Source organism: Rutilus rutilus, assembly GCF_951802725.1.
Source record: "Rutilus rutilus genome assembly, chromosome: 5".
NCBI lineage: Eukaryota > Metazoa > Chordata > Actinopteri > Cypriniformes > Leuciscidae > Rutilus > Rutilus rutilus.
In genome coordinates this window covers 19,402,192-19,474,280 of record NC_140213.1, presented here as the reverse complement: position 1 = coordinate 19,474,280, position 72,089 = coordinate 19,402,192, and the positions used below count along the sequence as shown (strand labels likewise).

Genomic DNA, 72,089 nt, shown 5'->3' with positions numbered 1-72,089 from the left:
TTAGGCTGTGAGCTCTGAGCAGACGGTTTCGCACGGCCTGCTGCAGAACTGGAGCGCTTCGGGAGGAAGTGCTTCATGGCCTGGGTCGCTTTCTGCACCTCAGCGAACCTATCGGCGAAATCTTTGACCGAGGTTCCGAAGAGGCCGGCAGGGGAAAGCGGCGCGTCGAGGAACGCGGTGCGCTCTGATTCAGACATGTCCGAGAGCGTCAGCCACAGATGTCTTTCAGACACGGTGAGCGAGACCATGCTCCGTCCAATGGCCTGTGCCGCTGACTTGGTAGCGCGGAGAGCGAAGTCTGTAGCGCTTCTCAGGTCCGGCACGCAGATTGCGTCAGGTCCTTTCTCATCCAGCTTGCGGAGGAGATCGGCCTGGTATATCTGGAGCGTGGCCATGGTGTGCAGCGCTGACGCGGCCTGCCCAGCGGCGGAGAAAGCGCGGCGGAGCAGGGCTGACGTCGTGCGGCAGGCTTTTGAGGGCAGCGCCATCTTAGCACGCCGTCCAGCGGAGGGCGGGCATAAGTGCGCTGCAATAGCCTCTTCGACCGGCGGCAGGGAGTGGTAGCCTCTGTTCTTTGCGTCATCGACAGCGGAGAACGCCAAAGAAACAGAGGATCGTGTCCTGGCAGAAAAAGGGGAGCCCCAAGACTTAGCGACTTCTTCATGAAGCTCAGGAAGAAAAGGCGCTGGCTTGGATGCAGGTGAAGTGCGCTCCCCAGGCAGGAAGTAGCCGTCCAGCCGGTTGTGAGCAGGCTGCTCGGGCATAATCCACTCGAGGCCGAGGCTCGCCGTGGCCTGAGTGAGAACGCGCATGAGCTCCACCTCAATGCTCGCTCTCTTTCCCGTTGAAGCACGGGCAGGAGGGGCGAGATCCTCAGAGCTCGCCCAATTCTCACTGCCTGATGCTAAGAGAGAGCAGGAATCCCCCTCTCGCAGCAGCGCGTCGATCTCATCAGCTTCGTCGACGGAAGCGGCGGCAGACCGCGGCCGTTGTCCGTCAGGAAGTGATGCTGATGAAACCGGAGAAGCAGGCGGGCGCACCGGCGAGCTTTGACGGCTGGGAGAGGGCTCCGGGATTCGCTGAGCGCGGCGCTTTTTACGGCGCGGCACAACAGCAGGTGTGGGCGCAGTCTCGTTGAATAGTGCCAAGCGAGTCCTCAGAGTTATACAAAGAGTAATACAAAATTAAGGATAATTTTTTGGCTTCAGTATTCTCGTGGAAAAGGATTTTCCCCTAGCGTATTCTACGCAGTACGAGAGTATCTCTCGTAAGAGAACTTGCCAATCTTTAGAAGCAGATTTCTACCATTTCAGTTTTTTTGAGTGCCTACCTTCAAATGGCCACAACTTCTCCAAATATTATCAGATTTCCATGTGTTACACATCGTTGGACAGCTTGAATACTACACTTTCAGAATATGTGAATAACTCAAAATGCCCCAGAACCGACTTGTGTCCCTACTTTCCGTGACTGGTCACATATGTATTCATTAGTTTGAATATAGCCAACATTGGAACATCTAACATCTTAGTCTATGACTTTATTTTTGACAAAAATAGTATTTTATATATATATATATATATATATATATATATATATATATATATATATACATAACGTTAGATATGAGCAGAAATTGCTAAACAAAAGCTTATTTGATGTGGCAGTATATTCTACAGTAGCCTAAAAACTGTACCCAAATAGTCAACAAAATGTTGTCTTTCATACTTCGCCTGACTGTAACGTTGTTTTTATGAAATATTAGGGCATATAAATGCTAATTTGCAGTTTAATACGTTGCTTATACAAATACATTTCATTTCAACATATTCCAGTCGATTTTTACTCATCTCAGTAGGCTATAGCAAAGCAGTTTATTCTTTCACACACAGACGCGCGATTCATATTTAGGCTAAACAGTCTTTACAAATATGTACCCTTCATTCATCTCACAGAAAGGCGAGTCATATTATAGAAATGCGATTCATCTTTTTGCGGTTTACATAGGCCTACACTAACGTTATTCCATAACGTTATTCCACATCAACATTTGAGAAAAGAAAACAGCCTACCTCACTCCTCAGCGGGATCTGCTCCTCATATCAGGAGATATTGCTCCTCATATCAGCACTGTTCTGAGGAATCTTTTCTCCATAAGGTAGGCTATATTATGCCTCACTCGCGGCGCTTTGTTTACAGCTGATGTGGGCGTTTCACAGGTGTGAAATGGTTCTCAGAATTTGCGTTTGAATAGCACGCGCTCTCCGGGGAGTGGTCACATTACTTTTGAATGATCTCGTAATGAGCTCGACTGGAGTCGCTCTCTTTTTATACAGATTACAGAAGCTGAGAATATTTGTTTTTTATATAAATTACTTCATTTAAAAGATGCGATCTCAAGCTTTATGCCTGTGGATCTGTTTGCCTGTTTGACTGAATTTTCGCGGAGTTATAGATCATTTTCGAACTCGTTTCAAATGGGAGTTTACTGACAGAGAGAAGGCAGAAATCGCATCATGTTAATTTTTCTTTATTTGTCAAAAAGCAAAACACTTTATTTTTATTGTGAGTATACAGAAAAAAAATTTAAACTGAACAGGATCGATTGATGTATTACACGAAAATGAAAGATCAAAATTAACAGAGCATTTAGTGTTTATTTTTCATTGCTAAAAAAAAAAACGAGCAAAACGCGCAGGCGCGTTTTTGGTCCCCAGAGGGTTAACCCCCTGGGGTCGGCACGATAGTCTAGCTTTTTTTCTTATCAGTGCAAAAGAGACTCAAATAACTCCACCGATTTTTGTCATACAGGCAAGTGTTATACATCATTCAAAACTGTTAAATGTCTTCTTTTATTTGTGTACACTAATAATAAAAACAAAATGTTGTGTTTTTCGTAAAATAAAGAAAATAAACATGATGCGCGTTCTCCCGTCTCTCTCAATTTGAAGTTCATTCTGAAACGCGACAAATATTCTCTGTTTAAGTAATCCGTATGAAAGCAACGACATGTACAGTTTCTCCAGTCCGAGCTAATTAACTCTAATGTGACCACACCCACGCGCGCACGAGCAATTGACATGCAAATGATCCACGCGGAGGAACGCAGAGCCCTCATTACCTCAAAACAAAGAATCAGAAACTTCAGTAACTTACTCTTCTCTGCTTTTCATCGAGTTTGGAAGACTGTGTTTGTGCTGTGCTGTGCTGATTCACTTGGATTTACCTCAGAAGAATTAGAAGAATGCGAGGGCATGAGAATGATTTTTAAGGTAAGACACTCATAATAGTAGCATGTTATTGTTGCATAAACTTTACATTGTAGCTACTAGTTAAACTGGTGCCAGACTAAAATGTACGTTATGAAATGAGATTGGAGTAAAAACATGAAGCCTAATGCTAAATGTATGTACGACACAAGGATGTTTTTATGTTCGATAATAAAACACAGCATGACATAAAAGTAGGCTAGTATGAGTGTTTACTCTAATATGGTGAATATTATAACGTTTAGACCCGTGTTTACTGTTAAATACTGTGTTTGTGGATATCTGCTCAAAGATATTTATAATATGGTAACAATAATGTTTTATAGTTTGGAGCGGCTCGATTGCTTCAGTAAATGTTCTCTGCACGCACTGTGAGTTGGAGTCGCGCTGTGCGTTTGAAAAGCAAAATGCACCAAACATACTCCAATCTCATTTCATAACGTCATAACGAATGGAAACGTTTGAAGTAACATATGATAATCCATATATTTTTCTCTAGTGTAGTGTACTGAAGTGTTCCTTTTTAATGATTTATAGGCTGCCTGCTATCTAGGCTATTGTTATTATTTTACACATATATGCCTACAAGGCACAACAAACTTGGTGTTCATGGTAAAGTGAAAAATCAAACACCTTGGAAATGACAGGTATGTACTATGTTTCAGGAATGGCACAAAGGTGTGTGACTGGTTAAGTCTCTGTCTTTAGATCAGTGTGTTTACTAATGTGCTTTTTTGTCATTTGTTGTATACTTTTGGATTATGTTGTGTTGTAAATAAATCCAAACAATCTAAAAGCCATTATTTTTTAAATCTCCTCATTCTTTGTGCAAGGTTCCTCAGAATGATAGGGCAAAATACCAACTTTTAAGGTGAAATTAAGCATTATTTGTGTCATTTTTTAAGGCTGACATACATATTCAATCAATATCACTCTTAAATGTTCCCAGTGTATATATGATATGTGATGTATTCCATATTACATAATAACTAAGAAAAACACCATTGCAAGTTGTCTGAGATTTCATTTTTTAATGCAAATTAAGCATTTGTGATGCGATCTGGGAAAACCCACCACATGGTGAAATTTTACCTATTACAGGTTTTGATATCATATGGAAGCTGGTATCAAGCCCTTTCCAAATCTGTTTTTATTTTTATCATAGCTTGTTGGTAGCAAAAGTTATGTTTATCTGAAGTCGGCCGATCGCTATGATTTTCTGGAACAGAATTTTGAGAAAAACAGGTTTAATTAACTGTCACCGTCGGGACGCTTGGCACTCTTTTTTTTATTGCCTTTTTCTTCATATCACACATTTTAGTAATTATCATAAATTAGGTATCATTTGAAAGCTTACAAACTAAACATTCATACTGTGAAAACCGTTTTGGAATTGGACATTGTGTTACCATGGAAACGGTACTCTAAATTCTTTTAGTGGTTTCCTCTCCTATTGGTTCCTCTCCTGTCAGTTTTCATATTACAAAATGTATCTTTCTGTAACCTTTTCTAATCTTAACAAATCACATATCATCAGAAATGTCTCAATGTTCCATATCTTGTGATATAAGTGATATTTGGACAAAATGTATTAATTTGTTAAAGGAGAATGCATCAAACAAAATTCAATGGAATGTGTGTGACACCCGGTAGATATTTTTGGTACAGCGCCTAAACAAAATCTCATAGGAACTTAAATTTTTGTGACATCAACTTCAAATTTGGAACATACCTTGGTTAGATATAGCCTATGGCTTTTATTTTTATATGAATTAATATATGTATGTTATATTAATTAATTAATTTGGTTATATAAAATAAATATTTAGTACAGTACATTTGATTTGTCATAAATTTAAACTTCCAAAACATTTTCATACTTTCATTTTATAAAGTGCTTTCACTTCCTTAATAATCTAAAATAAAATTCAAAAATCATACTTGAATTACAACCTTTTAAGTTTGGATAATGCACTTTCACGTCTATTCTCAAAAAGGGGACTGGGAGTTTACAGGGTTAAAGAGACAATGAAAATAAATGCACAACAGTCAGGCATCACAAGTAAAAGTCATTTTACTGTGGTACAAGACTTAATTTAGTGACTGTACATGTTGTAAAAGATACAAATTGGTCACTTTGACCCCAAGGAACACACAACACTTACGAACAATCTGTTTATGAAGTTCAATATATTCACTTTTTAACTCATTTTCTGTTTGTAAAAGAGTGTTATTATAAGTTACATACTTTTTCTAAAAACGAATTACTCAAGTGCCTTGGATTTTTTCTTATAAATAAAATAAAAAAAACATTTAGTGTTGAAGTCTATACAAATAATTAATATCTATACATATTATTGTAGAATTTACACTTTAAATATGACACACACCATTATACATATATTACAACTGCAAAAGACTTGCAAGTTCAGACACCTACAGTTCACTATTATTTACAGCCTGAGGGAGGGGACAAACCAAGTTCTGTTTGTCCTCACTCACAAATTCCCTTATTTCATTGTAAAGATACTGTTGCCTTTTAGCATCAAGGCCCTTTGGATGGAGTTGACAAGGCAATGCATTTGGGTCAAGAGCAAGAGGATCCAAGTTTATGTCATTTTTGCCCAAGTCTTGGGAAACTTCATCACTGTTTAGGAATTTTTTCATTGTGACAAGTGTGGAGCCCTTACTGAATGAGAAATGATGATAGCTTTTAATGCTGTCTAATTTTCTGAAATATGTACCCAAGAATGTGCTCCATTCATACATTGGTACAAGAACAGTACCATCCTCTTTACCGCAAAGACAGGGTACATTGACCCCAGATGGACTTGATCTTTCAACTACTTGGGCAATATCATCTAAACAGTCAACCTTATTTCTTCTCAAGTTTCTTTTAAAGAGTCCAAAGCACCAGTCACAGGAAAACTTTGTGTGACCAGTAAGAAGGAAGCTCATTGTGACTGACACATGGCGACCTGTCAAGACACGCCACAAAATATACCACATCACAAAAGAATTCTTATTTTGCCCCGCACAGTTATCTGCATGGAGATGCATGTGCATTTCACCCAATCCGTAGTTCTCAAGGAAATGGTGCAAAAGGCTAATAACACAGTTGCTACCTTTCCCAGTCTGTATGGATTCGTCCAACAGGAAAGTGACTTGTTTTGGCAAGGCCTCACATGCTACACCAAAAACGGCACATTTACGCGGTGTTTTAAAATACATTGGACCTGGTTGTAGGGGATTGCTGGGGTAGTGAATCTGTTGTGCAAAGTCCATGCTATAATGTGTCATCCCCTCAAAGCTACAAGGAATGTGTGGACCTAACTCTAACTCAGCAGGCAAGTTTGCTTTTGAATCCTTACAAAGTTGCTGATAGTATGAACGTTCTATTCTAGCTTTCTCTAAGTGATCTGTGGCCAGACGATGCATCTCTGCCTTCTCTGCATCAGATCTATTGGCAGCCTCACTGATATTTTTTTGATACTTTTGGCATGTCCAACATAAGTCAGTTGCTGGCCGCATTGTGACAATAAATGGTGCAACCTCCCGCCAGATGCGACGAAATGTAACAACTGAGACCACACGCCGGTTTGTCGCAGCAACTGCCACACAGTAATCGGAGTACACCATTGCCTTTGTGCAGTTAGTTGGGAGCAGTTTCAAATCACTTCTCTAAAAGCCTGGTACCCTCCCAGGAAGATGAATGGCATGAGTTTCTGCATAGTTAAAAATGAAATGCGCAACGTACATATTGTCATCTTTCTTAAGTGCATTAGGAGGCTGGCGCTTTTTGTTGCCATGGATGCGCGGAGTAACAACGTGCTCCTTGTAATGCTTAATAAGAACATTTAGCTTGTCCTGTCCAATGGTGTGAAGATATTTGAATGTATCCCTGCATATTTTCTTGCCATGGTGAAAGAAATCAGTTCTTTGGGACTTTCGAGATATCTGCTCTTTTTTTCGCGAACAGGATGTCAGCTGGGAGAGATGCATTCCACACGAGAGTTTGGCTAAAATGGCAATATCTAGCTCTTCCTTTGTCATTTCCAGGTAACAGCAACGAATCATCTGCAGCTCCTCTTGTTTAAAACGTGTTGAACATGGATAACCGTCATTGTGTTTGCAAGTACATACAAACTCTTGAATTTCATCTTCATCATCATCTTGAACTGCAGCTGGTGGTAATACCTGTGCTACATCTTCAATAATAGGATGGTCATCATCTGAAATGCGAAAGGACACACAAATAACTGTTAGACTATATTAAATGTTTTAAAAATGGCTAAACCAGACATGCACTCCTAATACATCAACCCTGACAATGCATCACCTATTTCACCTGTCCTGGACAGTGCATCTAAGGCCTGTTAAAACTTGTAGGCCTATAACAAAAAACTTGTGATAATAATAAAAATAAAAATAACTAGACTAGGTTATGTATGTCGCAGAGTTAAGAAACTCTGTAGGCTATGTTTTGTATTTGTTCAGAATCAACTCTTATCAGGCACATTAATAATCACTTAGTGTATTACAGTATACAGCAACTTATAATAGCTTCAATATCTCCTCGAGAAAAGATGACTTTACCCGTAGCGCAAGCTAGCTTATGCAACACGAGAGTACTCTCGTAAGAGAACCAGACGCAGTTCGTAGCTGTAAGTTTGAAGTTTAAGTTCAGGCTGTCAGCGTTTGAATATGAAAATCACATTTATATGAAAATGGTGCGTGGCAAAATTCAAGAAGAAAAAGAAAGCTCTGTCAGGAGCACTAAGAGCACTGTATCACTACACAAGCAGACTACAGGGATTAAAGTGAAAAAAATTCTTCTGACTGAAATTTTTTTAATTTGCATATATATATATATATATATATATATATATATATATATATATATATATATATATATATATATATGCAAATTATTACACGTTTACACAAAATTTGTTAACACACAAGTAAGTTACTTTTCCCCTTTACTTAAAATAAATTGTAAGAATATGACTAATAGTAAAGACTAGTACTAATAAATACAGTGCTATGCATAAGTTTAGACACCCATGCTAAAGTTGACTAAAAAGAGGAATAAAAAATCATCTTTTGGAAATTGAACTTAAAGGTATAGCAGAGGATCTTTCCGAATTTTAGATAAGTCCCGCCCTCTCCACTTTTTGAAAAGTTTGATTGATTCACCAGAATGATTGACAATTAGGAGGACCAATAGTATAGGGTATCCACCCGGAAGTAAAAAGATCCTCCGCTATACCTTTAATGCCTTAATTTAAAAAATTAGGAAAAATCCAACCTTTAAGGACACCAATTTTCTTTGTGAATGAATAATGTATCGTAAATAAATAAATGTTCTTCCTTAAAATACAGGGTGCATAAGTTTGGACACCCCTATGTTAAATTCCCATAGAGGCAGGCAGATTTTTTTTTTTTTTTTTTTTTATTATTTTTTTTTTTTTAGGATATTATGAATCCTGATAAAGTTCCCTTGGCCTTTGGAATTAAAATAGCCCCACATCATCACATAGCATTCACCATACCTAGAGATACTTTCCATAAGATCATCTCTCAATGCAAATCAAACCAGCTATTAGGCTAACTGAAATACAACCATGCCAATCTCTGTATGGTGAAGGCTATGTGATGATGTGGGGCTATTTTAATTCCAAAGGCCAAGGGAACTTTATCAGGATGCATAGTATCCTGGATCCATGAAGTAACTGGCCTTTAAAAAAAAAATCTGCCTGCCTCTATGGGAATTTAACATAGGGGTGTCCAAACTTATGCACCCTGTATTTTAAGGAAGAACATTTATTTATTTACGATACATTATTTATTCACAAAGAAAATTGGTGTCCTTTAAGGTTGGATTTTTCCTAATTTTTCAAATTAAGGCATTAAGTTCAGTTTCCAAAAGATGATTTTTTATTCCTCTTTTTAGTCAACTTTAGTATGGGTGTCTAAACTTATGCATAGCACTGTAAACATTAGGCCTAGGCTAAAGCTATTAAATAGCAGTCCCAAACTAGTTTTTGTTAATACAATGTTGGTATGAGCCACTACAGTCATTTAAAAATATAAAAAATAACACAAAGAAAAATAGTGGCATTTTGGGGTTATATGGAAACGACAGTTACCATGGTGAATACACAATATTAACAATAACTGTTAATGAAACATGGAAACTGGTGAATAGAATGAGAATCATTCCTGCATTACTTTTATTTCGTGTAATTTACAACGTAACGGCGTTGCATGCTCGTAGTTTCTTTTGCACTTGATCAGTGAAGCAATACAGCGCGCGCCGCTGAATTTGCGCGTGCAATTGAGTGTGCGCTACGAGAACAGGATAACGGCTGACAGGACAAGAAAGTCCGTTTTTCTGAGGTGAAAAACTTTATTTCAGCGTACACTTATGTCACTGCCTGCCTGGTAGTTCCTATTGTGCTGGGTTTTCTGAAGTAGTCATGATTCGCCTCTCATAACATAACATGCTCTAAACACGCACGCAGTGTGGAAAAGGAGGAGCGGAGGCACGGGGAGCAAGGATCACAGCGCAAATTTGAACTATATCGATGTGATATGGTCTAATTCCATATCGCATTTAAAAAATATATCGATATATTTTTTATATCGATATCGCCCAGCCCTACCTGCATTATAAGTGTGTCACTGAAATATAGTTCTACCTCAGCGCTCAGCTGTAGCCTGACATGCACTTTCCGTGAGCGGTAATTGAAAACCCGGAGTGGACTATGAGCGAAGTGATTACAGAGTGCTTAGAGTGGAGAGAGGAACGTGCTTTTGCTCCACTCCAGGCTTTGATCACATCCCCCTCAGCAGGGTGAATACACCTCGTCTTTCCTTAATTTAAGACCTATTCAAACTAAAATTAAGATATTTATTACACTATTTGAGAAATGAAAGCCTATTTACGGCCTTAAAATTATGAAAAGTGAATTTAAGACTTTAAGGACAGACTGGAACCCGCAATGACGGAAATCCGTCATAGACTTGCTGCAATTAATGGAAATCCGTCGTAGCGACGGAGAACTTTAATCCCTGAGACTAGCTACCAGTAAGTTAGTCCTGAAAAGGACAGCAAACAGGAAGTAAATTAGTGAAGTAAGTTTTCTGTTGTTTATACTGGGCATAGTCTCTGAACTTTTGTCAGAGAACATCACTGCATGTTTAGATAGCACTAACGTGATTGGAAGCCTACATTTATAATAGCAAACACAGCGCACGAAAATAATAACGTTAGCATACCTTCATCGGACTCCTCCTCTTCGGTAACTTCATCATCAGATCCTTCATCAACATCTCTGGATGTGAAATAGTCCATTATGACATCATTTAGGGCACTGACATCCCCAGGAATTAGCAGATTGAGGCGAGCGAGATCATTTAAGTGAGCAGCTATTTCAGACTCCGTTGTTCTCTTGTTCTCCTCCATCTCGCGATTGTTATAAAACTGCGTGACGTTATAGTTTAAACAGGATTGGCGCGAAATGCGCACTAATACACATTCACTGTACATGTTATGTGGTTTATTTTATAGGTAAACTATATTTGTAGTGTTAAGAGACGGACAGATGTATGGGATATACGGCGATTGTTTTTTTTTTTTCCACCTCTGCTGGGCGTTAGAGAAAATGGTCGCATAGAATGCATTAGAGAAAGAGAGTATTTTCAGCTTGACACTATAAATCGCTGTTTTTCTGCACTAAACAAGGGAATTTTGCCAAGATATTTTCAGAGATAAGAGGAAAGATGTTATAGAATAATAATTTAATGAAAAAAAAAATTTGACAAAAAAACTGACATTCAAACTATTTTGGAATTTACTGAAAACGGCCCAGCGCGACATCCGACGGGTTTTCCCAGATCGCATCACATTTGTTCTCTAAATTCTAAGACGGGAAAAACCCAGGTGAATAGGGAAAAAAACACCCCGAAACGGTAACCCTTTCTTTTACAGTCCCCTAATTACTAGGTATTTACCTGGTAAATATATGGTAAGTTATAGTTGGTTATTGGTAATTACCACAGGTAACAAGTATGTAAATGCAGAGAAACTACAAACTAACCACTAAGTATTTACCTGGTAAGCATATGGTAAATTATAGTATTTTAGTGTGTAATTACTTAAGGTGATTAGTATGCAATTACAGAGAAACTACCAGGGAAAAAAACACCACTGTTAAATATCAACTCAACAAAGTACTGTGTACTTGTTACCTGTTTAGGTTGGTAATAACTCAGATTTAATTGTATACTTCCTCAGAATGTAGGCAGACTATTTTTAGAAACACCTCCAGTATTACCCATCAATTCAAGTTAGGTTTGTAGTTATCCTAGGGTTATGTTGGTAACAGTCCATGTTTATTTATTACTATCTTGAAATTAAGACGGTAGTTTCCAATAAATTACCTTGTCTTACATAGTTGTTGTTCATTGCTACACCCATTTATAGAGGGTTTATCAAATAATTTACCTTACACTTACCTGGTAACTACCCCGCAGGAACAGTTTTCCCTAATTTCCCTTATGTGAGTATAGGAGACCATAAGTCTGAGTGGACATCCATGACATGCGGAGTCCCTCAAGGCTCAATTCTTGCGCCGCTCCTGTTCAACCTGTATATGCTCCCAATGAGCCAAATAATGAGAAAGAACCAAATTGCTTACCACAGCTATGCAGACGACACACAGATTTACTTAGCCCTATCGCCTAACGACTACAGCCCCATTGACTCCCTGTGCCAATGCATTGATGAAGTCAACAGTTGGATGTGTCAAAACTTTCTTCAATTAAACAAAGACAAAACTGAAGTCATTGCGTTTGGAAACAAAGATGAAGTTCTCAAGGTGAACGCATACCTTCACTCTAGGGGTCAAACAACTAAAAATCAAGTCAGGAATCTTGGTGTGACACTAAAGTCAGACCTTAGTTTCAGTAGTCATATCAAAGCGATAACAAAATCAGCATACTATCATCTAAAAAATATTGCAAGAATAAGATGCTTTGTTTCCAGACAAGACTTAGAGAAACTTGTGCATGCTTTCATCACCAGCAGGGTGGATTATTGTAATGGACTCCTCACTGGCCTTCCCAAAAAGACCATAAGACAGTTGCAGCTCATACAGAACGCTGCCGCCAGGATTCTGAGCAGAACCAGAAAATATGAACACATCACACCAGTCCTCAGGTCTTTACACTGGCTCCCAGTTAGATTTAGGATTGATTTTAAAGTATTATTACTGGTATATAAATCATTCAATGGCCTAGGACCTCAATACATTGCAGATATGCTCACTGAATATAAACCCAACAGATCACTCAGATCATTAGGATCATATCAGCTAGAAATACCAAGGGTTCACTCTAAGCATGGCGAGTCCGCTTTTAGCTATTATGCCAGCCGCAGCTGGAACCGGCTTCCAGAGGAGATCAGATGTGCTCCTACTGTAGTCACATTTAAATCCAGACTCAAAACACATCTGTTTAGCTATGCATTTACTGAATGAGCACTGTGCCAATGTTCGTCCGACTGTTTGAACTGTACTGTATTTTCTGTATAAACTGTTTTAATTATTCTTATTCTTTTTATTATTTTAATTTATTCTATGTAAAGCACTTTGAATTGCCACTGTGTATGAAATGTGCTATATAAATAAACTTGCCTTGCCTTGCCTTGCCTTGCCTAATGTCACGGCACATCTTAAATACTGGGTATGTTCTTGCAAATGTTTTTACAATTTACTCAGTAAGTAAAGTGCAACTGTACTGTAAAATGAAGCCTTGTTTATTTCCATGGTATTACCGGAATTGTACCATATAACTTGATCATTCCCTTTTCCATATAGTCACAATTTTTTACCTCATATGTCCTGCAACGTTACCAAGGAAAACATGACAATTTACTCAGTAAGTAAAGTGAAACTGTACTGTAAAATGAAGCGTTGTTTATTTCCATGGTATTACCGGAATTGTACCATATCATTCCCTTTTCCATAGTCACATTTTTATTTATTTGTTTTCCTAGTATGTCCTGCAACATTACCAAGGAAAACATGACAATTTACTTGGTAAGTAAAGTGTAACTGTACTGTAAAATGAAGCCTTGTTTATTTCCATGGTATTACCAGAATTGTACCATATAACCTGATCATTCCCCTTTTCCATATAGTCACAATTTTTTACCTCGTATGTCCTGCAACGTTACCAAGGAAAACATGACAATTTACTCAGTAAGTAAAGTGAAACTGTACTGTAAAAGGAAGCCTTTTTATTTCCATGGAATTACTGGGATCTTACCCTATAATCTGTTATAGCTACGTAACTGTAGCTATTACAGATTATAGGGTAAGATCCCAGTAATTCCATGAAAAAAAAAAAGGTTTCCTTTTACAGTAACGTTCCAGTTTCACTTTACTTACTGAGAATGTTCAACGTGATCTCATGAGAATACGTGTGTATTTTTACGTAAAGTGTAATTCTACCATTCGTACATTTACTTACGTTTTATACACACAGAAACGTATAGTATTTACAGCACTAAAACGTAAAATGTTTGCATAACAGCACAAAAACATAAATTATTTACGAATGAACAACTCTATACCGACGTACATATTTGTATATTCTTATTTATGCATATTAAAATCGTGGCATTAATGTTTTGACTCTATTGCATTCAAATGTCTTATCAATTACGTTTTCAGTCGCATTTATGCAGTTTACTCAAGAAATAGACTAATAACATTTCGCTCTGTTCGTGCCTTCTGCTGCAAACTCGTTTCGGAGGATTAGCATGCAGTTAAATAAGAATACACTTTAAAACCTTAAAAGTACCTTATTTAATCGTTTAACCATTTTAATATTTAGTTTATTTACAGTGAGACACAAAATGCGTTTTCTCCAATAGAACAATAATACACCAAAACCCAACATAAATTCACAAAAGACATCAATTTTATTATAGCCTACTTGATATAATCCAAATCTTTAGAATTCATACGTTTGCAAGAAAGAGATCCAAATTCAGCCCTTTATCCAGTGAGTGATCTTCATCTCCATTCCACAGGCTTTAAAAACAGCGCAGTCTGTAACTGTCAAATCCCGCCGCGGACCCGCGCTCGTGATGATGAATTCAAATTCAAAAATTGCGCCCTCAAGAAGCGTTACGACATGTTTTACGGCAGTGATATCAAACGCTCATTGGCTCTCGCCTGTTGGTCTATGTTCGTCACAGATTGCGACATGCCGTATTTCAGTCGGTAAACTATATTTGAAATGGAGAAGCGCGCGCGCCTTCACACAGAGCGAAGCCGGATTAACATTTTCATGGATTAATAACTTAAATTCTGCTCTGTACCTCATTCAAAACTATTATATACTGAAAGAGAGGACTGTGACTGCAACACATCGTCATGTGAACGACTTTTGGTACCGGTTTTGACATTTTCACAATAAATAAATTATTGTGATTACACATATGTTGTTTTTCTTCATAACTGTAGCCTATGTAGTTTTCTATCTTTGAAAATTACGTGTTAATACTACGTATTAACAATGAGACCAGGCTGGAATGTTTTAGTTAAGTTGCAGAACACACGGTAAAAGTTTGTGATTTCAAAAATGTTTAAGCAGTAGCAAAGGATGTGGTAAGAGTCTGGTAATACCATGGAAATAAACAAGGCTTCCTTTTACAGTACAGTTTCACTTTACTTACTGAGTAAATTGTCATGTTTTCCTTGGTAACGTTGCAGGACATATGAGGTAAAAAATTGTGACTATATGGAAAAGGGAATGATCAAGTTATATGGTACAATTCCGGTAATACCATGGATTTTAATCATTCAAACTTAAAGTCAGTGCTACCGAAATTTCACCAGCATGTTTCCTGTCACACCAGAGGAAACAAAACCTTAGACCATGTTTACACAAACATGGCTGAAGCTTACGTCGCGACACCCCTCCCCCACTTGGGACAGTCAGATCACCTTTCTTTGTTCCTCACCCCCAAATATGCACCTCTGATCAATCGCGTGAAGCCATCAGTGAAGACCATCAAGGTGTGGCCTGCGGGGGCAGATTTCTCACTCCAGGAAAGGTTTCTACACACAGACTGGAGTATGTTTGCTTCTCAAGCCACCAGTGGCTCTCACACGGACATTGACTGCTACACCTCCTCTGTACTGGATTATATTAATACCACCATTGACAGTGTTACAACCCAGAAGCAGATCACCACATACCCAAATCAGAAGCCATGGATGAACAGGGAAGTGCGACTCCTATTGAAGACACGCAATACTGCCTTCAGATCAGGAGATGCACAAGCCTATAGCACATCCAGAGCAAATCTGAAAAGGGGCATCAAAGAGGCCAAGCACTGCTACAAGCTTAAGATAGAGGGACACTTTTCCAACGCTGACCCTCGGCGCATGTGGCAGGGCATTCAGGCCATCAGTGACTACAAACCCTCTCACTCCACCCCCGCAGCCACTGATGTCAACTTCCTGAACGAGCTAAATGACTTTTATGCTCGCTTTGAAAGAGACAACAGAGAAACTGCCACCAAGCTCAAATCCTCAGCTGACCACCCACCGATCACACTCTCCTCCACAGATGTCTGCAATGCACTGAGCAGGATCAGCGCGCACAAGGCTGCTGGACCAGACAACATCCCTGGACGCGTACTCAGGGCATGTGCGGAGCAGCTCGCTGGGGTTTTTACAGACATTTTCAACCTGTCTCTTGCCCAAGCAACTGTACCAACATGCTTTAAATGCACTTCCATTGTGCCAGTGCCAAAACACTCCAGCCCGAAGTGCCTTAATGACTACCGCCCTGTAGCACTCACACCCATCGTAATGAAGTGCTTTGAGCGGCTGGTCCTGGCACACCTAAAAGACTCTCTACCATCCACATTGGACTCACACCAGTTTGCCTACCGTAGCAATAGGAGCACAGAGGATGCAGTCTCCATGGCACTGCACTCTGTGCTCACACATCTGGACAATAAGAACACTTATGCACGCATGCTGTTTGTTGACTTCAGCTCAGCATTCAACACTGTCATCCCAACTAAGTTAATAGCCAAACTTGGAGACCTGGGCTTCAACACCTCCATGTGCAACTGGATTTTGGACTTCTTGACCAACAGACCCCAGAATGTTCGATCAGGCTCCAACTGCTCCACATCCATCACACTCAACACTGGTGTACCACAGGGCTGTGTGCTAAGCCCGTTCCTCTACTCCCTCTTCACCTCCGACTGCAAGCCTGTGTACGGATCTAATTCCATCGTCAAGTTTGCGGACGACACTACGGTGATTGGTCTCATCAGCAACAACGATGAGACTGCCTACAGGGAGGAGATCAAGCACCTGGCCACATGGTGCACCGAAAATAACCAGCTCCTCAACACCACCAAAACGAAGGAGCTCATCGTGGACTTCAGGAAAGTATCAAGAGGCACACACGACACCATCCACATCAATGGAATGGCTGTTGAGCGTGTCTCCAGTTTCAAGTTCCTGGGGACCCACATCTCGGCGGACATGACCTGGACAACCAACACCTCCAGCCTGGTCAAGAAGGCTCACCAGCGCCTCTTCTTCCTGAGGACACTGAGGAAGAATCAGCTTTCCTCCACTATCCTGGTGAACTTCTATCGCTGTGCAATAGAAAGCATCCTGACCAACTGTGCTACAGTGTGGTATGGGAGCTGTTCTGTTGCAGAGCGCAAGGCACTGCAGCGGGTGGTGAAAACCGCCCAGCGCATCACTGGGACTCCACTACCTGCCATCGAGCACATCCAGAGGAAACGCTGTCTGCATCGAGCTCGCAGCATCCTTAAGGACTCCTCTCACCCAGCCCACAGACTGTTTTCTCTCCTGCCTTCCGGCAGGCGTTTCAGGTGCCTCCGGACCAGGACCAGCAGACTAAAGAACAGTTTTTTCCCCAGAGCTGTCTCTTTATTAAACTCTAACCCTCATTGATCCCACTCCCCTCATATACTGATTGACTCTCCTCTCCCTCCTCACACCTGCCTCCATTTTGTTATTTGCAATACTATAATGTTCATTTGCACTGCTGACTGTTATTACAGTAACAACTGTTTACATATGCATCTTGCACTACTACCTTGACTGGAATATGCTCAATTTGCACTGCCGACTGTTTATTTACAGTACCGACTGTTTATATATACATTGCAATATCGTACCTTACCTGTAATATGCAATTACTTTCCACTGCACTTTCACTCGGATAGCTTCTGTCCAAACTTTATTTGCACTACTTTAAATCCATTGTTATACTGCTCATTAGCCTAACTTATACATATATCTATTTGTTAAATTCTGTTTATAGTAATAGCCATCTGTATATTATGCTCACATTATGTTTATAGTAACAGCCATCTGTATATATATTCATAGTACATATCTATCTGTAAAATTCTGTTTATAGTAACAGCCATCTGTATATTATATTCAGTACATATCTATCTGTAAACATTCTGTTTATAGTAATAGCCATCTGTATATTATTATATTCAGTACATATCTAGCTGTAAACTCTGTTCACAGTAATAGTTATCTGTATATTATATTCATAGGACAATCTATCTGTAAATTTTTGTTTATAATAGTATTCAACTCTATATTTATTCAGTACATATCCATGTTCTGCACTTATGGAACCACTGTATATCCTGCACTTGCTGCTATTGCACTTCTGGTTAGACCTAAACTGCATTTCGTTGCCTTGTACCTGTACTTGTGTAATGACAATAAAGTTGAATCTAATCTAATCTAATCTAATCTAAATAAACAAGGCTTCATTTTACAGTACAGTTTCACTTTACTTACTGAGTAAATTGTCATGTTTTCCTTGGTAACGTTGCAGGACAAATGAGGTAAAAAATTTTGACTATATGGAAAAGGGAATGATCAAGTTATATGGTACAATTCCGGTAATACCATGGAAATAAACAAGGCTTCATTTTACAGTACAGTTTCACTTTACTTACTGAGTAAATTGTCATGTTTTCCTTGGTAACGTTGCAGGACATATGAGGTAAAAAAATGTGACTATATGGAAAAGGGAATGATCAAGTTATATGGTACAATTCCGGTAATACCATGGAAATAAACAAGGCTTCATTTTACAGTACAGTTTCACTTTACTTACTGAGTAAATTGTCATGTTTTCCTTAGTAACGTTGCAGGACATATGAGGTAAAAATTTTTGACTATATGGAAAAGGGAATGATCAAGTTATATGGTACAATTCCGGTAATACCATGGAAATAAACAAGGCTTCATTTTACAGTACAGTTACACTTTACTTACTGAGTAAATTGTAAAAACATCTGCAAGAACATACCCAGTATTTAAGATGTGCCATGACATTAGGGAAAACTGTTCCTGCGGGGTAGTTACCAGTTAAGTGTAAGGTAAATTATTTGACAAACCCTCTATAAATGGGTGTAGCAATGAACAACAACTATGTAAGACAAGGTAATTTATTGGAAACTACGTCTTAATTTCAAGATAGTAATAAATAAACATGGACTGTTACCAACATAACCCTAGGATAACTACAAACCTAACTTGAATTGATGGGTAATACTGGAGGTGTTTCTAAAAATAGTCTGCCTACATTCTGAGGAAGTACACAATTAAATCGGAGTTATTACCAACCTAAACAGGTAACAAGTACACAGTATTTTGTTGAGTTGATATTTAACAGTGGTGTTTTTTTCCCTGGTAGTTTCTCTGTAATTGCATACTAATCACCTTAAGTAATTACACACTAAAATACTATAATTTACCATATGCTTACCAGGTAAATACTTAGTTGTTTCTCTGCATTTACATACTTGTTACCTGTGGTAATTACCAATAACCAACTAAAACTTACCATATATTTACCAGGTAAATACCTAGTAATTAGTTTGTAGTTTCTCTGCATTTACATACTTGTTACCTGTGGTAATTACCAATAACCAACTATAACTTACCATATATTTACCATATATTTACCAGGTAAATATCTAGTAATTAGGGGACTGTAAAAGAAAGGGTTACCTGCTTTGCTTTTTTCTGTTAGATTTTTAGTTCTGTAGTTCACTCCCTCTGTAAATTGTTTTTGGTAAATTGGTTTTATACCTTTCTAGTTTGCTTGTGTGCCATTTGTCTTTGGAATTTCATTTTGATTAGTATTTCTTTCTGCAGTCCTTTTCCAAGTTCTTTGGTTACCCCTTGCCTTGGTATACTTGAGGACTACAACTCCACATTTAAACAAGGACATTGGTCATCACTCTGACATGCACACATTGAAGTGCATAACAGCCCTGATTTTCGGCATGTGCACTGGCGTGTTGTGCATTGTTTTTTACAGGTACACAGGATCATTTCCAGGCAACTTTCAGGTATTGGATTCTGTGACATAAGAATGGGCTGTAGTCCTGAACCGCCATGTTTCCATCCCATGTCCAAGGGTGAAGGAAGCTCAGGTGTGGCATAGTGAGCATTTCTCCAAACCATTGCCTGGTAGTGTACTCTCACTCAGAGCTCATAGAGCACAGGACCATTTTACTCGAACACCTCGAGAATCTGGGTCTGAGAGTCAGTTGGTCTCCCAGTCAGAAAATATATTTTCTGGGCACAGAGCTGGACTCGCTGTCTATAACAGCGCAGCTATCGCCACAGCGCTATTGTCCCGCTCAGGAAATTTCAGAGAACGCTGGGTCTCATGGCCTCAGCATCGTCAGTACTTCAGCTGGGTCTGCTTCGCATGCGCCCACTGCAGTTCTGGCTGAAAGCGCGAGTACTGCGCCGAGCGTGGACCTCCGGTCTGCTTCGTCTCAAGGTCGGTCAGAAATGTATCTCAGCTCTGAATCCTTGGAAAGCAACCGACTGGTACCAGTCAGGTGTAAGCCTGGGGACTTCCTCGAGTGTGAAGGTGGTGTTTACGGACGCCTCCACCTCGGGATGGGGAGCGCTGCTCGAGGGCAGACTGTTCTTAGGCCAGTGGTCAGAACGGGAGAAGCTTCTGCATGTAAACTGCCTGGAAATGCTGGCGGTAGACAACGCACTGACGCGTTTTTGGTCCCCAGATAAGAGGACACCACGTCTTGGTCCGTTCAGACAACATGTTAGTGGTGGCTTATATAAATCGCAGGGGGTATCAGGTCCCGAAACCTTTACAGGCTGACGGAACGCCTCCTGGTATGGGCTCAGCACGACCTGCGCTCGCTGAGAGCGGCGCACGTGCCAGGCCTTCTAAATATAGGACCAGACAGACTGTCCAGGAACAATGTTCCAGCAGGAGAATGGTCTCAACACCCGCAGACAGTCCAGCTGCTGTGGAAGACATTCGGCAGAGTGGAGGTAGACCTGTTTGCGTCTCAAGAAAACGCTCACTGTCCGGAGTTTTTCTCCAAGAGCAGGGACACGCTGGCCCACGTCTGGCCCCGCCGTCCGCTCTATGCTTTTCCCCCCGTCACGCTCATGCCTCAGGTGCTAGAGCGAATCAGGGAAAACGGATACTCAGTGCTGCTTGTGGCTCTGCTCTGGAAAAACCAGACCTGGTTCCCAGTTCTGATGCAGTTGGCAGACACTGCCCCGTGGCCAATACCAGTGAGGAGGGACCTCCTCTCTCAGGCCAGGGGCTCGATCTGGCATCCTCGCCCGGAGCTCTGGTCCCTGCATGCATGGACCATCAACAGGTACCTGCTAACCTCCCGGTGGGAGTATTAAACACAATCACGCAGGCTAGAGCCCCCTCTACGAGACGGCTCTATTCCTCAAAATGGTCTGTGTTCTCTAGTTGGTGCACAGCCCGTGGCATATCACCCCCGGACTGTGGGGTGGCGGAGGTTCTCTCCTTCCTGCAAGAGCTGCTGGATAGGGGCAGAACCCCATCCATGCTCAAGGTCTACGTGGCAGCCGTAGCAGCGTTTACTAAACCAACGCTTGGCCAGTCACTTGGAAGGAATGATTTGGTCATCCGCCTCCTTAGGGAGCTAAGAGGTTAAATCCTCCCAGACCTCCATCAGTTCCCATGTGGGACCTTTCTACGGTTCTGGAGGCCATGAAAGGTGCCCCATTTGAGCCAATACAATCTATAGACATCTAACATTTGTCTCTCAAGACAGTGTTTCTTCTGGCTCTCGCTTCAGTAAAGCGTATAGGGGACTTGCAAGCGCTCTCATTGAGCGCGTCGTGTATGGAATTCGGGCCAAATGACTCGAAAGTCATACTCAAGCCAAGACACGGGTACGTTCCTAAATCCCTCAACACACCGTTTAGGGCTCAGGTGATTTCCCTGTCGGCCCTGCCGGTCTCTAATGAGGAGAAGGACGCAAGCTTCCTTTGCCTGGTCAGGGCGTCAAGGGCTATGTTGTGTAGGGTTATGTTGTGTCTTGCTCGGCTGTCTTCAGACAGACAGAGCAGCTCTGTCTCGTTCTACGGACATTCTAAGGGACTAGCCGTGTCGAAACAGAGCCTATCCAGATGGATAGTCAATGCTATAGCGCTGGCTTACGCTTCTAAGGGCTTGCAGTGCCCATTAGGTGTTAGAGCGCACTCCACGAGAGGCATGGCCTCGTCGTGGGCTTGGTCTAGTGGGATTGCCTTGCAAGAAATCTGTATGGTGGCAGGCTGGGCCTCCCCGTCTACATTTATTAGGTTTTATAACCTAGAGGTTCCTGCCTTGCAGGCTAGGCTGCTTTCGGTCTAATAGATCAGTATTGTCTGCCCCGATGCTTTCGGCCCAGATTACTGAAACTGCCTGAGCAACGCTCGCTGTTAGATCATGCAACCCTTTGGGCAGTGTGTAAGACCCACAATATTCATCAGACTAGGCCTTGTTTTCGCTCTGGCTGTATGGTACACTATCATTATAATTGCTCCGTATAGGATGCTGTTTATTACAGGAATGATGCTATTGTAGCCTCTCTTCCTGGACTCTCTGTGAGTCCTTGATGATTTTGCACTGTATGAGCCCCGGGCACCTGCCCTTGGGACTTTGGTGTTGGATCTCAGCACGCACGGCGTTTTACACTGTGTTCCCCATAGCGTAAGATATTACGCAGTACGAGAGAAGATTTACATCTCACAAATACGCTGCGTGTTTTAAATAGCGTTAAAAAATTAAAGACATTGACAAAGACGAAAACTAAGGAAATTTACTCTATAATTTTATCTTATTTTATTTTAGTTAGTTTTGCCAACCACATATACTATTTTCTTTTGGCGGAAGCAATACAATCGTTTTTAAATCAATAAACTCCTTTTTAAATCAATAATTTGTGTCAAATTAATTATTTAATTATTTATTTTGTAGCCATGTAATAAGCGGGATAATGTATAGATAGGCGGTCGTACATTACATATGACCGTACATTACGTACGGACCAAATGTACCTCCGCTTCGCGTCGGGGTCCCGTTCAGCCTGTCGGGCTTGTTATTCGCTATAACGACCGCCTATCTATACATTATCCCTTACTTAGTTAGTTATCGTTTTTTTTGTAATGCCTCGTTTTTATTTTTATTTCAGTTAACGACAATGTTTTTTCCCACCTAGTTTCCGTTTTTTCGTTAGTTTTTGTTAACGATTATAATCCTGGTGTGTGTGTGTGTGTGTGTGTGTGTGGTACTTCCTGCTCAGCTACTGTTCGGCACTTCCTGCTCAGCTACTGTTCGGACGCTCTTGCTTACTGCTCCGCGCTTTGCTCTATCGCTTTTACATTTTATCTCCTATTTTTTCTATTTTTGATTTCCTTTATTTTATTTCCTTTTATCACCTAATTTTAACTTCAGCAAATCAGCACAGTGCTCATACGACAAAGTTTGGATTACTACAAAAACTGAGAATTCTTTTACCCGACCAGCTTACATACCGGGAAAGGAAAACACAACTGCCTCAAGGATAAGAGAAAATGCCTCTTCTGGAATCTACTTGCTGCACTAACTGCCACAGACTTTTACAAAGGATTGCAGTTCTAGAAACAAAGTTACTTACGGGACCACCAAACCAGACGGAGCACACAACAGAGCTTCGTCATGGACACCCTCAGCATACCGGTGAGTCCCATGAAACTAGTACTCCTCGACAGGTAGAGAAACAAGCCGATCGACTTACTAATCGATGGCACAAACAGGGAGCGAGACCCAAAGGCACTCGAGACATCAGATTGTCACGAGCATCACATATTACCGCAGTAGCATCCTCTACCCCAGATACAGCTCTGACAAGGACTGCAAACACTGGCCTCCTACCACCGCCTATACATCTTGAGAACAGATTTGAAGTACTAATGAATGTAAATGAGGAATCCACAAATGTGATGAATGTGATCAAACACAGACTGAATAGGCCAGTAGCTAACACTGATGCTAACTGGCGCTCAAGGTCGAGCAGACAGCGGCACTCAGCTCAGAGCGCAGCCGAGCCCAGGACTCTGATAGTGGGGGACTCCATAATCAGAAACATTAGCAACAGGGATACAACTACGTGCTGCCTTCCACAAGCAACAACTTCTGATATAAACAGGGAACTTCAGAACATTCTGATGAAACATAAGACTGCAAATCGACTCATCATACATGTGGGGAAGAATGATATTCATAAAAAGCAGTCAGAACTCCTTAAGAAGGATTTCAATGAACTTTTTGAAACACTTAAAAGACTGAAAGTTGAAACATTCATCAGTGGACCACTACCAGCAAGAGGAACAAACAGGTTTTCACGGTTGCTTGGGCTAAATACATGGCTGCAAAAAACCTGCAATATAAAAGCAGTGAACTTCATTGACAATTTCAATCTTTTCTGGAGTCAACGACAACTGTTTCATCGGGACGGCCATCACCCAAACAAACTTGGTTCAAGAGTGTTAAAGGACAATATCTACTTCTCCCTAAATCATCCTTCTGCGGTTTGTGCCAATCCACTCAATCTGAATGGCACACACACACCTGGACACAGTATGAATGACCACGGGACTTCACTTCAGCAGCAAAATGGACATGATAACACCACTCCGCCACAACAACCTCTGCTCACGGACACAATCTCAGCTGAGCCCTGCACACAGAGCTCACCACAGACAGCCATATCAGAACTGCTTGAAGATTCAGCACCCAAGGACGACTTCCTGGAAAACAGCCAGGGAAGCCAGGACAGCATATTACAGCCTCCTATAACACCGGAGCAACAGCCCCTTTCACCAGACACTTTCTCCCTCTCGCCTGCAACGCCACTACTGTGCTTCTCACAGAAAATGGAAGAACTGGTGCATGCTGGAACCAGACTATCCCACTCTTTTGCTGCAAGCCCCCAGATACCAACTAAAAAAAGACAGGCACCACTACCACCAAAGCCTGCGGGCCCAGCTCGCCCTCCCCCTCCTGTGAGAGCTCTTCGGCCTCTGCCACAACGCCAGGGCCCACACCCTCCTCCTTCTGCTCGAGGTGAACCAAAAACAACTGATACCAGCTCTCAGTGATATGTGTCGGGTCCCCGTTTTGATAACAGTAACTTTCTCAAATGTTTACAAAACAAGCGGGAACCCAGTGTGCCTGTATCTTTCTCTATTGCTGTTCTATTACATGATAGAAAGTCTAAGGCCTTCAATAGCCGTGCAGCAAACCCAACTAATCTGGTGCCTATTACACGTCAAACTAATATTGCTGTGGGGAAAAGTAAGTCTGTTAAGTTAGCTCTTTTAAACATTCGCTCACTTAAAAATAAATCACTTCTAGTCAACGACTTAATAACCACAAACAACCTGGATTTTATGCTTCTAAATGAAACCTGGCTAGAAGACAGCTGCAGTGCAACAATCCTCAATGAAGCAGCCCCTCCTAACTTTACTTTTATGAGTGTCTGCAGAGCTGTTAAGAGAGGTGGGGGTCTAGCTGCTCTTTTTAAAGATATCTATCAATGTAAGCAAATATCATTTGGGAATTAACCGTCTTTCGAATATCTGGGTATTGTGTTAAAAGGTGCTCCACGCATTTTACTTATCATTATTTACAGGCCGCCAAAATACTCTCCAGCCTTCACTGAGGACTTTACAGAACTGTTATCAACAATTACCTCAGAGTTTGACTGTTTTGCCATTGCTGGAGATTTTAACATTCACATAGATAATGCAGAAAACAATATGGCAAAAGAAATCAAAACTGTTTTAAAAACTTTTGATCTGACTCAGCATGTACATGGACCCACACACAATCGTGGACACACTCTAGATTTACTTATCAGTAAGGGTCTAAACATTTCATCGATTGTTATTAAGGATGTAGCACTGTCTGATCATTTCTGTATTTTCTTTGATATATTGATCTCTCCTGCCACTGAAGCTAGATCTGTGTCTGTCAAGAAGAGATGCTTAAATGAGAACACTAGTGTCCTATTTATGAAGGCTATATCCTTAACACCAAGCATATCTGCTGACTCTGTTGATTTTCTCCTTGATTCTTTTAACTCAAATGTTAAAAGTGTAATTGATGATATTGCTCCTGTTAAAGTCAGGAAGAAGAGTGGCAGACAAAAGGCACCTTGGAGAAACTCAACAGCAGTGCAAAATATGAAAAGACAATGCAGAAAAGCAGAGCGCATGTGGCGGAAGACAAAACTTGTAGTCCATTATAACATCTACAAAGACAGCCTTCATGCTTTCAATATGGAACTAGGCAAAGCTAGACAGACTTTCTTCTCAAATATTATAAACAGCAATTTAAACAACACACGCACTCTTTTTGCTACTGTAGAGAGACTGACAAACCCCCCAAGCCAGATTCCCAGTGAAATGCTCTCAGACAGCAAGTGCAGTGAGTTTGCTTCTTTCTTCTCTGAGAAAATCAATAATATCAGAAAGGTGATCAGCACATCCTTGACTTGCGCTGGGGTCAGACAGATCAAACCACCTGAGAAAGTAGTTACTATGTCTGATTTCAAAGAAATTGATGGCAAAATTTTGGAAGACACCGTACAGCACCTTAAAACATCAACCTGCGCTCTTGACACACTTCCAACATCATTTTTCAAAAGTGTGTTAAACAGTTTAGAAGCAGATCTTCTAGTAGTGGTAAATGCTTCACTTCTCTCTGGTAGTTTTCCAAACTCCCTAAAAACTGCAGTTGTCAAGCCCCTCCTGAAAAAGAGCAATCTGGATAAGACCATATTAAGCAACTATAGACCGATCTCAAATCTTCCTTTCATAGGCAAGATCATTGAAAAAGTTGTCTTCAATCAGCTGAACAAATTCTTATGCTCGAATGGATACTTTGACAATTTTCAATCTGGTTTCCGACCGCACCACAGCACAGAGACAGCGCTCATAAAGATAATAAACGATATTCGCTTAAATACTGACTCAGGCAAATTATCAGTGCTGGTACTACTCGACCTCAGTGCTGCATTTGACACTGTCGATCACAACATACTTCTGGACAGGCTGGAAAACTGGGTGGGGCTTTCTGGGATAGTCCTAAAATGGTTCAGGTCATACTTAGATGGGAGAGGTTATTATGTGAGTATAGGAGACCATAAGTCTGAGTGGACATCCATGACATGCGGAGTCCCTCAAGGCTCAATTCTTGCACCACTCCTGTTCAACCTGTATATGCTCCCAATGAGCCAAATAATGAGAAAGAACCAAATTGCTTACCACAGCTATGCAGACGACACACAGCTCTACTTAGCCCTATCGCCTAACGATTACAGCCCCATTGACTCCCTGTGCCAATGCATTGATGAAGTCAACAGTTGGATGTGTCAAAACTTTCTTCAGTTAAACAAAGACAAAACTGAAGTCATTGCGTTTGGAAACAAAGACGAAGTTCTCAAGGTGAACGCATACCTTCACTCTAGGGGTCAAACAACTAAACATCAAGTCAGGAATCTTGGTGTGACACTAGAGTCAGACCTTAGTTTCAGTAGTCATGTCAAAGCAATAACTAAATCAGCATACTATCATCTGAAAAATATTGCAAGAATAAGATGCTTTGTTTCCAGACAAGACTTAGAGAAACTTGTTCATGCTTTCATCACCAGCAGGGTGGATTATTGTAATGGACTCCTCACTGGACTTCCCAAAAAGACCATAAGACAGTTGCAGCTCATACAGAACGCTGCCGCCAGGATTCTGAGCAGAACCAGAAAATATGAACATATCACACCAGTCCTCAGGTCTTTACACTGGCTCCCAGTTAAATTTAGGATTGATTTTAAAGTATTATTACTGGTATATAAATCATTCAATGGCCTAGGACCTCAATACATTGCAGATATGCTCACTGAATATAAACCCAACAGATCACTCAGATCATTAGGATCATATCAGCTAGAAATACCAAGGGTTCACTCTAAGCATGGCGAGTCCGCTTTTAGCTATTATGCCAGCCGCAGCTGGAACCAGCTTCCAGAGGAGATCAGACGTGCTCCTACAGTAGTCACATTCAAATCCAGACTCAAAACACATCTGTTTAACTATGCATTTACTGAATGAGCACTGTGCCAATGTTCGTCCGACTGTTTGTACTGTATTTTATTTTGTATTCTTCTAAACTGTTTTAATTATTCTTATTTCTTTTTATTATTTTAATTTCTTCTATGTAAAGCACTTTGAATTGCCATTGTGTATGAAATGTGCTATATAAATAAACTTGCCTTGCCTTGCCTTGGTAAATGAAACAGGCCGCCATATGCGCCATTCAAAGACACGGAAGCAAAAATATACAGAAACAAGATGTGATCTGTAGATCTGTTCAAGGGAAGTTTCATGGTGTTTTTTTCCCTATTCACCTGGGTTTTTCCCGTCTTAGAATTTAGAGAACAAATGCTTAATTTGCATAAAAAAAAATGAAATCTCAGACAACTTGCAATGATGTTTTTCTTAGTTATTATGTAATATGGAATATATCACATATCATATATACACTGGGAACATTTAAGAGTGATATTGATTGAATATGTATGTCGGCCTTAAAAAATGACACAAATAATGCTTAATTTCACCTTAAAAGTTGGTATTTTGCATATATATATACATAAAAAAGGCAGTGAGCCTCCATTATATCTTTGCTCTGACCCTTGACTATCATTTTAGAAACTTAATTTCCTCATCTTGATTGCCTACTTACAAAAAAACTAGGGGAAAATGGTCCAACGACTGAGCAAGATAGGCAATTTGGCGGCCATTTTGATAATTAGAAGGTAAAAAACTCAAAATTTTGCTTGGGTACCATTTTTTTTGGACTCAGCACCCTTGAAATATGTAAGGTAGGCCAGTTCCCGACTTGTACCCATAAATGCTCCTCACTTCTTATAGAAGGCCATTTTTCTGAAATCCGTCTAGTCTATATGTGCTAAATACAGTGTAATCAGATTTTAGCCATGAAAATGTTACAAGTAATAGAAATAAGCACAAATGTCAGAGCATGTCAGAACACCGCCAGGGCCCAGAAAACACCTCAGACCCCAGAGGGTTAAGGGCCGGAGTGCCCTCAGAACGAGATTCCAGGCATGTTGTTTTATCAATAGATGCCTCCACCACGGGCTGGGGTGCCATGTGCAATGGACATGCTGCCACGGACTCCTGGACAGGACCCCAGCACCTTTGGCATGTTAATTGACTCGAGTTGCAGGTGGAACGTTTTGCTCTGCACCGCTTCTGTGCGTTGCTGAAGAACCAACACTTACTAGTCTGCTCAGACAATACCGTGACAGTAGCGTACATCAACCAACAGGGTTGTCTACGCTCCCGCCTTATGTCGCAACTCACCCGCCACCTCCTCCTATGGAGTCAGAAGCATCTGAGGTCGCTTCAAGCCATTCATATTCTGGGAGACCTGAACCGTGCAGCTGACGAGCTCTCACAGTTTCAGCCACTTCCTGGAGAATGGAGACTCCATCCCCAGTCGGTTCAGCTGATTTGGGAACAGTTCAGCGACGCACAGGTAGATCTGTTTGCCTCCCACGACTCTTCCCATTGCAGCCGGTTTTACTCCCCGACCGAGGGCACACTCGGCACGGATGCACTGGCGCACAGCTGGCCGCGGGGCCTCCGCAAGTATGCGTTTCCCCCAGTGAGCCTTCTTGTACAGACTTTGTGCAAGATCAGGGAGGACGAGGAGCAGGTCATATTGGTTGCGCCTCATTGGCCCACCCGGACCTGGTTCTCCGAACTAGTACTCTTTGCGACAGCACCTCCCTGGCTAATTCCTCTGAGGAAGGACCTCCTTTCTCAGAGACGGGGCACCCTCTGGCACCCTTGTCCCAATCTATGAAACCTACATGTGTGGCTTCTGGACGGGACGAGGCAGGTTTGAGTACCCTACCACCTCCGGTGGTGGCTACCATCACTTCCGTTAGAGCATTGTCCACGAGGCATGCCTATGCGTTGAAGTGGAACCTCTTCATCACCTGGTGCTCTTCTCGCAGAGAAAACCCCAGAAAATGCCCGATCAGTGTCGTGCTTTCTTTCCTGCTAGATGGGTTGGAGCGAAGGCTGTCTCCCTCCACCCTCAAAGTGTATGTTGCTGCTATTGCCGCACATCACGACGCAGTTAAAGGTAAGTCTGTAGGGAAGCATGACCTGGTCATCAGGTTCCTGAGAGGAGCGAGGAGACTAAATCCTCCTCGCTCTCCTCGCGTACCCTCTTGGGACCTCGCAGTGGTTCTATCTGCCCTGCAGAGAGCTCCCTTTGAGCCTTTGCAATCAGTTGAGCTTAACCTGTTAACCGTTGCCAGTGCGCCCGCGCACTGAAGCGTTATTTATTTATTTAATTCAAAATTACTATCAGATTTAATGTTATACCTTGACAAACTATACATAATTAAAAAGATATAATACTCAAGTTTCAGTATTTGACCACTATTGTATTCTGAGAAACTCATAGTGACAGTTATGTCTTAATTTGTGTCAGGAGTTATGAAATGAAAAAATGAGTCGATACCTTTAATATGAATTATGCGCGTCAGCCACTTTCATTCATAAAAAACTCCGTGCTGTCGTCATGACAGCGATACACAAAACAACGTCCCTCAGGGCTTTAGCTCAAAAATGTGCAGATTTGGAGAAATATTGATAGATTATCATAGATTTACATCATATTTCTATAGACAGGAATAATATTTATTGAATTTATACCCAAATGCGTCGATGTAATCTTTATGAGCATTTGGTATTCTGATACTGTGTTTTTTAATTCATACCAATAGCCTGAGGGCGCTATATGCACAATAATAGTCCATATATGGAACATGAAGAAGAGCCATGACCATGTGACATTCCAGGACATCACTGATACACACAAAGCTAACAAGAGATCGCGCTGTAACATGCAGATACAGATGTTTTGAAGACAATAAACATGATTGCACTGATATTTGAGTTACCTGTGTTTTTCAAGCCATGCCAGGTATTTTCATAATAATAGATTATATTTATAATGTAATGCTAATCTATATAGACTATCATTGTGCAGAACACTATCCAATAGTATATTTTCTGTCTGATTTTTTTTATCTGAAGCCAAATTAGATCACAGAAGATTATTTAAAATACTCAACGTGCGTTAAAAAGTAAGTTTAGAGCACAAACATGGTTTTAATCTCATAAATTGTCGTGTATTGATGGTGTGCTAAGCTAACATGCTAGCTAGCCCTAGGTGCACCTGCTACCTAGAAGTTATACTTTTATTATTTTTTGAATGCCACCTGAAATGTGTCTTTATTCAAGAAATGCATTTGATACAGTTTAAAGGTGAGGTAAACTTTGAGAAAAGAAATTAGGGACTGAAACCCTATGAATAGCCTGTGAATAGCCAGTCGTTAGTAGCTATAATGCAGACAAAAGAAATGCATATTTCGAGCCATAACCAGGCTGGAGAGGTGTGAATGTGTGCAGGAGAGACTGAGACTGAATGGGGATCGTCTGCACCACAAAACAATAGAGACAATATACTGGATAGATGGTTAGAAGATGACAATAAACATCAGTAGCATTTTAGCGTCAAATCAAAATAAAGTCATTTGACATGGTCTTGAAAAACATTTAACTAAATACAGAGTTTTGGACTTATTATCTTCAGATTTTAAACATAGAATGTTTAGACATATGGCTTTAGCTGTAGTGCATTTCTAGATTGCTCCAGTGCCAACTTCAATTTTATTTTCATGAGGATGTTTCATAAAAATTAATTTCTAATATTTTTACAAAACTTTGAAGCTATTTATAACAATTTTTGTCATTATGACAATAATTAATTCTACATTTACAATAAACTGCCAGGTGTCAGCTTTCAAATGAGATCATACTTGTGCTTTTAGTGCAAAGGGTTCATGAACTGTATCTGTTTCAGTTTGGGTATGTCATTTCTGGGGATTTTTCAAAAGTGGGGTTGCAGCTTAACAGGTTAAGTTCCTGTCTATGAAGACAGTGCTCCTGGTTGCATTGGCCTCCATCAAGAGGGTAGGGGACCTGCAGGCATTTTCGGTTGACGAAGCGTGCCTGGAATTCGGGCCAGCCTACTCTCACGTGATCCTGAGACCCCGGCCTGGAACTCCGTTCAGAGACCAGGTGGTGAACCAACAAGTGCTGCCCTCAGAGGAGGCAGACCCAGCCTTGGCACTGCTCTGTCCAGTACGTGCCCTCCGTGCTTACGTAGACAGAAAGCAGTGTTTCAGGACCTCAGACCAGCTCTTTGTCTGTTATGGTGGGAAGCTTAAGGGAAAGGCTCTCTCCAAGCAAAGGTTGTCTCACTGGATAGTGGACACCATTGTCTTGGCTTACCAGACGCAAGGTCAACCATGCCCCCTTGGTGTGAAGGCCCACTCCACTAGGAGATTGGCTTCCTCTTGGGCTCTAGTGCATGGCGCCTCGCTGACAGACATCTGCAGAGCTGCAGGCTGGGCGACACCTACCACATTCGCGAGATTCTAAAATCTCAGAGTGGAGCCAGTGTCCTCTCATGTACTCGCCACCAGTGGCCGGTAATAGGACCTGTTCGGTGTCATCGCTTGCTGCGCCATTCCACTCCACGGACTGGATTTTTCACTGGCGCTATTTCACTCAGATAAGTTCTTCCTTCCAAGACCCTGAGTGCCTCCTACACTGATGATGCCGTCACCAGAGTGCTGTCCTATTGCTCAGCCCTCGTGATTGGCTAGGAGTTCCATATGCATGGTTCCCACGCTGGGTGACCCCCACATGTGTATTTCCACAGTAAGCCTCCTCGAGCTCGTGTTTGCAGGGTTGAAACATTCCACCATGCGGGCTGGATTCCTCTGAGTTTCCATATGGATCCCGCTCTCGGATCATATGTGTATTCTAAGTCCTCCCTACGGGTAGGCACTGTGTTACATGTTCCTCCTGGGATATGTTACCCAGTGTAACTTGGTATTCTTGCATTAAGCCTAGCCCTTCGAACGTGCTAGTCTCATGATAGGGAGCTCAGTCTTGCGCAGGGCACTGGAAGACAGCCGATGTGACGTGATTAAATTGGGACCCCCATTTCGTCATTCACTGACGTAACTCGTAGTGACTGAACAAAAGGGAACGTCTCTGTTACGTCCCTCTGCCACAACTGCTGTACCGCTGAAATTGCCTGAGTTCAGTCTCGGCTCCTCAGTGAGGAAACATAGGGCCCTATTTTAACGATCTGAAACGCAAGTGTCAAAGCGCACGTAACTTTGTGGGCGGGTCTTGGCGCTGTTGCTATTTTCCCGGCGGGATAAATGACTCTTGCGCCTGGCGCAAATCTAAAAGGGGTTGGTCTGAAGTAGCTTCATTATTCATAGGTGTGGTTTGGGCGTAACGTGAAATAAACCAATCAGAGCGACATCTCACATTCCCTTTAAGAGCAGGCACGCTTGTTCTAAAGCGGATTCCTATTATAACGGCGGATTTGCCAGGCGCACAACAGGAGCGGTTCAAGGCCGAGGAGACCGACGTTCTCGTCAGGGACGTTGGGGATGGAGAAACACACCCACATTAACTTCGGTTAAACAGGCGTATGATAATTTGGGTAAATGTGCAAGCTAGATGTATGCTTTTATAATAAAATGTCTATCTATCTATCTATCTATCTATCTATCTATCGTAATAATGTATGATTTGCAAAAATAACTGCTGCGTCTGTGTGTAGATGAGAGAATCAAAGTGTATGTGCGTTGTGCACACGCTACATTGATTAAGGCCAAGCATGCGCCCTTAAAATAGCATATGAATAACATGCGCAACGCGCCACTGACTTTAAACAGTTTATTTTCGGTCAGTGGCGCAATTGTTTTCTAAACCTGTAAAATAGCATGAGGGAACGTTTGCGCCGGAACACGCCTCCTCTTTGCGCTGAACCGCCCCGGGGAGCGCAAGTGTATTTCTTAGTTAACCGACGTGCATCTGTGGAGGGAAAAGTCCGCTTTGCGCGGGTGCAAAATAGGAATGATACATGCGTCGGTGTACAAAGTCAATTGCGCTGGGTGCAAGATAGGGCCCATAATGCGAGATTGCCACCGCTCCTCCTTTTATACCCACGCGGTGGGGCGGAGTTGCGGCATGCAAATTCCGCTGACCCAAGACATTTCCCATGCCATTGGCTCGTTTTCTAAAACTCGAAGGTGATAGGCTTCTAAGCAAAACCCCCATTTCGTCATTCACTGACGTATTGTCTCCGTTCCCTCCTCAGGCAACGACACCGTTCACTGTAAAAAATCCAACTCACAAAAAGTTAGACTAATTATTATATTTAAGTTAACTGGACAATTAAATGCAAAAAAGTTGGCTTAACCAGTGAAAAGACGCTGTTTCAACAATTGTTGGACTAACTTAGTATTAATTGTAAAATCGATTTGTAAATGCAAGTTAACAAGCATGCAAGTTGGGTTGGAGGTTGGAGCATGCGCATTGTAACGACCACGAAGTTGGCGCATGTGCAATGAAGCGCGCCAACAACGAACAGACTTGACGAAGGAGCCATTTTAAGCATCTGCGTGCGAGACCGTAACGGACCTACTCACAGCCAACGTGTTTCTTCTTTCTTCAGCTTATTTACAACGCGAAAGCCATCATTTTCTGTAAGTATATGTATTTATAATGAAGTCGTTTGTAAAAGTACATGTATCATCTTGACCGCAGAGCCCTGGTTACGGCTATTCATTTTTTTCACGAGCAAGCTTAACTAACGTTAAGTCTCCTAACTTAAGTATTCAGCATGTAAACTGTTTAGAATATAACCTGTGTAATCGTAGTAAGTTAGGAACAAGTTCGAAATCGCCACTTATTATTTTAAACTAGCTTTGACGTTATAATGCACTATGTAACATTTCATTTGTGCAATACACCAAAGACATATTTTGAAGTCGACTCTTCATCTTAAATTTAAACTCACACACCCTTTACAGTGGTCTAATATTTGAATTTCATGTTTCAGACTGAGCTCAAAGTGAAAATCTGCACAATTTTTTTTATCTGTGCCCTTCCGGCTTTCTCACGTGTTTCCAGACTAACTTAACGTTACTCGACGGAGTCGACAAGACTGCAAACGTCTAATTTAAAGTAAGTATAATTTTATGGAGTTGATTTAGATTTGATATTATTAACAAATACATGCAGAAAAATCTATAAATTTGATCGAATTTGCAAATGTATTTTGCAATCCACAAACATGCATTGATTTCAACTTGTGTCTTCAATGAATTTGATCTAATTCAAAGTACCATAAATTGTGATACATTTATACAAAATAGAATATTTCTATTCACAAACATGCCAATGTTTGTACAAATCTCTGCACATTTATTTAATTCTGAATTTCACAGACACAAGTTGAAATGCTGTTGTTTGTGGATTGCAAAATACATTTCAGTCAAGCTCATGGATGTGTGTGCATGTATTTAAAGGTGCAATATGTAACTTTTTTTCAACAGGAAAAGAGGAGGAGATGACAGGATCATCCCTAAAGGCCAGTCTGATTATTCTCTGGAAAAGGAATGGCTCATCTTGGTTGAGGAAATGAAGAAGAAAACCACAAATATAGTGTTCATCAATCAGAAAATGAGCTTGACTTTCTCCCTCTGACAATTGTGGAAGTAGTGCCAATGGTATCTGAAGTGCTTGAACGATGGCCTGCCCCATTTCTTCCAAATGAGGTAAAATAAAGAAGACTGAAATTAAATTAATTGGCTGTAGATTATCTTTAATACAGGTTATTGTTGTGTTGCTTGTAAATGTCTGTTGTAAGCCATGTGAAGCCAGTTAAACAATGTTACAACCAAGACCTGTTTTATTTCTATCACCAGTTATTGTGGACCTCCACGAGACATTCAGAGCATCAACACACCAGCACACTACACAACCCCTCGAGCTACGCAGAGCAAGAAAGGGGGCATTTGGAACAGAAATGGAAGATCATCTTAAAAAGCTTGTTCAGCAGGTAACTTGCTGATAAACATCATGTGTCAAAGATAGTTTTAAAAACAAATTTATCAGAGCTGTTTGCTATTATATAAAGAACACTTTCTGAAGATATTTTTGAAGGAATATGACAATGTATGCCAAGTTTACACTGGCTGATTATACTGATTTTGGTCCTGAACTTAGAATACTGCATACAATACTGATTTCCTATTCAGCACATCTGACATCTGATTAGGTGGCTCATTAGCAGAGGCTCTATGACTTCAAACATACATGCAAACTCATAACAAATTTAAATTAATAACTGTGCATTAACGAAATTTGTTGTTGTTTTTTGTACCCATTTTTTTTTTAGACCACAAATATTGTGACTCAGAAAGCAACTGTCCTGGAAGGTCTCCCATGTTTCTCAGTGAAGATTCATGCCTGGTGAGTATGTTTCATTACTTCAACAGATATACAACATCTTACCAAATGACCATGTGTGACTAAAAGGAATGTGAATTTTTCTGTTAACAGCAAACAGATTGTTTTGATGATTCATTGATTTGATTCAAAGTATTTTTTTGCAAGTACAACATGATTTAGTCAATGATTGGGTATGCAACATGTTAACATGTTTTAAATTATAGGCCAGATCATTATCATTTACTAAGATTTATACCATCTTATAGTTTTTATTAGTCTGGTTGACACCAAAACCTTCTATTGAACAAAATGAGCAAACGACTGAATGAACAAACAAACAACTGGATCAATGAATGAATCAATGTACAGTAACAGATAGTATAATATTTGCTAGCCAATTGTAAACCTTCGTTGTATCTGAGAGTGGGTCTGGGGAAGGTTCATTCACAGCCCATTTCCAAAGGGGCGTCACCAACGGACGTCGCTCAAATGCCTCTGGACGCAATTGGATAGACCTAAAACCAATCAGAGCGATCGTCATCGTGTAAAGCCTGCTTCAACATTTGTGATTGGTGCCTCTATTTGGAAAAATTGGAAATGGGCTTGAATGGGCTCTTGGCCAGACTGACTTGCAGAGCAAATCTCAAAGTTTGTCAAGGTTTTCCCAGGCTAAGTTTTTATACTTCCATGTGAAATAGCTTATTCAGGGCAGTACTAAATTGAAAACAAGACAATTGTTATTTGTGCATATTTGAGTGCATTTACTTGGAGATTCTGCAAGTGGGATGCAAACTTATGAGCACATTGTATAGGATTACTTTATGGTTCCTTAATGTATCTTTTTTTGTTGTTTGTTTTTGAGGTTAGTGTCAAGTGATATTGATTTATTCTTTATTATTAGGACAAGACTCCAGAGGACAGACAGACCAGAGGGATGAAGGTGGGAATCCTTGTGGTGATTGAAGATGATGCACTTGCATACCTGTTTGGCCTTTTGTTTGCCTTGGATTTTGAGTACCCAAAGCAACTGAAATACATTTTGAGAAGGTGTTCATGAAGATGGCCACTCATTGCTCTGCTAGGATACAGTCCCTAAAAACTAAGCTATAACTGTGACGTTGCATTTGTGAGCTGTTTGGATCAACTTGAGGCTGTGATAAACATTGTGCAACTGTTTCAGCACTTTCAACACAAACGTTAACTTGCACTTATAAATCTGCTCATTTTGTAACATTTTCAGTGTTAACAATTTAAAATGTTAAACATTTAAAAGATAGAACTTTTAAAGTATTTAAGACCATTTGAATGTGAGAACTACTGAATGTGTTAATGTACTCTTTAAAAAAAAAAAGTGTTTTATTCTTCTGCCTACTCTTTGTATTACTTTTTTAATGATAATGAGTATGGCTTAAGTGTTAAACATTGTTTCCATTTCCACACCAATGTGTTGCTGCTGATGTAAAATAAAACCTGGACCAAAATATCAAGCCTGTAGTTTTAGCTTTATTTTTTAACCTTGTAATAATGTTGATTTAAAAAAAATTTAGTCAACCGAACATACTTTATTAAGTAATGTGAAAATAACATTAAAAGTTGAAATTTTATAATTTTCTAATTTTTTTTAACTACAAAAACTTAATCAGCTGAACAAAAGATCTTAAGTTGGGAGAAATGTGACTTTACTTAGTGAATTGAGTTAAGTGAACTACTTGATTTAAAAGTTGAGTAAACTCAAAAAAGCCATGCAGCAAGTTGCCTCGAAATTTTAAGTTAAGTCAACTTTTTTTTTTTTACAGTGTAACAGAAAACCCTTAATGTGCTCCGGCCTGCTCATTTGCACTACAACAGTGCCTGGTGGCTCGAGAACACAAAGTGTTGAAAAATTTAGCAAATTTACAATACAGATTGTTTCAAAGCAGCATTTTTTTCAGAAATAACAGGAAAATAATGCAACAAAGCTTGTTTCCAGAAGAAAATAGCGTCACAGTCCAGCTTAAATAAGTTCAGTGATGTTTCATTTTATTGTAAAAAAGTTATTAATTTAGTTAATTTATATAACAAAACCTTGGGAGAAACCAGGCTCAGTCGGGGGGCCAGTTCTCCTCTGGCCAACGAACGAACAGTGTATGATTATGATTCAGGCAGCATTATAGGTCAGAAGTCAGACTGGATTGGAACAATCAGAATATTATCCAGTTCCATCTGGTTGAAGATCGGAGTCATCACGCCGGTATGGAGACGGGTTTGTTGGGGATCAGTGCCGATGGCTGTCATGTGACACAACCTCTGCTGACACTTCAGGGATGCACTGTGGTCGTGTCTAGGCGGAGGTCCAACATCTGATCTGGATACAGCCCGGATCCGGCTGATTACAGTAAACCTCGGAATAAGCAGAAAGACTAACATTAGCGTAGATGCCATTCTTAACGCTACGTACACCTTAAGCTGTACCTTATCGTTAATACATGTTTCCCGAAACGTTCTTAGTTAAGTATACCTTCTGTAAGTCATACGTTCGGAAGGTTGGTCTGGACCACTCTTAGCTTTACCTTATCACTGTTGCAGGTCTACATGAATATAATTCTGAAGTTTTAATACACCCAGACAGTGTTCAATTAGGCTAATTCAAATGTTTTCATGCAAAGAATAAAATTGTCATTACACTGATTGTTGTTAGATTTTTTATTCTATTATTATATATATTATATTATTAATTTAACTAAAGAGCGCTTTTAAAGGCCAGTGAAAGCATAGGCTACTGTCAGTTAAAGCTACAATATGCAAGAATTTTTTGCCGCTAGAGGGCGCTACATTCCAAACAACAACAACGGCGTACAGTGAGGAAAATAAGTATTTGAACACCCTGCTATTTTGCAAGTTCTCCCACTTGGAAATCATGGAGGGGTCTGAAATTGTCATCGTAGGTGCATGTCCACTGTGAGAGACATAATCTAAAAAAAAAAATCCAGAAATCACAATATATGATTTTTTAACTATTTATTTGTATGATACAGCTGCAAATAAGTATTTGAACACCTGTCTATCAGCTAGAATTCTGACCCTCAAAGACCTGTTAGTCTGCCTTTAAAATGTCCACCTCCACTCCATTTATTATCCTAAATTAGATGCACCTGTTTGAGGTCGTTAGCTGCATAAAGACACCTGTCCACCCCATACAATCAGTAAGAATCCAACTACTAACATGGCCAAGACCAAAGAGCTATCCAAAGACACTAGAGACAAAATTGTACACCTCCACAAGGCTGGAAAGGGCTACGGGGAAATTGCCAAGCAGCTTGGTGAAAAAAGGTCCACTGTTGGAGCAATCATTAGAAAATGGAAGAAGCTAAACATGACTGTCAATCTCCCTCGGACTGGGGCTCCATGCAAGATCTCACCTCGTGAGGTCTCAATGATCCTAAGAAAGGTGAGAAATCAGCCCAGAACTACACGGGAGGAGCTGGTCAATGACCTGAAAAGAGCTGGGACCACCGTTTCCAAGGTTACTGTTGGTAATACACTAAGACGTCATGGTTTGAAATCATGCATGGCACGGAAGGTTCCCCTGCTTAAACCAGCACATGTCAAGGCCCGTCTTAAGTTTGCCAATGACCATTTGGATGATCCAGAGGAGTCATGGGAGAAAGTCATGTGGTCAGATGAGACCAAAATAGAACTTTTTGGTCATAATTCCACTAAACATGTTTGGAGGAAGAAGAATGATGAGTACCATCCCAAGAACACCATCCCTACTGTGAAGCATGGGGGTGGTAGCATCCCAGCAGGCACGGGACGTCAATATGACGTTAGATTGACGTTGGACCCAAACGTTGGAAAGACGTTGCATTTTGATTGAAAATGAAAATCGGGTTGACGTCATAACCCAACGTCAGTCTGACGTCAATATCCAACGTCTGTCCAACGTTGGAAGTTGACGTCATTCTGACGTTTGGTTATGACGTCAACCCGATTTTCATTTTCAATCAAAATGCAACGTCTGTCCAACGTTGGATATTGACATCAGACTGACGTTGGGTTATGACGTCAACCCAATTTTCATTTTCAACCAAAATGCAACGTCTTTCCTACGTTGGATATTGACGTCAGACTGACGTTGGGTTATGACGTCAACCCAATTTTCATTTGCAACCAAAATGCAACGTCTTTCCTACGTTGGATATTGACGTCAGACTGACGTTGGGTTATGACGTCAACCCGATTTTCATTTTCAATCAAAATGCAACGTCTTTCCAACGTTGGATACTGACGTCAGACTGACGTTGGGTTATGACGTCAACCCGATTTTCATTTTCAACCAAAATGCAACGTCGTTCCAACTTTAGATATTGACGTCAGACTGACGTTGGGTTATGACGTCAACCCGATTTTCATTTTCAACCAAAATGCAACGTCTTTCCTACGTTGGATATTGACGTCAGACTGACGTTGGGTTATGACGTCAACCCGATTTTCATTTTCAACCAAAATGCAACGTCTTTCCAATGTTGGATATTGACGTCAGACTGACGTTGGGTTATGACGTCAACCTGATTTTCATTTTCAACCAAAATGCAACGTCTTTCCTACGTTGGATATTGACGTCAGACTGACGTTGGGTTATGACGTCAGACTGACGTTGGGTTATGACGTCAACCCGATTTTCATTTTCAACCAAAATGCAACGTCTTTCCAATGTTGGATATTGACGTCAGACTGACGTTGGGTTATGACGTCAACCTGATTTTCATTTTCAACCAAAATGCAACGTCTTTCCTACGTTGGATATTGACGTCAGACTGACGTTGGGTTATGACGTCAGACTGACGTTGGGTTATGACGTCAACCCGATTTTCATTTTCAACCAAAATGCAACATCTTTCCTACGTTGGATATTGACGTCAGACTGACGTTGGGTTATGACGTCAACACGATTTTCATTTTCAATCAAAATGCAACGTCTTTCCAACGTTGGATATTGACGTCAGACTGACGTTGGGTTATGACGTCAACCCGATTTTCATTTTCAACCAAAATACAACGTCTTTCCTACGTTGGATATTGACGTCAGACTGACGTTGGGTTATGACGTTAACCCGATTTTCATTTTCAATCAAAATGCAATGTCTATCCAACGTTTGATGTAGACATCAATCTAACGTTGAGTTATGATGTCAACCCGCTTATCATTTTCAACCAAAATGCAATGTCTGTCCAGCATTGAAAGTAAACGTCAGTCTGACGTTGGGTTATGACGTCAACTCGATGTTGGGTAAACCTCCCATGTTGGACATTGCATTTTGGTTGAAAATGGAAATCAGTTTGACGTCTGAACCCAATGTTAAGCTAGACATCAAACTCACATGTTGGGCCAGATATCATTCAAATCACAACATCAGCTGTCAAATTCCAACTTAAAGAAATATATGGTTATTTTGTTGGCATTGGCAAAGCCAGGTTTTCGTTGTAAAATAAAAATCAACATACAAAGAAACTTCATGTAACAACAAGATCGAACAGAATGCGAGACAACCCAAAAGTATTTATCTTAAGACAAGAGCAAACAGAAAAGTAACTTAAAAATCTTAGTGAAACTGGAATCCACAAATGTTGTGTATTAGATAAATGACAAAGAAATTAAATGGATTATAAAATAACCTTTTATTTTATTTTCATTATTTTAACACAAGGATTTCAACAATAACCATTTATATTTAACATTATCCTTATTCTAAAATCGTACAAATGTTTTCCCTGCCACCTCCGCCCACCCTGTCTGGGGCATATTTTAAACATAAGGCGACAACCGCTCCAATGTTTGCCTCCGTCTCCTTTGAAGTCCTCTGGACACTCTCTGTAAGAAATATTAGAAAATTAAAATGTATGGGGAATATAGGATATGATGCACTACAGCAAGCATTAAATATTGCTTAACCGTCTTAATGCTAGGGTAGGAAATTTCACAGAGACTAGCAATAGCAAGCTAGCTTTGAAAGCATACAATCCCACCCTCCCTTCAGAGTGTCTCCAAAGCCATGCCTCCTCTGCAAAGAGCCAGGAGGAGAGACAGAGTTGGTGGAGGAAAGTGCAACGCTTTTAGATTACCTCATGTCTTATTCACTGGTGAGACATAACAATAATAATGAATGTGAATAATGAAAAAACATAATTTTTTTTTAAACATTTTGCAATAATATAATGTCATAAGTTTTTTTTATTTTTTAAATAAAACCTTTTTCACTTGTTGGTTCAAGAGGAACTGCTAATGTTTGGCATATATTCTCTTAAGCCTAGTTCACACTACACAACTTTAAACGTCGGCAGATCGCTGTGCTGTTCAGACTACATGACTTGCTCTGGAGTCTTGAAGTCGTTGTTGTGTTCACACTACGTGACACTACGTAAATCTTCTGCAACAGGGGGGTTACACACTACATGAGCTGACAACAACTCTGTCACCCAACGACTCTATCCGGTCCCAAAACCACATTTTGTCACGAAAACATGCGCAAGAAGTGGAATGGGAAATGGTGCATTCCAATGGCGCATTGTCTATTTGAAAATGGATGGCGGGACAAAATTGGCGGTTAAAAAAAAAAATGTATATATAAAATGATTAAAAAAATTATAATATAGAAAAATATATATATTAGGGGTTATAGTTGAACACCGTCATTAGAACTCTATAACCGCCCAAACTTAAAATTATTAAGATTATTAAAATATTTACAAATATTTTTTATCATAGAGAATGTTTAAATACTAATTAAAAACAATTGTTGACAGTCTGTGTTATTATTGGTCTACATCGTTTCCAACTGTATTTGATTCTTTGCCAAGTACCCCTTGACCGACCGCCAATCATCTGAGATAGAAATAAAAGCTATAGTGATGTGCCATCATTATGAGATTTATTAAACAAATGAAAAACATTTGCAATAATAAACATTAGCAATAAACATTTGCAATAATAAACAACGTAGCCTATCATTACCGATAACTGATCGTGCAGTTTAATTACCCCTTGACTGGCCCTAAACATGTTTGATAAAAGAAACATATATGATGTGTATTACATTTTAGCTAAAAAAACTATTGTAATAAAAGATAGGATCATAAGATGCACAATATATTGGTTTTTTACCACTTTTAATGAAGTTTTGTTTTGTAAATCGTCAGACATGATTTTTACCACTTCATTAAGTTTTGCTTTGTAGAAAGCATTTCTTTAAAGCGAATTTTGATTTGTACAAATTGTATCTTAATTTTAATAAATGTTTCATCGACCAATTGCATGTATTTAATAAATAAAACGCAAATAATAATAATAATAATAACCGTGACATGCGGGCGCCGGCGCGTCACGTTCACTTGCATTGCATTGTGAACTATAGCGCATCTCATTGTAAATGAAAGAAACTCAGCGTAGGCCTATGCCTCATACATTAGAATTAAATATCTTTGCTGCATCCTTTCTTGAACAGACAAGGGCTTTCTTGCGGCTCGCATCAGCAGAGCATTGCATCGTCCATAGACCGCAAAACAATCAGCGGATGGCGGGCGGGTGCGGCTTTGAAATTTGGTCAAAAAACGTTGGTGCGGATAATGAGTTTTGTCATTTGACTCACTTCATAACCGTCACACCAATTCTGAAACCGGCACACCCCTAATATATATACATACATACATATACATGTAGGCTATATATAGTTTGCACATGATCTGTTTAGAACCCCGAAAAAAAAAAAAAGAATATGCGTGAAAGGATGGATAAGCACGCACGGGCAGCAGGGATTGTCTGTCAGAGAGAGTTGGAAGTGAGTAAAACATTATAATGAAAAAGCAGGTGCCTGTTGTGGTTTGGCAACGATGGTTACAAATACAAAAGGCTTTTGTAATGTCATAACAAGCTAATCATTGGCTGTTGCTCGTCGCGACACGTGACACCACAGGCTATCGAGTCGGCCGACAGCTCTGGATATCTAGCATGCTAGATATTTTTCTGGGCTCGGCGACGCGTCTGCGAGGCGTCTGCGAGCGTCTTTGATGCGTTGTTGGCTCTTTCATACTAACAGATTGGCGAGCGCTCATCGCCCGCTAATCCCCCGCGATTTGCACGCGATAACACCCCGACCTGTCGGCGAGCTCAACGATTTGCAAATCGGGCTTAAAATCCTGTAGTGTGAACTTGGCTTTACACATTCTTGCATGTACATGCTGTAACTCATCAAAAGAGAGAAATTTTAACTTTTGATGCTGTTCACAAATAGCGATCAGACATTCTAAGCAGAAAAATGTGAATGCACAGGTGCAAAGCCTAAGTGTTTTTGTAGAGTGTCTTAAGCTAAATGAACATTTAAAAGACATCAGAATGAATGTAAAAACAACAGTTAGAGTAGGGGTGGGGGATCTTACAAAAATTTCATATCACGATCTTATAAGAAACAATCACGATCCATGATCATAATCGTGATCTTCCCAAATTTGAGATGAACTCTCATCAAAAAAATTCAGACTGGCATCGACCGATACCAATCTGATAGACTAAGATATGAATTCATATTTAAATAAATAATCAGAAAATTAATTTAAAAAGTTAAAAAAATTAATCTATAAATTAAACAGCCTTATTTTAGATTGTAACTTCTTAATTCTGTAATTATAGGCTATTACCGAATTCACATATAAAAGAAATCGCTTAAAAAAATGTGAATAAAAATAGTGTAATTAAAGGACAAGTTCTGTATTTTACACTTAAAGCCCACCGAACTTGTCCTTTAACTGCGCACTCAGTAAGTTTGTGCGCACTAGGAATCATATTTTTTCAAATAAAGACATGGTGACACTCATTTTACATTTAGCACACAGTGTAAATGACATGAATATGACAGAGGGCAACTGAATATAGCCCCAGCATAGTTTGAAATCAAGGGTTTAAAGTTTGTCGATCATGTGTCCCCAGTGAAGCTGAACTAATTCACATGGACTGACCAGGACTGACCGTCTATGCACACTTCAGAATATCTGACAGCTGGATTCGATTAAGTCTGCAAGGATTGTGAAATTAAATGTTTTTTAAATATTCAAAGATTTGTTAAATGATATAAATGCGTATATTTGCTGAATGCTTATGGTAAATGAGAAAGTATTAATAGTGTTTGCCTTTCTGTTACAAATAATATAAAAGCAAACACTATAATACTTTTTCATATACAGTTTACTTTTTGTTCTATCCAACAACAGGTTCTATCCAGTAACGTATTAGACAAAACTGTTAAACAGAGACCATAAACTAATGAAGACGAAGAATAAGAGCGCTGTGTGCTAAGGGTCGCCCGTAAAAATAAAAGTCAGCTTCACTGGGGACACATTATTGTCAAAATAAAAGTCCTGCTGTAATGAGGACATAAAAGTTTGCGATCTCTAAGACTCGCTTGAAAAGTAGAACGTGGACGTCTTCAAGATCGATCACGATATAAAATTGTCAGATTGCCCACCCCTACGTTAGAGTTCTGAAAAATTAAAGATATCAAACGGAAAGGTACTATGAGGTTACCGTTTTTTTTTTTTTTTTTTTTTTTTTTACCTGTGACAACATTGTAAAGATGGAGCTTGGTGAAGGCAAGCTTCCCCTTCCCACACTTCATATTGAAACTGGCCATTACCTCATTTGTCATCAACCTGTGGATACAAAAGAAAGAGGATTTAAATGTCCAAATAATTTATTATATACAACACATTATGAAGCGGTTGTTATAGTTTAGTAGGTTTGTCATATCTTGATGTCACACTGGTTTTATAACATGTTAAAACTGATACTTTCGGGGGTGAGCAAAAACACAACGTTTTAGTGTGGGTCCTAAAAGGTTGAAAAAGTTAGAGAACAGACGCTACACTTAAAACCTGAAATTGTCTGCTCAATGCAGCGTTAGTGAGGAGCTGACTGACGAGATGATGACGGAAGATTTAGGTTTGAAAACGAAATGTAAAAGCGCCTATTTAAGCAAGTTTGTCATTGTACTGTATTATTTTGTTTTACATGAAGATCAATAATGAACCCACCATTCAAGCAATTGGCGCCAATTTGAAAGCAAAAGTAAAATGCACAAATCATATTTGTCCCTTATATTATAACTGAGGATGACATGGGCCCTTAAGTGGGTCTAAGTTTTTAACACTAACCCATTCAAATGATTTGACATTTCTACACACACATACACACACAACTACTATACTTACTTGCATCTGGGATTGGGTACAGGGAATGTTTCCCATGTGTTGGTTGACTTTGCGTAGATTGCTGATCAACAGGTGAACCTGATCTTCAACTTTGTTTTGTTTGGAGAGATGGTCCTCCCTGAGAAGGTGGTCTGGTCTGCTTTTCTGAGATGGGCTTCTGAATTTGAAATACAAAAATCAGAGAGTAAATTTACAGCTTAAGACAAATGATTAACTAATTGTAATTTGTCATTTTGGTTTTGACATCCACACTATGGATTTTACTATGACATATTACTTAACAATTAGTTAATGGACACATAATGATACCTTTGCAAATCATTAGCTTTGACCCATTGTGGTAATGAACACATTAATTAACACTATTAGTTAATAAAATATATTATTATGGAATTAATACATTATGACAGTGTTCTGAATTCTCCATGTTTAGCATAATAACGGAGATGCGCACAGAATCAGCGCTGTGCGTCACTGAATAGTGCGCAACAAGCGCAGTTGCGGAGCCTACGCTGATTTAGTAGACTGAGAATAAGCGTAGCGCCACAGAGTTGCATCAGCCGTTCTGACCGGAAAGTTTGCGGGATTGCTTGCATTATAAGGACATTGTACGAGTAACGGACAAGTAAGACCCGTGTTATTTCAATATTACTGTTATAGTGCAAGAGTATTTGTTGTAGATAGTGTTTCTAAGTTTATTCGTTTATATTAAAGCGGCCGATTTACCGCACGTGAATTGCACGCTGTATTATATGCCGTCAATCCTTTGAAGTTTGAATAGCGATCGTTATAACTTGTATAAGGAAGCAAATACTTCATGTTGAGTTTTTCATTTATATCTACAATGTAACACTTACGTGAATTTATGTTGATTATTATTTTCTTTCATTGTTTTAGAAAACCTTGCAAATGTCCATCTATGTTGATGCCAAAGCAATCATTAAAAGGCTATCATCTATCCATGACTCTGAGTTCTCTGACAAGAACACTGTGGCGGTCAGTGCACATTGATCCAGCTAAATTCAAAATTATAACATGGTCCTTCGAGCCGGATACTGACTACTACAGATATGTCATTGCCTGATGATAACCCGTCCAGTCCAGACCAGTCATCTGGGAGACCAGTGAGACAGAGTAAACTTCCTAGGCACCTGGAGGACTATGTTATGGACTATAAATTTCCAAGGTCAACTAGTCCCCCACCAAGCTCACTAGAAACACATACAGTGACTTCAGCAGTAAACCGAGCTGTGGACAGAGCATCATCCTTGCCAAGTATGTCTACACCAGTACGTAAAGCAGAACGAGTTCAATCAACTGATAAAATGTCCCTGAGAGAATTGATGGAAAACATCTCTGCAGCTGAGAGGGAGGAGTCAGCTGAGATTGCACAGCTTACAAGCAGACTGTCTCTTTATGAGAAAAGGCAGCAGCGTCGACAGGATATGTTAAAACGCATTAACCCTCTGGAGTCTGAGGGGTTTTTTGGGCCCTGGAGGTGTTCTGACATGCTCTGACATTTGTTGTTTTTTCAGTTATTTATAAACATATTAATGGCAAAGGTGTAAATTCACTCTATAAAGCACAAACAGGGCTACCATCATATCTGATCAACATGCTTGTAAATCTTTGTGTTTTTAAGAGAATAATGTTTATGCGTGGTTATTTGAAAAAATAAAAATGAAAGTTGTTGAAATAAAACCTCAAAACACATACTAAATATGTGTATACAAGACTTTTGACAAATGGATGTTGTTGCCTAGTGTTTTTTCTTCAAAATGATCTGAAAATCATCCTGCCTAATCGTTCTCATAAAACAATACATTGATTTAAACCTTGTAAAACAGTTTTTTTGTCAGAAGAGGTTTATGCGTGGGAGTGGTAATGGCTCATCAATATTAATGAGATTCAGACCAGGGGTGTGACAGACACTCCCCCACTGGCTAATGGGCCATCACGTGCCTGAACAAAGAAGAGGAGATTCAAAGGTTTTGTTTTTCAATCTGTTTTATTGTAATTCCTCTATGTGGAGGAACTAAATGTTCTAAATTTGCAGGTATCTCACAGTAAATGCTTATGCCCCGTTGATGCGGGCTCTAAGCAAAATAAAGCAAAATAATGCAAAATGAGCAAAAACTAAAATAAAGGCAGATAGAATATAGTTACATGTCTTGGTGCCATTTTTGAAAACAGTTCCTGTTCGGCTGAAGACACAAGTGAACATTACATGCCTGGCATTTCCAAGGTGTGTCCTGCCTTTTACCAGCTGTGGGCCAGGTTTCCGTGCAGGCAGGAATCTCAGAGTCTGTGGAACCATATCAATGTCAGTCTCTGTTTTCCATGACAGAGTAGACTGCTTGCTGCTTGTCTGAATGTTTGTCTTGGCCCTCTTTGCAACAGGTGTCTGATGATCACCATCACCTTTATAGCTGTAAAACAAACAAACAACTGTGAGCATTTTTATTACACAAAATAACAACTGCTTTTCAATCATTAAAAGTAACATTGGCCAGATGCAAAGCCATACAGACACATAATGTTTGTATGGACTATGTAAAACCAGAATATGTAAAACCAGAATAATACTAATATCTGAAAGAAAGGGAATAAGTGTACTTACTTTTCAGTTGTTCTCAAAACTGAACGACACCTATCGCGTGCCCTCCCAGTGCGAGTTGCAGGTGAGGCTGAGGGTGATGCTACCACATTCCTATAAAAATAATAATATTAATATTAATAAAGGTTGAACAAAGTACTAAGTACACATGCATAACTGATGGACAGTCAGCATGTTGATAAAACAACATCAGGTCTAACATCTGTAAAATAGTGGGTAAATATGTACTTACTCTTTCTGATTTCTGCATGTCCTCTTAGTGCGAGTTGCAGAACCTACATCATTCCTTTCAAAAAAAGTTAAAAACTATTATTATCATATATTTTAGACTACTATTCCAGCACATGCACAACTGATGGACATAGCATGCTGATAAGATAACACAAAGAAAAAATATGTAATATTATCAACCAAAAATAAAGTCATACAGGCTCATATTGTAAAAAAAAATTAACTAACATGGGTAAATATGTACTTACTCATTCTGATGTTCGACTGTGTTGCTGCGCGCCCTCCGAGTTGCAGATGAAGGTGATGCAGCTACATTCCTTTTTTTTTTAAAAAGTTGAAAACTATTATAACATAAATATTTCAAAGTATATTACCATTAGTCTATATGAATAACTGATGCAAATAATTGTAGACACGTGCTGTAGGCATATATTGCGTGTCAATGGGCCATTACGGAGATAGCACAACGCAAACATTAACACATTTGCAATTCATCAGCTGGGCATATTTACACATTTCAGCACATACACACATTTGCAATAGATATTTGCAAGCACTTTTCGTTGATAATGAGGCAGCATAAACACTAGTCAAAATATAATCTAAACATACATAATATTTTCTAAATTAATTTCAAAATCCTAACTTTCATACAGGCCATGATCTAAGATCATGCGCAATCGCGAGACAAATGGAGTGGGCAGACAAGATTTTGACCATTTCATTAGGTTTATTTTTTGTATAAAGCCTTTCTTTAAAGTGAATTTCGTTTTGTATTTAATACATAAGAATTAAAAATAGCAGGCAATAAAGCTCCGTGTCGGCATGTGAACTGGAGCTCATCTCATAAATGAACCCAAACTCATAAGCTTTGCCTAAAATCTACCAGAGAAATATATGGAAAGCTCGAAATGTGTTATTTTGAACAAAACTATTAAAAACGAAAGAAAACAGACTGCATGAAGCATCTCTCCTACTTTATACAGCAGCCTAGACCATTTAAATATAGATTACTCTGAATGACAAGTATGGAAATGGTCCAACCAGTAAAATATGTAGCCTACGTTTATATAAAATAGCTTGTCAACTTATGCAAGTAAATTTAAAAAGACTTACTCATCCGAAATATTATCCACGGCTGGATCAATCCGCTCTTCAAAATACAAACGTTCGTCGTCAGAGTCGTGCTCTTCTTCTGAGGAAAAAGTGAACTCCTCTTCACTATCCAGGACTAGCTGAAGTGCTTCCTCACCAGTAAATCGTGTCATCTTCCAACGGCGCAGGAAAGTGAATGAATGAAACTTGCTGGTTTTAAGGCATTTCAGGGGGCGTTTACCTTATTTTGCATAGATCACCTCAGCTCATTATCTTATGAATAGCGCGCTCTGCGAGTGGGTGTGAACTCATTACCGATAATTAGGTGAGACGGGAGAAACTGTACTTCTCTTTAGTTTCATACAGATAACATTGCAGGAGAATATTTGTTTTGAATGTGAATTGTTTTATTTAAAAGTAGAAATTTAAAGCTTTCTTTAGACGCATGTTTCATGGTTGTGTGATAAGTATTAGCTGAGTTTCAGTTCATTTTCCAGACTTGTTTCAGAAAGATTTTTGCGGAGACAGAGTGAGCTGAAAGCGCACCCTGTTTATTTTATTTATTTAAAAATAAAAACAAGGTTTTGATGTTAATGTGAGTGTACACAAAAAAAAGAAGACCCTCTATAGTTTATAATCATGTATTTATTTTATTAATATGACCGTAAATGACGGATTTTTTTAAGTTTATGTTGCTGCTATGTGAAAAAAATCCAGCAAAACGCGGGGGCGCGTTTGCCGACCTCAGAGGGTTAATGCTTTCCTACTGGAGGAGGAAGCAGATAACCTCTCACTCCAAGAAGCGGATATAGCATCTCAGAAGGGAGCACTTTCCCCTGAGTCTGTTCATAACATTACCTCGACTGCTCCACACTTCACAAAGACACCAGTTGACTTTCCAGAATCTCCGCCTGATGCAATGAGCGCTAAACAAAAAGGAGCTGATTTACCTCCAATCTTACAAGTTCCAGTTATGCGAAACGTGGCACAGGGTACCATAAGAGCTCAGTCTGCCCAGCAAACACTTGCACTGAATAGTATGAGTTCAGTTCACTCAATTCCATCATCATGCTTTGTGTCTCCACAACTCCCTACAGCTTCTGATGCTGCTTTACAAGGACAGTTACTCCTACAAAGGCAGTATGAAGATAAGTCACCTCCTGAACTTAGAAGGTCCTTAGGAGTTGAAGGCAGCCCCTTTTTGTCCCAGCAGCAATGGGCCACTAATCCTCAGACTGCAATACATACGATGCAACACTCTGTACCTTCCGTTTATGCTGGCTGTCATCCTAATTATCCTGGTGTCTACCCAGCACAGCCTAGTTATACTGGTGCACATGGTGTTCACTACCCAGCACAACAAGTAACTTGGCCACAATATGATAATTGTCAGACAGCTCCTTCACCTCCCATTAATTTATATGGAGCGCCTAAACCTTCCATACCAGACTTTGCTGTAGACAGTGAAAGGGATTTCGCTAATCTGAAACTAGCTCTGGATAATCTACTAGACCCACATCCTGAGCTGTCAGAGAAATACAAATATCACGTGCTACTTGAACATCTTAAACTTCCAGAGGCTCAAATGATTGGACAGTCTTGTCGACATGAAGCTCGGCCATATACAGCAGCCATGCAGGCTCTGCAGTTGCATTATGGACAGCCACATCAATTAGCACAGAGCGAAATAGCAGCCATACTCAACGCTCCAGATGTGAAGGTCGGTGAAGCTAGTAGTTTCCAGTCATTTGCCTTAAGAGTTCATCTTCTTGTGAGTATGTTACTATCCTTGGAGGGCCAGAGAGGCATTGAACTCAGCTGTTGTTCCCATGTAGACCGGCTCCTCAGCAAACTGCCCAAGTATCTCAGAGACAATTTCATTGAGTTCTTACAGATGCAAGGCAAGTTGAATGTCGCCAGCCTCAATCCATATAATCTTCAGGACTTTTCTGGTTGGCTGCAGAGTAAAGCTCAACAACAGCGTCTATCCAGTAGACTAGTTGAACGTTATCAGAAAGAGAAATCCTCCTACTCACTTCAGGGAAAGGATTCAACCCGATCGAAAAGACAGAGTGCTTCAATCTACCATGGTACAGAACCCCAAAGTGTCAAATCACCTAAGCCGGTATCTCAGCCCTCTCAATGGAAGAAATCCAAAGTCCATTGCCTATTCTGCCACAGCAAAGAGCATTACATAACCCAGTGCTCAGAAATAAAGGAGCAATCTACAGAAAACCTCATGCAATGGATAGCAGAGGGGAAACGGTGCTGGAAATGCGGTCGTTCCCATCATCCAGAGGACTGTAATTTAAAGAAACCATGTGGTATCTGTGGGGAGATACATCTCCAAGTCCTCCATGGAATCGCTGAACAGCGATCCAAGATTAAGCACACCAGTGCATTAAACAGTAGGATCTATCTCACACCTTCCAGTCCCTCAGGTCGAGTACTACTGAAAGTTGTGCCTGTGCTTCTACATAATAAGGACAGAACAATTGAGACATTTGCGATATTAGACGACGGAGCTGAACGTACCATGCTGCTACCTGCTGCTGCTCAACAGCTTCAGCTGGAAGGGAAGGAGGAAACTTTAGCCTTACGTACTATCCGTCCTGATGTCACATTCCTGACTGGCTTAGTTGTTACCTTTGATGTGTCCTCCAGAAGCAATCCAGTAGTCAAGTACAGAATCCAGAATGTCTTCACTGCAGATGGATTAGATCTTGTGGAACAGAGCTATCCAGTGAAAGCTCTTCAACGTCGATATGTCCACTTGAGAGATATTCCTTTGCAGTCATTCAAGAATGTTCAGCCCTTGTTGCTGATTGGCTCAGATAATAGCTCTCTGATTACTGCAGTGGAAACAATTCATGTAGACACTCAGATTGGACCAGTTGCAGTCCATACAAAACTCGGGTGGGCTCTTCAAGGTCCTGAAGGTCTTTCAAATCGGTCAACTTCCACTCATCAGAGTTATTTTATCACCACTGCAGCAGCCCATGATACCCTCTACAGAGACGTGGAGCGATTGTGGAAGTTAGATTCTCTACCTTACCGCAGTGAAAAGCTGTTAACTCGATCTAAACATGACCAAGAATCTATTGAGATCCTAGATGGCAAGACCTGCAGGGTGTTAATCGATGGAATTCAGCGCTATGCCACTCCCTTGTTAAGAAGAGATGATTCCCCCAAGCTCCGTGCTCCTCAGGAATCTGTGCTTGCCAATCTCCGCAGTACCGAAAGGAGACTCCGGGATCAACCAGAGAAGGCAGCCGACTATCAAGGTGAGATGAATAGACTAATTCAAGCAGGTTATGTAAAGGAGATCACAGCTAAAGAAGCTAATGAATCAGAGGAATCCTGGTACCTGCCACATCATCTTGTCTACCATAATAGTAAGGCACGTCTGGTGTTCAATTGTTCATTTGTCTACGAAGGTACTTCACTCAATGAGCAGCTCCTGCCAGGACCAAACCTGGGACCATCCCTGCTCGGGGTCTTACTGCGATTTCGACAGCACTGTGTTGCGATCAGTGGAGACATCAAGGGTATGTTTCACCAGGTTCGACTGTTACCTGAGGACAGACCCTTACTGAGATTCCTTTGGCGGGATTTACTACGGGAGATCCCACCGCAAGTATATGAATGGCAGGTGCTACCGTTCGGGACAACCAGTAGTCCTTGCTGTGCTATCTATGCACTACAAAAGCACATCAAAGAACACCCACGCAGCACTACTGATCTCATCCAGTCTGTTGAATCCGGTTTCTACGTTGATAATTGTCTGGAGAGTTTACCTACTGCTGAAGCAGCCAAGACCAGAGTAGATGACTTGCGTGCAATACTGGCGGATGGCGGATTTGAAATTAGGCAGTGGACGAGCAACCAATCATCAGTAGTGGCTCACCTACCATCTGATGCTAGGTCCAAGGACATGGAACTGTGGCTTGAATACAATCGGTGTGACCCTCAAGAACCTGCATTAGGACTCTGCTGGAATTGTAGAACAGATACACTGGGTTACAAATACCGACCTATCAAACATTCAGCACTAACAATGCGTACAGTTTACAAGATACTAGCGAGTCAGTATGACCCTTTGGGTTTCATCACGCCTTATACCACCAGAGCCAAGATTCTCATACAGCAGCTATGGTCAAAGAAAAGAGACTGGGATGACCCAGATCTCCCTGCAGATCTGCGTGAGTCTTGGAATGTCTGGGAGAGTGAATTACCACACCTCAGCTCAGTTTCAATCCAGCGTTGCTATGTTCCTGAAGCAATGGATAATCCTGAAATTGAGCACCACCTTCATGTTTTCTGTGATGCGTCGGAAAGGGCGTATGGAGCGGTGGCATACCTCTCTACAACTTATGAGGGCACTACCAATGTGTCCTTCATAATGGCCAGGTCAAAAGTGGCCCCAAAACGTCAACAGACCATGCCACGGTTAGAGTTGTGCGCAGCGCTTGTTGGAGCGCAGCTGAAAAAATTAATCCATACAGAATTGTCATTCTGCTTGAAACAGACCACATTATGGACAGACTCTACAACTGTTCTAGAATGGCTACAGTCAGAGTCATGCCGGTTCAAGGTATTTGTCGGCACACGTGTATCCGAAATACAAGAACTAACAGATCAGCGATCATGGCGTTATGTCGACTCACTTAATAACCCAGCTGATGACTTGACAAGGGGCAAAACACTTCTAGAGCTTACTAGACCGAGCAGATGGAGTAATGGGCCGTCTTTCCTCTTGCAAGCTTCAGATGAATGGCCTAAGAGACCACACATCACTCAGCCACATAAGTCCAACGAACTAAAAAGTCTGACTTTCTGTAGTTTTGCATCGGTACCACAGAATATTCCAGACGTAAACCAGTTTGATTCATGGAAGGACCTTGTCGAGGCTGTACGTCAGCAATGCCATGGGGCGGCAGAGCCAAACCAGACTCAATTGATAAACAGTTACCGTGAAGCAGAAGCTGTTCTACTGCGAGCCTGCCAAGAACAAAGTTTTCCGGAAGAGCTTGTTTCTCTAAGAGCAGGCCAGCCAGTTCATAGCAGCAGTAGACTTAGAAATCTATCACCAGAGCTGGATCAAACAACAGGTCTCATAAGAGTAGGTGGGAGGCTACGGCAGTTACAGCAAGTCAGTGACCTTGATATTCATCCAATTGTCCTCGATCCTCGTCATTCTGCTACCATGCTTATAATTAAAGACTATGATAAACAGCTGTTACATGCTGGATCTGAGAGATTATTTGCAGAAATCAGAAGACAGTATTGGATTTTGAGAGGTCGACAAGTTATTAAAAGGTACCAACTTCACTGCCCAGAATGTCAGAGATGGAGAGCACAGCCTAAAGTTCCCCAAATGGCAGATCTGCCAAAGACTCGCCTACGCATCTTCCGCCCACCTTTCTTCTCAACAGGTGTTGATTGTTTTGGGCCATTCATTGCCAAGATAGGCAGACGAAATGAGAAACGGTGGGGAGTGATTTTTAAGTGCCTAACGACACGTGCCATTCATTTGGATCTCCTTAATTCACTGGATACAGATGCCTTTCTACTAGCCCTCCGCAGATTCATTGCCCGGCGAGGCAAACCAGCAGAAATCATTTCGGATCGAGGCACGAATTTCAAAGGAGCTGACAGGGAACTCCAAACAGCTTTCAAGGAATTGGAACCGCAGCTTCAACAACAACTGGCAAATTACCAGGTTGATTTCAAATTCAATCCCCCTAATGCACCGCACTTTGGAGGAGCATGGGAGCGGGAGATTCGCTCCATCAAGAGTGCACTCCAGGTCGCTGTGGGAGCTCAATCATTGTCAGAAGATGTACTTCACACCATCCTAGTTGAAGTGGAAGGTATCCTCAATTCCAAGCCTCTAGGGTATGTTTCAGCTGACGTGGCAAATCCCGACCCTATAACACCAAATATGCTCCTCATGGGGCGGCGGGACGCTTCTTTGCCACAAGCCGTTTACGCTCCTGAAACCATAGGAAGACGTAGATGGCGGCATTGTCAGAACTTAATAGATCAGTTTTGGATCCGTTACCTACGAGATTACCTGCCAAACCTTCATCCCCGCTACAAATGGCAGCATCCAACAGAGCCCCTTGCACTGGATACCGTGGTAATGATAATTGACCCCAACCTACCGCGAGCCCAGTGGCCTATAGGTCGTGTGGTGAAACTCCTTCCAAGCAGAGATGATTGTGTACGAACTGTTGAAATTCAAGTACGGGATAAAATCTACACACGACCTGTAGCCCGTCTTATCCCACTTCCCGGACTGCCAGATAATACAGAAAATCCGCAAACATAAAGAATTCTACTAATCATCACATTTGCTTCTCAAATGTGGGGGCGGCTGTTCTGAATTCTCCATGTTTAGCATAATAACGGAGATGCGCACAGAATCAGCGCTGTGCGTCACTGAATAGTGCGCAACAAGCGCAGTTGCGGTCGGAGCCTACGCTGATTTAGTAGACTGAGAATAAGCGTAGCGCCACAGAGTTGCATCAGCCGTTCTGACCGGAAAGTTTGCGGGATTGCTTGCATTATAAGGACATTGTACGAGTAACGGACAAGTAAGACCCGTGTTATTTCAATATTACTGTTATAGTGCAAGAGTATTTGTTGTAGATAGTGTTTCTAAGTTTATTCGTTTATATTAAAGCGGCCGATTTACCGCACGTGAATTGCACGCTGTATTATATGCCGTCAATCCTTTGAAGTTTGAATAGCGATCGTTATAACTTGTATAAGGAAGCAAATACTTCATGTTGAGTTTTTCATTTATATCTACAATGTAACACTTACGTGAATTTATGTTGATTATTATTTTCTTTCATTGTTTTAGAAAACCTTGCAAATGTCCATCTATGTTGATGCCAAAGCAATCATTAAAAGGCTATCATCTATCCATGACTCTGAGTTCTCTGACAAGAACACTGTGGCGGTCAGTGCACATTGATCCAGCTAAATTCAAAATTATAACAGACAGATTTAATTAATTACTATTCATATATTAATTCATCTACAGTATTAATCATTTAGACTCCATATTAGTTGCTGATGCAGTAATAATTGTGTCATACATTAACTCATGATTATCTGTGCATAAATTAATGCATATTAGTGCACCCGTATTGTAAAGTGTTACCAGAACTCGTAAAAAAAAAAAATTGTTAAGCATGTTAAGGAAATAAAATGATAAATCACGGTCGCACCACATGACATTTTTTAAGGCTACGACCAATTCATCTATAGGAATAAACACTCAGTATTTATGTGTACACAACAGTCTTAATGTTAGAACAATTGCAATAGATATTATTATTATTTTGTATTTTTAAATTGGCATGTCGAAAATCTTTTGACCCTTTAAATTGACCCACTAGCACATTTTACACAATAAAGTGATCTAGAATCCACGGCAAAGGACAGGTATGGCCACTATTATGCGTGTCATGTGGAGGGCTCCGTAAAATTGATATAAATAAATGCATTTATTTCACGTGCTAGTCACGTTTCCCCGACTCCCTCAACAACAGCGGTACCCCCAGCGAACCGGACAGCCGGGTTATGTCTGTTTGATCCAGCTGTAGATGTAAAGAGACTGGGCGCAATCAATTTTCGGCGGACCATCACTTTTCGGCACGACACCGGCGCACGTGCAGTTCAGTCAGAAAAATGTGCGCTGAGGCGACATTCCTATCACTACTTGTACTACATTATATATAGTTATTATATTTAAGTCACTTTTAACTACATTATTAAAGGTAGGCCTACTCTGGTAGTTAAATAGTAGGTGGAGAATCGCGCCAGTTCACAAAAATCCATTACTGCTTCACAGAGAAAAAAAAAAAAACGAATAAACACCAATATCTATTTATATTTTCCTTACCTCTGTTCACTCATCGTCCACAGCAGGTGTGTCAGGATGTTGAAATGTGTGCACTGTGTGTGCAGTGCCCAGCCCGCCAGTACAACAGCTGGAGAGGAAACGTGAGGTCTTTGATGCCTAACTGTGATTGGTTAGGAATTATTTTCAAATTGATGCCTAACTGTGATTGGTTAGGAATTACTTTCAAATTTCTTGGGTTACCTGCAACATTCTACAATTTGTTTTTACACACGTCAATAGGCTAAATTGATTTTATTATTATTGTTGTTCATATTATCATCATTATTGTATACTAATAATAATTACTGCGTTTGTCTGACAGCTGCACTGTTATGAAGCACAACCTGATAAATAAATTATGGGTGCAATGTATGTCTGTGTTTCATGGAATCCAAATTAAGGCCATGTGTTATAAACGCTATAACCAAAATTTCAGTGCCATGAAGTCCAACTCACCTGATAAGTAGCCCTGATAAAACAGCTAAAACTTTTGTCAGGTGGTTGACGTATGCTATACAGATTTGATTACTGTTACGCTGTCACTACCTGTATTCATTAGTCGCTGACAAACTGCTGTATTGTGACTTAGGAGATTTTGATCATTACCAAAAGGCACAACTTTTGTATTTGCTGTTCCATAATGTAGATCATCCCAATTTGAACCATTTTCTCTTGTGAGAATGAACACCTTACTGGGAGTGTGCTGCTCCAAAATGAATATAGTGTATACACCTGCAAACAACATAATTTTGAGCAGCAACCCAGCTGATATATTTATATAAAAAAATGCAAAACAACACAAGGTGGTTTAGGATTCATTATATAATTGTAGAAATAAGTATAAACCATTAATAAATCCCGAACCAATGTGTGTTGTTGTGCGCACAAAAGTCTTTCAGTTGCTTGCTTGCAGGTAGTTCATTCATTTTAGATCAGCACACTCCTGGTGAAGTCGAGCTTGTTCTTCTGACAGGGAACACACTGGGTCAACTTGATCTATTACACTTGCATGGACCAGAAAATCTATGGATAATCTGAACTATCACCTTAAATAAAATAAAGAGCCATGCTTACAGGAAGCTTTAAGTTGGGGTATTTGAGACATTGATTTATCTTACCCAACACCATAACTGAAATCGTATCAAATTTGTCTAATGTTGCCTGTATCCTATTTTAGATGTATATACATTAGCATGCTGACGTTTGTGTTTTGGTTAGTAACCATGATGTGCAGTCAACAAAACAACAACATCTAATAATGGAATGTTGTTTGCCTAGATGTTAACATTGTCTCATAGCTGGGTTTAGACCACCATACCTCACGACAATTTAGAAGTGAGATTGTGACCCAACAACACATTCATTCACATTTAGTATTTGACATCATATGACGTTAGCTTGAGACTTTGGCACAATGTTGGATTTTACAACACAACTTAAAACCAAGAAAATATCTAGGCGGATGTTAGAATTAGCAGATGTTGACATTGGAAAGATGTTGAATATTTGTTACTTTACAACACAACTTAACCCCCCCCCCTTGTGTGGATGTTAACATTGTTGTTTAGGAGACGTTGGGTTTTGGTCACCATACCTCATGACGAAATGTCAGTGTTTGACGTGAATATGAAGTTGTTTGGAGACGTTGGCTTGACGTTGTATTTTGGTTAGTTAATACCACAACCTAAAACCAACAAAATATCAACGTCTAATGATGTTAGAATTTGACGTTGTATGGACGTCAACATTATGACGTCAAGGTGACGTTGGGGTTTGGTCACCATACCTCACAACTAAATGTCAGTGTTTGACGCAAATATAACGTTGTCAGGAAACGTTGGCTTGACGTTGTATTTTGGTTAGTTAATACCACAACCTAAAACCAACAAAACATCAACGTCTAATGATGTTAGAATTTGACGTTGTGCGGACGTCAACATTATGACGTTAAGGTGACGTTGGGGTTTGGTCACCATACCTCACAACTACATGTCAGTGTTTGACGCAAATATGACGTTGTTAGGAGACGTTGGCTTGACGTTGTATTTTGGTTAGTTAATACCACAACCTAAAACCAACCAAATATCAACGTCTAATGATGTTAGAATTTGACGTTGTGCGGACGTCAACATTATGACGTTAAGGTGATGTTGGGGTTTGGTCACCATCCCTCACAACTAAATGTCAGTGTTTGACGCAAATAAGACGTTGTCAGGAGACGTTGGCTTGACGTTGTATTTTGGTTAGTTAATACCACAACCTAAAACCAACTAAATATCAACGTCTAATGATGTTAGAATTTGCCGTTGTGCGGACATCAACATTATGGGCCCTATCTTGCACCCAGCGCAATTGACTTTGTACACCGACGCATGTATCATTCCTATTTTGCACCCGCGCAAAGCGGACTTTTCCCTCCACAGATGCACGTCGGTTAACTAAGAAATACACTTGCGCTCCCCGGGGCGGTTCAGCGCAAAGAGGAGGCGTGTTCCAGCGCAAACGTTCCCTCATGCTATTTTACAGGTTTAGAAAACAATTGCGCCACTGACCGAAAAAAACCCAGTTTAAAGTCAGTGGCGCGTTGCGCATGTTATTCATATGCTATTTTAAGGGCGCATGCTTGGCCTTAAACAATGTAGCGTGTGCACAAAGCGCATACACTTTGATTCTCTCATCTACACACAGACGCAGCAGTTATCATTTTTGCAAATCATACATTATTACGATAGATAGATAGATAGATAGATAGATAGACATTTTATTATAAAAGCATACATCTAGCTTACACATTTACCCAAATTATCATACGCCTTTTTAACCGAAGTTAATTTGGGTGTGTTTCTCCATCCCCAACGTCCCTGACGAGAACGTCGGTCTCCTCGGCCTTGAACCGCTCCTGTCGTGCGCCTGGCAAATCCGCCGTTATAATAGGAATCCGCTTTAGAACAAGCGCGCCTGCTCTTAAAGGGAATGTGAGATGTCGCTCTGATTGGTTTATTTCACGTTACGCCCAAACCACACCTATGAATAATGAAGCTACTTCAGACCAACCAAGACATTGGCTTGACGTTGTATTTTGGTTAGTTAATACCACAACCTAGAACCAACAAAATATCAACGTCTAATGGTGTTAGAATTTGACGTTGTGTGGACGTCAACATTATGACGTCAAGGTGACGTTGGGGTTTGGTCACCATACCTCACGACTGAATGTCAGTGTTTGACGCAAATATGACGTTGTTAGGAGACGTTGGCTTGACGTTGTATTTTGGTTAGTTAATACCACAACCTAAAACCAACAAAATATCAACGTCTAATGGTGTTAGAATTTGACGTTGTGTGGACGTCAACATTATGACGTCAAGGTGACGTTGAGTTTTGGTCACCATACCTCACGACTGAATGTCAGTGTTTGACGTAAATATGACGTTGTCTTGAGACGTTGGCTTGACGTTGTATTTTGGTTAGTTAATACCACAACCTTAAACCAACAAAATATCAACGTCTAATGGTGTTAGAATTTGACGTTGTGTGGACGTCAACATTATGACGTCAAGGTGACGTTGAGTTTTGGTCACCATACCTCACGACTGAATGTCAGTGTTTGACATAAATATGACGTTGTCTTGAGACGTTGGCTTGACGTTGTATTTTGGTTAGTTAATACCACAACCTAAAACCAACAAAATATCAATGTCTAATGGTCTTAGAATTTGACGTTGTGTGGACGTCAACATTATGACGTTAAGACGACTTTGGGGTTTAGTCACCATACCTCACGACTAAATGTCAGTGTTTGACGTAAATATGACGTTGTCAGGAGACGTTGGCTTGACGTTGTATTTTGGTTAGTAAATACCACAACCTAAAACCAACAAAATATCAACGTCTAATGGTGTTAGAATTTGACGTTGTGTGGACGTCAACATTATGACGTCAAGGTGACGTTGGGGTTTGGTCACCATACCTCACGACTAAATGTCAGTGTTTGACGTAAATATGACGTTGTCTTGAGACGTTGGCTTGACGTTGTATTTTGGTTAGTTAATACCACAACCTAAAACCAACAAAATATCAACGTCTAATGGTGTTAGAATTTGACGTTGTGTGGACGTCAACATTATGACGTCAAGGTGACGTTGAGTTTTGGTCACCATACCTCACGACTGAATGCCAGTGTTTGACGTAAATGTGACGTTGTCTTGAGACGTTGGCTTGACGTTGTATTTTGGTTAGTAAATACCACAACCTAAAACCAACAAAACTTCTACGTCTAATGATGTTAGAATTTGACGTTGTGTGGACGTTACCATTATGACGTCACAGAGACGTTGGATTTTGGTAACTTTACAACACAACCTAAAAACAACAAAATATCAACGTCAGCTGACGTCGGTATTGGACGTCAGCTTAACGTTGACATTAGACGTTGAGTTGATGTTGGATTTTAGTCATCCGACGTCGCAACCAAAATTCAACCGAATATCAACGTCATATGACGTTGTGTGCCTGCTGGGATCATGCTTTGGGGGTGTTTTTCTGCACATGGGACAGGGTGACTGCACTGTATTAAGGAGAGGATGACCGGGGCCATGTATTGCGAGATTTTGGGGAACAACCTCCTTCCCTCAGTTAGAGCATTGAAGATGGGTCGAGGCTGGGTCTTCCAACATGACAATGACCCGAAGCACACAGCCAGGATAACCAAGGAGTGGCTCTGTAAGAAGCATATCAAGGTTCTGGCGTGGCCTAGCCAGTCTCCAGATCTAAACCCAATAGAGAATCTTTGGAGGGAGCTCAAACTCTGTGTTTCTTAGCGACAGCCCAGAAACCTGACTGATCTAGAGAAGATCTGTGTGGAGGAGTGGGCCAAAATCCCTCCTGCAGTGTGTGCAAACCTGGTGAAAAACTACAGGAAACGTTTGACCTCTGTAATTGCAAACAAAGGCTACTGTACCAAATATTAACATTGATTTTCTCAGGTGTTCAAATACTTATTTGCAGCTGTATCATACAAATAAATAGTTAAAAAATTATACATTGTGATTTCTGGATTTTTTTTTTTTGATTATGTCTCTCACAGTGGACATGCACCTACGATGACAATTTCAGACCCCTCCATGATTTCTAAGTGGGAGAACTTGCAAAATAGCAGGGTGTTCAAATACTTATTTTCCTCACTGTAGCTTGATGACGATGTGAAGGAGCGTGGAATGATGGGAACTGTCGTTTTAAACTCCACCGTGGATGTAAATCAGTCCGACGGGAATCGAAAAATCATGTTCATGGATGAGGCTAAGTTCTTTTTTTATAATGACATGCTTTTTGTGGCGAGGGGGGCGTGGTTCAGCGCGGTCTGTAATGGGAGAGAGAAGAGACGAGCAAGTAGGTCAAGTGCAAATGACGAACACCTGTGTCTTATTGCTGTGATCCGCGTGGAGAGACCGCTTTTAAGCCGTGCGCTGAGAGAGACTGAAGAGAAAATTGGACGCAGAGAAAGAAAACCGGTGGATCCGAGCTCTCATTTTTGAACTGTTTTGTGCCGTCGCGGTTGCCACGTTGAATGCGCGTTGTGCACGACTTTTGTTTGTTTTGCTTTATTTTAATAAAGTACGAGTCCCAGTCACGCTGACCCGTCTTCTTCCTTCCTGACTCTTGAACCTCATCACACTTGTATTTCATTAAAATGAATTAACCGCAAGAAAAGTAAGGTTTAATACTAAATTGGTTATCATAGATGTTACTGTATGCCGAATTCATTGTTGTGATAACGCTGCGCAGTTTTACGTATTCTAAACAATTGTTGTAAAAGTACATTCGAACATACCCACATCATTTGCCAAAATACTGATTAATCTTTATGTATAACATATGCTATATTTATTTACATGGCCATAAACATCAGACGTGATAAACAATGTGGTAACACTTTAGAATACTGTATCTTACTTACTGCATAACTTATAAGGAATTATTGAAGTACTAATAGGTAATTCTTCATTAACTACTTCTTCACTATTGTTAACTACTAAGGAAGTTGTGTTAACTAATCAGTATGTAATATAATTGTATTGTTGTGTTAAGTAACAGTTAGTTAATCAATAACTAAAGAATTCTGTCATACCTCCCTATGAGCTATTATTAATTATCTACTAATTAAGGTTCAAGAAAAATAACTAAGAAGTAACTAACATACAATGCCGATATGGTGAAGAAGAAGAAGAAGGAGACAGGTTTGTGTACGTTTTATTGAATCTATAAAATCATTACTGTGCTGTAAATCATGTTATTTTATGCAAGGCAACATACAAGGACACAATGTCAGTTAGCTAGCTCTTTTTTGCGTGATGGAAACGCCTGATTCCTTGCATAAAACAATTGTTTTTATTTCTAAAGATCCTAAAACATCAGATGTTAAAATATGTTCTTAGAGCTGTGCACTGTTTGTTTATGGGCAGGTTATGGAGTCAGTAACAGCATATTTTGGCTATGAATGAAACGCAGGGCGGCGGTCTGGTAATTCTTTATTAATTACTAATGAGTTCCCTATATTTTCACTTTAGAATACTGTATCAGGTTCTAAGTAATTCCTGAAGAATGATCTAATAATTCTTTATTAATTACTAATGAGTTCCCTATATTTTCACTTTAGAATACGGTTTCAGGTTAAAAGTAACCTAATTTCCTGGATAATTATTTGATAGTTCTTTATTAATTACTAATGGGTTCCCTATATTTTCACTTTAGAATACTGTATCAGGTTCTAAGTAATTCCTGAAGAATGATCTAATAATTCTTTATTAATTACTAATGAGTTCCCTATATTTTCACTTTAGAATACTGTTTCAGGTTAAAAGTAGCCTAATTCCTGGATAATTATTTGATAGTTCTTTATCAATTACTAATCAGGTTATAAGTAATTCCTGCAGAATTATTTGACAATTATTTATGAATTACTAATAAGCTCCCTTTCAGTTTCCCTCAGTCGTTGCCTCAAATACATGAATTTACTCAATGGCATATGCTGAGGAAAACAGACATACACAGTACTTTACAGGTATATAAAATATAAAAAACTAATCTGAGGTAAGTTGAGTGGGGTTCCTTTCTGAAGTTGATTTCTTACAGAACACACTCAAAAAACCACACAGGTAAAAACCTCTTTAACATTGTATGCATTTGTTAAAATTGTATTTTCATAATACTACTTCTATTAATAACATTAGTAAATAAGGAAGGTCACAACTCATTGTAGTTTGTATGACTGTTCATTAGTTACTTCTTAATTATTCTTCTTGAACCTTAATTAGTAGATAATTAATAGTAGTTCTTCAGGCGGTATGACAGAGTTAATTAGTTATTGATTAACTAACTGTTACTTAACACAATCATAAAATTATTTTACATACTAATTAGTTAACACATCTTCCTTAGTAGTTAACAGTAGTGAATAACTAGTTAATGAAGAATTACCAATTAGTTCTTCAATAATTCCTTATTAGTTATGCAGTAAGTAAGATACAGTATTCTAAAGTGTTACCAACAATGTCAATAAACTAAACACAAATCTAAAGCAATAATACTTCCCTTACGTAAACATCACTATTACCGAATGCTACATTTGGAAAATATCAAATTAAGCATGCTTTGTCGACAGAACCAGCTGCAATCGGTAAAGAATAATTGTGTTCCATAACGACTGCAAGAAACAAGCTAACGTTTGTTGCTTGATAGACGCTACAACTTCCGCATTTGTCCAGGACTCCACGCAGTACGAGCGGAAACCGAGGGTAACGTGGATATGACGCAATTGACTGGCGACTCCTAGCTCCCCCCTGCTCTAACGCCCCGTTTCCTTGGTTAAAATCGCAATTTTCTCACGATTTAAAAATAGTTGGAAACATTTGGGATATTGTAAGTAATCAACTTAACAAAATATATAACACTGGCCTTGAGATTATGAGATATTTTAATGCAAAATTCTTGCATATTGTACCTTTAAGGCCTATTCGGACGTTAATTGTTTCTCATGGGCTCAAGGGGTAAGTCTGTAATTTTAGTGCAGTCCGAATCCATAATATCAGTGTTTTTTCTCACCCAACCCGCGTAAAAATCCTTGGCCAAATTAGTACCTACTGTTTTTTGACAAACAGGTCGTGTGGTAATTTAACCCTCTGGGGTCGACAAACGCGCCTGCGCGTTTTGCTGGATTTTCTTCACATTGTAGCACAATAAACTTAAATTACTCCGTCATTTATGGTCATACAGAAAAAAAGAAATATGAAAAAAGAATCTGTGATATTTCTACTTTTGTATGTGTCCACTTACAATCAAATCAAAACATTGTGCTTTTGTAAAATAAAGAAAATAAACAGGGTGTGCTTTCTGCCTCTCCGCCTCGCTGAACTTTTTTTTCTTGAGCACGTCTATAAACTGAAACAAAACTCAGCGAATACCTGTCACACATTTATGAGCCATATATCTTTATAATCATTTAAGTGTGTACTTTTAAATGATCGGATTCAAACTGAAAACAAATATTCTCTGCTTAAGTCATTTGTATAAAACCAACAAGATGTCCAGCTTCTCAAACGCTTGCTCATTATTTTTAATTTGACCACGCACACACGCGCAAAAGAGATTGACATGCAAATCGTCCACGCCTCACACGAACGCGCTCGTTACCTCAGAAACAAAGCACCAAACTTCACCAAAGTCTCTGCTTTTCATCGAGTTCGGAAGACACGCCGTGAGCTTACATTGGATTTACCTCAGAAGAAGAAGAACGCGATTTGAAGACAAGAAAGATGTAAGGTAAGAAATTCTTAATTATTAGTTTATGTTATTGTTGCATAAACTTCACATTGCAGTTGAACCGTTACTGTGTTTGTGGATATCTGCTCAAACGTAGATATGTATAATATGGTAACCATAATGTATCATATTTTGGAGCGAGCTCTGCTTTTGAATGTATCATATTTTGGAGCGCGGTCTGCGTTTGAATGTTTCATATTTTGGAGCGCGGTCTGCGTTTGAATGTTTCATATTTTGGAGCGCGCCATGCGTTTGAAAAGCAAAACGCACCAAACAATAGGCTTCATGGTTTTATATTGTAATCAATATATTTTTCTCTAGCGTAGTTAGAGAAACTGAAATCTTTTGGAAGACTTAATTTATTGTTATTATTATTTTATGCAGCACTGCACGTAGCCTATGCCTACAAGGCACAACAAACCTGGTGTTCATTATTGTTGGAAACATTTGTGTGTGTGTGTGTATTCTGTGAATTTTAAAAATAAATTTTAACCAGAAAAATCTAAAATCTATTCCCAATATCGTGCAGCTATAGTTTCTCTTGATATCAGTATGTTAAAGTGAAAATCAAATACCTTGGAAATTAAAGGTATAATGTTTTTAGGAATGGCACAAAGGTCTCTGTCTTTGGATCATTGTTTTCAATAGTGTGCTTTTTGTCATTTGTTGTGTATCTTTGGATTATGTTGTGTTGTAAATAAATCCAAACAATCAAAAAGCCATTCTTTTTTTAATCTCCTCATTCTTTGTGCAAGGTTGCTCAGAATGACAGGGCCTGATAGCTCCTAATAGGGTCTTTGTCTTTCTCAGGTGTGAAAGCCATGCATATTAATGACGTGATCACGCCTCCCGCATAAAGTTTTCTTACACAAAACACGTCTTACAGTTTTTAAATCAATATATTGTCTTATCTGAATGAGCAGTCAGGGTGATTTTCACATAGTTTTGGAGCAAATATTCTAGGCTACGTGATACAATTTTCAAAAGTCTTGTGAAGAAATAATCAATTGTTTTTTGTATTTTCACAAACCACGCATAAACGTCATTATCTCATAACTACAAACTTTTACACACATGCTGCTGATATATTATTGTAGCAGAGTTTGTGCTAAATACAGTGTAATCAGACTTTAGCCATGAAAATGTCACAAGTAACAGAAATAAGCACAAATGTCAGAGCATGTCAGAACACCTCCAGGGCCAGAAAACACCTCAGACCCCAGAGGGTTAATTGCCGTCTGAATCCACATCTCTGAGTTTACAAGAAGGGATTCAAAATCCACTGTTTAAATCCTTTTTGATCACTGCAGAGCACCGTACGTAAGATGTACACTTTTATTACTAAAATGCTGGAAAGTATTTACAAGAACAATATTTCATCGCAGCTCAACCTCAGCGAACACGCCTAGAAATGGTATACCTTTAGTTAAAGGTACAATATGTAAGAATTTTGCATTAAAATATCCCAAAATCTCAAGGCCAGTGTTATATATTTTGTTAAGTTGATTACTTACAATATCCCAAATTTTTCCAACTATTTTTAAATCGTGAGAAAATTGCGATTTTAACCCCCTGAGGTCGGCGGTCTCGCCGGCGATACCAGCTCGCTTTTTTTTTATCAGTGTAAAAGAAACTCATAAATACTCTGTTGACTTTGATTTTCCATAGGAGTTTCATACATCAATCGATTCTGTTAAATGTGTATTATTTTTGTGTATACTCACAATAAAAGCAAAGTGTTGTGCTTTTCGCCAAATTAAGAAAAATAAACACGGAGCGCGATCTGCCTTCTCTCTGTCCGTGTAGTCCATTCTGAAACGCGTCCGAAAATGAATCATAACTCAGCGAATACTTCTCACACAGACACGTGGTATATGTCTTTATGAAGCTTGAAATCTCTTCTTTTAAATGAAGTAATTAATATAAAAAACAAATGTTTTCAACTCATGTAATCCGTTTGAAAGCAAGGAGAGGTACCGTTTTTTCCTTCTGCCTCATTATCTCTATAATGAACCGAGGCCGCCCCGCCCCCGGCGCTATTCACATGGTAAATAGTTTAGGTAATCTATGCCTCGCACCCGCCCCCCGATCAATGCCTTGAAAACACGAAGTTTCATCAGATCAGATTCACTGATAGTTCATCGCGTTTAGAGAGGATGGCTCGTTTCTCCGGTAAAGACGCTCTTCAGATGATTCTGGACAGCGAGGAATAACTCACCTTGGCTTTTCCTCAGAGGAAGATTGTAGCTCAGACGACGAACGGCAGCATTTTCAAGAGCGAATTGATCACGCCGAGTAAACACCGAGTTTTCGCGTGAGTAAATACGTGTACTCAAGTGGTCTAGTGGTAGAACATTTGCCTAGCGTGTCAGAGGTTCTGAGTTCGAATCTGCACTCATATGGTTTTTTTTTTTTTTTTTTTTTATCAAATCAGATTATGTTTATCAGTGGTTGTATATCAGGCAGAGACATGTTTGTGTGTATTTTGTTTTGTAATTTCACTGGAACGAAAAGAGAGTCTCCACAACGGATTGAAGCGCGCGTCCGAGTGAAGACTGCGCGAGCCTAAAACAAACACAGTATCCGCGTCTGACTCGCGGGAATCCACGGCGCAAACCTGTGAGGGGCTGTGTTTTCTCGAGCCCCATATCAGCTCGAGAAAACACAAGTTTATTCAGATCATTACTTGTTTACACCGTCTCGCAGCGCTGTGAGGAATAATAATAAGGGAAAATGTCCCTCAAAAGGTAGATGTAAACAAACTATTAAAAGGTAAATATAATTTTTTTCTTTAAATAATTTTTATTGTGTTTTATTAGTAACAAATTTGGGGAGGGGATAAATATTCCAAAACTGAAAATACAGTATGAGAATTAACTGCACAATTACTAGAAATGTTTACCTTGGATATTATACAATTTGCAAGCACAATTTGTGAAAAAAAAAAAATGTATATAAAAAATATAAATAAAATTAATTTTTGTGTATAAATATATACACATATATATGTGTGTGTGTATGCACATAGATATATATTTGTATAAGCAACGTATTAAACTGCAAATTAACATTTATATTCCTTATAATAAAAATGAAAGACCTATGTTACAGACATATGAAAGACAACATTTCGTTGATTAGTTTTGGATAGATACATTTTTACTGTAAAATATCTGCCACCTCAAATAAGCTTTTATTTGCCAATTTTTTGTCAAAAATAATCAAATAATCAATCAAATCCTTAACTTTGAAATATGTATGATAAAATGTATACTTTAGTTTTTACAAAGAAAGATTACACTTGAATTGTTGTTTATTTAAATATTTACAAGGTAGATGTAAACAAACTATTAAAAGGTAAATATAAGCCTTTTCTTTAAATAATTTTTATTGTGTTTTATTAGTGACAAATTTGGGGAGAGGATAAATATTCCAAAACTGAAAATACAGTATGAGAATTAACTGCACAATTACTAGACATGTTTTCCTTGGATATTATAGGCCAATTTGCAAGCACAATATGTGGAAAAATAAAAAAGAATTGAGATGCTTCCAACTGTTGCTCTTGCATTCTTGTGGCTCAGTGACTCACCTGAATGAATGGCTCATTAAGTATGCGGTCCTCAGGTGTGAACCACTAAATATGCATGATCGTTGACGCCCACTCGAATATTGCCTTTCCAAACAGAAAGTGCTTTGCAAAATTCAAATCAATGTATTGTGTTATGTGAAGGATTAGGCAGGGTGATTTTCACATAATTTTGAAGAAAAAACACTAGGCGATGACATCCATTAGACAAAAGTCTTATTGGCACATATTTAGTGTGTGTTTTGTGGTCTTATTTCAGAAACTTTAGTTTTTAGTTTTTTCAATAACCACGCATAAACATTATTCTCTCAAAAATGCAGACATGTACATTCTTGTTGCTCACATATTATGGTAGCCCTGTTTGTGCTAAATAGTGTGTAATTTTTTTTTGCCATTACTATGTTTATAAGCAACTGAAAAAAGCACAAATGTCAGGGCATGTCAGAACATCTCAAGGACCCCAAAAACACCTCAGACCCCAGAGGGTTAACCAAGGAAACGGGGCGTTAGAGCAGGGGTGAGCTGGGAGTCGCTAGTCAATTGCGTCATATCCGCGTTACCCTCGGTTTCCGCTCGTACTGCGTGGAGTCCTGGACAAATGCGGAAGTTGTAGTTGTAGCGTCTATCAAGCAACAAACGTTAGCTTGTTTCGTGCTGTCGTTATGGAACACAGTTATTCTTTACCGATTTTAGCTGTTTCCGTCGACAAAGCATGCTTAATTTTATATTCAAATGTAGCATTCGGTAATAGTTATGTTTATGTAAGGAAAGTATTATTGCTTTAGATTTGTGTATAGTTTATTGACATTGTTTATCACGTCTGTGTTTATGGCCATGTAAATAAACATAGCATTTGTTTAGAACACGTAAAACTGCGCAGTGTTATCACAACAATGAATTCGACATACAGTAACATCTATGATAACCAATGTAGTATTAAACCTTACTTTTCTTGCGGTTAATTCATTTGAATGAAATACAAGTGTGATGAGGTCCAAGAGTCAGGAAGGAAGAAGACAGGGGTCGGCGTGACTGGGACTCATACTTTATTAAAATAAAGCAAAACAAACAAAAGTCGTGCACAACGCGCATTCACCGTGGCAACCGCGACGGCTCAAAACAGTTCAAAAATGAGAGCTCGGATCCACCGGTTCGCTTTCTCTGCGTCCAATTTTCTCTTCAGTCTCTCTCTCGTTCCAGCGTGCGGCTTATAAGCGGTCTCTCCACGCCGATCACTGCAATAAGACACAGATGTTTGTCATTTGCACTTGATCTACTTGCGTCCCGCTCGTCTCTTCTCTCTCCCATTACAGACCGCGCTGAACCACGCCCTCCTCGCCACAAAAAGCATGTCATTAAACGCAACATTTATAAAAATAGAACTTAGCCTCATCCATGAACATGATTTTTCGATTCCCGTCTGACTGATTTACATCCACGGTGG

General features: G+C 39.9%; 1 long non-coding RNA gene across 1 annotated transcript; it reads left to right on the top strand.

The window, feature by feature from the left end:
• Positions 1–34,451: 34,451 nt before the first annotated feature.
• LOC311290478 lies at positions 34,452–35,694 on the top strand. Its single transcript, XR_014627389.1, has 3 exons — positions 34,452–34,873; positions 35,245–35,466; positions 35,617–35,694. It is a non-coding gene; the product is annotated as an uncharacterized lncRNA (long non-coding RNA).
• Positions 35,695–72,089: the final 36,395 nt, after the last annotated feature.